Source organism: Carya illinoinensis, chromosome 1 (assembly GCF_018687715.1).
Source record: "Carya illinoinensis cultivar Pawnee chromosome 1, C.illinoinensisPawnee_v1, whole genome shotgun sequence".
NCBI lineage: Eukaryota > Viridiplantae > Streptophyta > Magnoliopsida > Fagales > Juglandaceae > Carya > Carya illinoinensis.
In genome coordinates, this window is record NC_056752.1 from 30,339,506 (window position 1) to 30,411,594 (window position 72,089).

Below are 72,089 nucleotides of genomic sequence, written 5' to 3' on the forward strand. Positions count from 1 at the left end.
TCAATAACATAATAGTATGTTTATCAAAAAAAACAAACAAACAAACATAATAGTATGTAATAGAACAAGAGTATCACATTTTTTATTGACTAAGACCCGTTCGGATACTTACAATATCTCAACATAGTTGTGAATAGTAGTGAAATGTTTTGAATTATGATATTTTATTAAGTTTTAAGAAATGAGAGAGAAAAAGTTGAATAAAAATATTATAAAGTTAAAAAAGTTATTTGAATATATTTTTTAACAATATAACTTTTGTTTTGAAATTTAAAAAAGTACTAATGTTTTTTATATTTTGTTTGGGAGTTTGAGAAATAAATAAGGTGTAATACTTGGGCTCAGCACCAAGCCCAGGCCAAGGCGCGTTATATAAATTTTTTATTTCTTTTAATTTGGTTAATAATTATGGGAAGTCATTTAAGATTTATTGAGTAATTTTGAATAGGTCACATGCCCAAAATATTATTACGACGGAATATGAATTTTTTATTAAGCTTGTAATTAGGTTAAAGCCCAATTAATATTTATGGATCAAGTGAGCCATTAATAATCAAAAAGTGGCCCAAGATTTTATTCTTAAAGCTCAGCCCAACTACTCAAAAATTCTATGCACGATTCTTCCTCCTCTTTATTTCTCTAGGGTTTCCAACTGTCTTTATGTATATCTCTCTCATGCACATGTAGAAATCTCCCTCAACTAGGGTTGCTGCAAATCTAAAATTCATTCAGTTTCCTTCCCTTTATATCTTTTGCATGTGCAAGCCATTTTGGAAACTACCACTATCAATTTATCAAATTGTGGCAAACCTCCCACAACTGACCACCACCCACGTAGGAAACAAGCTTCTGCCCAGTGGTTCACTACTGCCACAGAACCCTTGCCCCTAAACTCTCAGTCCGTTTCATGCCACACCAGTGACGGCATACCCAATGTAAATTGCTGCCTCATGCCGTTGCCCAATGCCGCAGCTGTTCCACCACATCTGGGCACCATCTCCTAGCCATCAACGTCCACCTAGCTTCCACCAACATTGTTGCCTAGCCACCGTGAACTTGGCACGAAGTCAAGCCGTGTTCAACCACTGTTAGCCACAACCACTACGTGTACTCAAATGAAATCAAGCCCCACGTTCACATGCCAAGGCCATGTCCCACATCGACTAACCCCCAACCCATGCATGAACGTCCACTGATATTGCACCACCCATCCATTGAACCTGCCACCCGAGTAAGCCCTTTACGGACGCGCCAATCACCATCACAAGACAAAGATTGAATGACACAACCAAAACCCACGCATAGCCGACCCTTCCTTGTTGTGGAAACCTCACTGCAACTGCACCACTATGGAGTGACCCCATTGCCAAAGCTCCTCCACACTCTGCCAGCCTGCACCGTGACCTGCAAGACACCAAATCACCGTCCAACTCCACTTGCATGCCCTATGTTTGCAACACACTGAAATAGGGTATTTATTTTCCCACCGTGAACCCACAAATTAGCCACCAATGTATCTCAGGAAGCCACTGTGACGCCCCCAAATCCCCACGCACGGACACGGGGAAATCGAGACGTCCGGATGGTGACAACCCGGATCACCACCCTATCGACAAGTGCCAAGTGTGTGCAAAAGCAACATATGTGCACGAAGAAACATGCAGCGGATAACGAAAGTCACAACTAAGTACCAGAATTTTTCTTAGTATAATACAAGCTGTTTAAAACATACATAAATAAAATATTGCAAAAACACAAATATAGTTTTTAAACCAAACTATAAAGCATAACTTCGACTCAAAACTCCGACGGAGCTGCATCCTCGGGCTCAGCCTCCTCCTCCTCCTCCTCGAATCCTGCACCAAAATCTACGGAACCAAACAATGGTACCGCAGGTAAGTAAAATCCAAACACTACCAGATAAAAACATATAGAACTCAAGCAATATGCATGAAGTGACGCCAATGCACAAAACCCATAAAAACACTTTTTTTCACGCACGCCAAAAAAATCCCATTTGGCCCAAAAACAAACCTTTTCCAAATATCATGCCAAAAGTCACATTTGGCCCATAACCATCTCAAACCATTATCCAATTTAATCCGCATGTACCATGACCTCCCCTAGGGGTCATCCGCACACCCTGGCTCCAGTGCCACACCGCAGGTTACGACCACGCATGTGACACCTAACGAGCGATGCCCAGTTCCGCGCCCCGCGCGTTTGTAGCCAAGCATCCTCTAGCCCTCGCCAGCGAAGGGCCACGGAGTCGGTGCGTAGAGCGATGTCCGGTTCCGCGCCCGGCGCGTTCGTAGCCAAGCATCCCCTAGTCCCCGCTCCCGTCGTCGCCCGGCGACAACTCAGGGGACGTCACTCAGTTTATTCCGCTCCCGAGTGACCAGAGGAGCTCCACCGAGATAATACCTCATCCCGGCTTGGGGTCGTGATACACACACACCCGAAAGTCCACTTACGCCAATTAAACAGGCTTTTCTCAATTAAATAAAAACACACGTGCATGCACAATGTAAATGCTATATCAATGCACAAAAATAACCAACCAACATAAATCAATAAAATAAGCAACTCCATCCTCCATCCATCCGACCCCCGAGCTCCTCGGACTCAGTCCGGAATCAGCCAACCAACAGATAAATAATTATTGAATGAGCAAAATATATTTAAATCTGAAAGTAGGGTTTGGAAAATAGTTACAGCGCTATATAGTATTTTTAGAAAGCTTGCGGCGTTGCAAACGGCAGAAGGGAAGCAACGTAACAGTGAAAATTCACTGTGGCCGTGGGTTGTAAAATACCCACTTTTGAACGGGGACAAACCAAGGTTTGGGATTGATAGGGAATGGTCTAAGGATGATTATGAAGCTATTGAAAGTGGTGGTTGGCCGTGGGTGGCGGCGAAAAAGGTAGAGGGAGGCCGGATTTCCCAAAAAGGAAAGCTAGCTCGTTGGAGCTGTTCCGGTGGCTATTAGGGGCCGAAAATGGGTGGGTTAGGACGGCAAGAAACCGGAGGTGGAGAGACGGCGGCGGATCGGGGCAAAATCTGTGGGGCTTCTTGGGCGTTTTCTGGCCAAATGGCTAGCCGAATGGGGCTGGGATTCGGTGGGGTGGTGTGCCAGAGGGAGGGGCTTCGACCGGTGGGGGTGGTGTCGCCCACGATGGCCGGACGGCGGTGGGTCGGGGCTGGGGGTACTTTCGGCGTGGGAGAGGAGAGAGAGAGAGAGAGAGAGAGAGAGAGAGAGAGAGAGAGAGAGAGAGAGAGAGAGAGAGAGAGAGAGAGAGAGAGAGAGAGAGAGAGAGAGGAAGAAAGAAGAAAAAGAAAAAGAAAGAAAAAGAAAAAGAAAGAAGAAAAAGAAAAGAGAAAAAGGGAAAAAGGAAAACGGAAAAAAAAAAGAGATGTAGGAAGAAATGAGGTCCAATCCTCACTCCGGACAACAAAACAAATCCGCCAAGAAAGAGATTAAAAACCGTAAAACAAATAAATAAATAAATAAAACACAACATCCAACAAATAAAAACTAAATTTAAAACGCAATAATTTAAAATAAATAAACTAATATATTAATTAAAATAAAAACAACCCTTCAGTGAAAAAAAAAATAAGTGAAAGCGGGTCATCACATCCTCTCCCCTTAAAAACAAATTTCATCCTCGAAATTTGCAAGATCAACCACCAACTTAAAACAAGCCACATAAAACACATAAACCATCTGTGATCAAGATTAAGATACGTACCTTCATTAGTCAAACAAGTATGGGTACTGCTCCCTCATGTCCGCTACTCACTCCCAAGAGAAGTCTTGAGCTAACGGATCTCCCCAAGCCACCTTAACTAGAGGTATCATCTTGGACCTCAACTGTTGCTCATTCCAATCCATGATCTGCGACAGAACAATGTCATAAGTGAGATCCGGTTGCAACTGAATACCCTCTGGGTTGACGAAGCGTGGCTCTTGCTGTCCAAAGCTCTTCTTCAGGGATGATACGTGGAAGACATCGTGAATATCCCCAAAATACTCTGGCAAAGCAACTCTATAGGCGACGGACCCTACCTTCTCCAGAATCTGAAAAGGGCCGACATACCTCGGATCCAGTTTCTTCTTCTTACCAAAACGCTTAACACCTCTCATGGGAGAGACTTTAAGGTAAACCCAATCACCAACTTCAAAAGATAACTCTCTCCTCCTGGTATCAGCGTAGCTTTTCTGGCGACTCTGAGCTGCCGCCATTTTATCTCTGATGATCCGGACTTGGCTTTGCATCTCTTGAATTATTTCGGGTCCAATTATCCTAGTCTCCCCGACTTCATCCCAACACAAGGGCGACCTGCACTTTCTCCCATAAAGAGCTTCATAGGGAGCCATCTGAATGGTCGCATGGAAGCTATTATTATATGCAAACTCGATAAGCGGCAAATGGTTTTTCCAACTCCCTTGAAATTCCATGACACATGCTCGCAACATGTCTTCAAGGGTCTGAATGGTGCGCTCTGATTGGCCGTCTTTCTGTGGGTGATATGCAGTACTGAACTTCAACTTAGTACCCAAAGCTGCCTGCAAACTCTTCCAGAACTGAGACGTAAACCTTGGGTCTCGATCCGACACTATACTCTTTGGTATGCCGTGCAGCCGCACTATTTCTTTCACGTACAAGCGTGTCAACTTACCCAAGGAGTCGGTGTTATTAACAGGCAAGAAATGAGCACTTTTCGTTAACCGGTCAACAATCACCCAAACAGAATTTTTCCCACTAGGCGTTCTCGGCAAACCCACTACAAAGTCCATCGTGATGTCATCCCATTTCCACTCAGGAATAGGGAGGGATTGGAGCATACCTGCAGGTCTTTGATGCTCGACCTTCACTTGACGGCATGTGTGGCATTTCTCAACATATAAGGCAATATCCTTCTTCATTCCATCCCACCAGTAATTTTTCTTCAAGTCCCGGTACATCTTTGTACTGCCGGGATGAACTGAATAAGGGGCCGCATGAGCTTCTGCCATGATCCGCTCCTTGAATTCTGAATCTTTGGGACCACTCTGCGATCTCGGAACCGAAGTATCCAATCTTTATCCATGCTATAATGCAACGGCCCTCGAGATTTTCTGACTCTTTTTCTGATATTCAGCAGCTTTGGATCCTTCCTTTGAAGAGTCTTCAATTCTTCAAAATCAGTTACCCGAATATCAAGAACTGAAGATAAAAACTCTTCTTGCTGCAAACTCTCAATAAGGAGCCTTCTCATCCCACAAAGCAAAGAATCCAATTCTGACGGCTCGGCTTCATCTTCCAAATGTGACTTTTAGCTCAAAGCATCAGCAACTATATTAGCCTTCCCCAGATGGTACTTGATCTCACACTGATAGTCACTGATTAGCTCTAGCCATCGCCTCTGTCTCATGTTCAGATTTTTCTGGGAAAACAAATGCTTCAAGCTCTTGTGATCAGTAAATACCTCGCAAGCTTCCCCATACAAGAAGTGCCGCCAGATCTTGAAAGCAAAAACAATCGCAGCCAATTCTAAATCGTGCATCCGATAATTCTTCTCATGGTCCTTTAGCTGACGAGATGCATAGGCAACAACCCATCCTTCCTGCATAAGGACACAACCCAAACCAAACTTAGACGCATCACTGAAGACTACAAATGGCTTATGCGGTTCTGGAAGTGCTAACACTGGTGCCGTCGTCAACCTGTTCTTTAATTCTTGGAAGCTTCTCTCACACTTATCTGACCAAACAAATTCTGTATTCTTCCGAGTCAAAGCTATGACAGGTCCGGATAGGCAAGCAAAACCTTCCACAAATCTTCGGTAGTATCCGGCGAGCCCCAAGAAACTCCGGATCTCGCACACTGTAGTCGGGCGCTGCCATGACAAAATGGCTTCTACCTTACTAGGATCAACAGCCATTCCGTCTCGGGAAATCACATGCCCAAGAAATCTAACTTCTTCCAACCAGAATTCACACTTGCTGAGCTTGGCGTACAACTGGTGTTCTCTCAATTTCCCAAGTACCAGACGAAGATGATACACATGCTCTTCAACATCTCGGGAATAAATCAGAATATCATCGATGAATACTACCACAAAGGAATCCAGATAAGGTCGAAATACTCGATTCATTAAATCCATGAAAGTAGCAGGGGCATTAGCTAACCCAAACGGCATCACCTTAAATTCATAATGCCCATATCTCGACCTGAAAGCAGTTTTAGGCATATCCTTGTCTCTGATCCTCAGCTGGTTGTATCCCGACCTCAGATCAATTTTAGAGAACACAGCTGCTCCTTGAAGCTGATCAAATAAATCATCTATCCGCGGGAGAGGATATTTATTTTTGATGGTCACCTTATTCAATTTCCAATAGTCTATGCACATACGAAGGGTTCCATCTTTCTTTTTAAAAAACAAAACTGGTGCACCCCACGGTGAAGTACTAGGCTGAATAAATCCCTTCTCTACCAGCTCTTGCAACTGAGTCCTTAACTCTTTTAATTCAGCCGGTGCCATGCGATAAGGAGCTTTATGCACAGGAGCCGCTCCAGGTTCCAAATCTATAACAAATTCCATTTCCCGCACAGGGGGTAGTCCGGGCAAGTCATCCACAAATACATCGGGAAATTCTTCCACAACTGGAATGTCTACTAAAGACTTCTCCTCGGACGGCGTGGACACCATCTGAACTAAGAATGCATCCGCTCCCCATGCAATATCTCTTCTTGCTTGAATTGCCGATATAATTACCGACTTTTTTTTTAACTTACTCCCTGCAAATTCCAGACAATCACCATCTGGAAGCTGAAAGGTAATTACCCGACTTCTGCAATTAATACTCGCAGAATATCGGTATAGCCAATCCATCCCGAGGATGATATCAAAACCTAACAGCTTAAACACAACCAAATCAGCATCCAAGAACCTTCCATCAAAATTTAACAGGCATCCCAAAGTAACCTTGGAACACCACACCATTGCACCATCGGGTAGAGCCACTACCATAGACTTCGGCAACGGTTCTGTGACCAAATTACACACCCGCACAAACGTGGAAGATACAAACGACTGTGACGCACCGGAATCAAACAAAATGCAAGCATAAAACTCATACAAACGGACTCTTCCTGAACCAAACACATTAACCCATGAAATCCAAAAAGCAAAGGAGAAACCAAATATACCCCAAAATTAAATCCAACTTAAAATTAAATTAATCCATACCTGTAATTACTCCAGCCTCATGGGTCGCTGGTGCCTCATCATCCACCTCTCCAGGTGTGACAGCATAAACCCGGGCTTGCACTGCTTGTCTCGGATTGGTTCTTCAACTGCGTCTACCTCCACGGCTTCCTTGAACTCTGACAGGGCACTCCCGAGCAATATGTCCCACTTGGCCGCACCGGTAACACTGGGGTCCACTACTCAGCCGGCACTCGTCCTCATGGGCTCTATTACATGCTCCACAAATTGGCACCCGTCCTCCCATACGAACACCTGAGGACGCTTGAGGTTGAGTTCTAGTCCGCTGAACAAATTTCTGAGGCGAACCCGAGCTGCTTCCTTCACCAGAAAAACTCCGCCTCTTATGTCCTGGAGGGGAGCCCATACTCAGATTATTTTCTCGCTCCACAAGGGTGGCCACATCCACTAATTCCTAAAAAGTGGATATCCGATGGCTGACCACCATATGGCGTATATCAGGGCGTAGTCCCTCCTGAAAACAATTAGCTCGCATCTCCTCTGTGGCGATAAGGTGGAGAGCAAATCGCCCGAGTTCTATGAATCTCTGGGCGTACTGTTCCACTGTCGTGCCCCCTTGGACCAAATTTGAGAACTCTCTTGCCTTTTGCTTTCTTACCGATGAGGGAAAGAAGCGGTCATTAAATTCTTTCTTGAAGCGCTGCCAGGTCACAGCAGCGAAAGATCCCAATTCTGATTCCAGCATCACCCTCTTGGTATCCCACCAATCAGACGCAATGCCTTGCAACAGATAACTGGCATAGAGTACCTGTTGTGCCTCGGTGCAACCACACACCTCAAATGTTCTTTCCAGATCTTTGATCCATTTTCCAGCTTGAAGTGGATCCTCTTCTCCAGTGAAGTGTGGAGTTCTATGCGCCACGAAGCGCTCATAGGTGCATTCGGCTTGCACCATACTACTGGACCCTCTTGGATACATCCAAGGTCCTCCCTGATATGGCCAAGGACCTCCTGGTTGTGGCCAAAACCCTCCTTGCTGTGGACAAGGCCCTCCTTGTTGTGGCCAGGGACCCTCTTATTGTGGCCAAGGTCCTCTTTGTTGTGGCCAAGGCCTTGTCTGTTGTGGCCTAATATTCTGCTGCATAAACTCCGTCATCTGCCGTATTGCTTCGGCTATAGAGTCATCTCTTGAGGTATTGTCCCGTGGCTCCTGAGTAGATTTCCTTGGTCTCCCCATTTTCTTCCTGCTACCACAACCTTTGACCCCCTTTCAGAAAACAAAAAAAAAAAACAAATAAAACCAACAACAAACAAAAACAGAACTAAAGACCAACACCACATCACAGAAAACAAAAGAAACCAACTTACAAAAACATAACTAAATAAATAAAAATAAACAAACAAGCTCAAACAAATAAAGCAAATAAAACAAATTAAATAGTTGTACTTAACATAATTTCAAAACACAACTTTAAAAGCATTCTGGTACTACCTACGGGACATGTGGTTTTACCCAGAGCCAAACCGCTCTGATACCACCTGTGACGCCCCCAAATCCTCACGCACGGACACGGGGAAATCGAGACGTCCGGATGGTGACAACCCGGGTCACCACCCTATCGACGAGTGCCAAGTGTGTGCAAAAGCAACATATGTGCACGAAGAAACACGCAACGGATAACGAAAGTCACAACTAAGTACCAGAATTTTTCTTAGTATAATACAAGCTGTTTAAAACATACATAAATAAAATATTGTAAAAACACAAATATAGTTTTTAAACCAAACTATAAAGCATAACTTCGACTCAAAACTCCGGCGGAGCCGCATCCTCGGGCTCAGCCTCCTCCTCCTCCTCGAATCCTGTACCAAAATCTATGGAACCAAACAATGGTACCGCAGGTAAGTAAAATCCAAACACCACCAGATAAAAATATATAGAACTTAAGCAATATGCATGAAGTGACGCCAATGCACAAAACCCATAAAAACACTTTTTTCCACGCATGCCAAAAAAATCCCATTTGGCCCAAAAACAAACCTTTTCCAAATATCATGCCAAAAGTCACATTTGGCTCATAACCATCTCAAACCATTATCCAATTTAATCCGTATGTACCATGACCTCCCCTAGGGGTCATCCGCACATCCTGGCTCCAGTGCCACACCGCAGGTTTCGACCACGCATGTGACACCTAACGAGCGATGCCCAGTTCCGCGCCCCGCGCGTTTGTAGCCAAGCATCCTCTAGCCCTCGCCAGCGAAGGGCCACGGAGTCGGTGCGTAGAGCGATGCCCGGTTTCGCGCCCGGCGCGTTCGTAGCCAAGCATCCCCTAGTCCCCGTTCCCGTCGTCGCCCAGCGACAACTCAGGGGACGTCACTCAGTTTATTCCACTCCCGAGTGACAAGAGGAGCTCCACCGAGATAATACCACATCCCGGCTTGGGGTCGTGATACACACGCACCCGAAAGTCCATTTACGCCAATTAAACAGGCTTTTCTCAATTAAATAAAAACACACGTGCATGCACCATGTAAATGCTATATCAATGCACAAAAATAACCAACCAACATAAATCAATAAAACAAGCAACTCCGTCCTCCATCCATCCGACCCCCGAACTCCTCGAACTCAGTCCGGAATTAGCCAACCAACAGATAAATAATTATTGAATGAGCAAAATATATTTAAATCTGAAAGTAGGGTTTGGAAAATACTTACAGCGCTATATGGTATTTTTAGAAAGCTTGCGGCGTTGCAAACGGCGGAAGGGAAGCAACGTAATAGTGAAAATTCACTGTGGCCGTGGGTTCTAAAATACCCACTTTTGAACGGGGACAAACCAAGGCTTGGGATTGATAGGGAATGGTCTAAGGATGATTATGAAGCTATTGGAAGTGGTGGTTGGCCGTGGGTGGCGGTGAAAATGGTGGAGGGAGGCCGAATTTTTCAAAAAGGAAAGCTAGCTCGTGGGAGCTGTTCCGGTGGCTATTAGGGGCCAGAAATGGGTGGGTTAGGATGGCAAGGAACCGGTGATGAAGTGGTGAAGAAGTGGTGGCCGGAGGTGGAGCGACGGCAGCGGATCGGGGCAAAATCTGTGGGCCTTCTTGGGCGTTTTCCGGCCAAACGGCTGGTCGGATGGGGTTGAGATTCGGTGAGGTGGTGCGCCGGAGGGAGGGACTTCGACCGGTGGGGGTGGTGTCTCCCACGGTGGCCGGACAGCGGTGGGTCGGGGCTGGGGGTGCTTCCAACGTGGGGGAGAGAGAGAGAGAGAGAGAGAGAGAGAGAGAGAGAGAGAGAAAGAGAGAGAGAGACGATCGGGAGAGGAAGAAAGAAGAAAAAGAAAAGAAAGAAAAAAAAAAGAAAAAAAAAAAGAAAGAAGAAAAAGAAAAGAGAAAAAGGGAAAAAGGAAAACGGAAAAAAAAAAAGAGATGTAGGAAGAAATGAGGTCCAATCCTCACTCCGGACAACAAAACAAATCCGCCGAGAAAGAGATTAAAAACCGTAAAATAAATAAATAAATAAATAAATAAAACACAACATCCAACAAATAAAAACTAAATTTAAAATGCAATAATTTAAAATAAATAAACTAATATATTAATTAAAATAAAAACAACCCTTCAGTGAAAAAAAAAACACGTGAAAGCGGGTCATCACAGTCACCGCATGTTGCCAGCCCCCCTCCACCTGCACAGAAAGTGTCACCGGGCACTTCACACCACCCCAAGTCCGCCGTTTTTGTCTCAGTAATCTCTCTTCCCCTCACACGGTGCTCGCTCACTCTCTCTCTCTCTCTCTCTCTCTCTCTCTCTCTCTCTCTCTCTCTCTCTCTCTCTCTCTCTCTCTCTCTCTCTCTCTCTCTCTCTCTTATTTTCATGGTCTGCCGCCCTGGATAGCACCTGTTGCTCACCCATGCTAGATGTCACTATCAAAGCCATGACCACTGCCTCACAATCAAGCCACCCTCCCTAGTACAATAGAAAACATTAGTTGAAATTCATAAAAGTGGCGTGTTACAAAAATACTCTTTCCAAGTTAGTGTTGATCATAGAATAATTTAGTATTTAGGGTTTATTACTTCCTTTTATAGATCAAGACATTAAGGGTTGGGGTGGATAATATTTTAGAGTTTAAATGATTAATAGGAGAAAGTACATGAAAATCAAAGTATTTGGAGAGCCATGATGTTTTTGGGTTATGATTATGGGCTAATGAAGGTTAGGTTATTTAAGTATTTTGGGTTTAATTAGAAAGTGTGTGTGCTTAATTAAATAGTTAAGTTTTATTGGAAATTTGCGCAAATTATGTGATTATTTTATAGGAGGCGATTGAATTTCGTTTAGCACGGTTGTGGAAAATTTCATAAAAGCTAAAAAGTCAATATAAGTGGGATTCCTATCCTAGATTTTGTCAAAAAAAAATGACTGAGGTTGATTTTGAAAATTATGCATGTTTTGGTATGAAAATAAATTTGAAAAAAACTCAATTATTTGTTTTGCATTCTTCATAAAATTTGTATGAAAGAGAAAAGTATATTTTTTGTCATGATTAATGTAGACATAAGTAAATTTTTGGCATTCTATTTCTAAACCATGCAAAAAGAACAAATATGAAATATGAAAATTTGTGCATATGATGTAAAGATATTCTAAATTTATTTTTGAATACGTGAAATAATTTAAAAAATAATGTGAATATGTTCAGTACTATGTTTTGATATGATGTGGCATATGAAAACCTTTGACATGACTTTTTGATTCTGTTTCTGTTTTGTTCTGTTAAGGCCCAGTCATAGATGATAATAGTGGTACACGACTCTGTCATGAGTGATAATAGTGGTGGTATACAGTCTTGCCAAGGGTAGGAGTGTCAAATCGTGTCAACGGGTCATGTTTGTGTCATGTTGAGACATGTACATTACATTTAATGGGTCAATACAATCATAACCCATTAAGGATTTGATGTCAAAATTTTTAACACGAATACGACATATTAAGATAACAAGTTAACACGACACGACACGATATGACCCATTAGGAAATATAAATTAAATTGACACGACACAACATGACACGACATGACACGATATGACCCATTAACAAATATAAATTAAATTAACCCTACTCGACCTGATCTGTTTCAACTCATTTACGTTAATGGTTTGAATAGACCAGTTAGTGACCCATTTGATCTTATTGATAAACTAACTATAAGTCTAAAATTACAATCCAAATAATAAAAATACTAACATTAAAATCTCAATAATTATCCAGTACCAATTACCAAATATGATCCACATTCCACTTACATTGTAATAATATTAAAATTACATTCCAAATATAAAAATAAAACACACATTGTAAATATATTAATGTTACAATCCCAAAAATGATAAAAATACATATCTAAACAAATCAACAATTTGAAGAATGAAGTAGAGCATCCTCATTGCCCTTGTTGGTTTCCAACTCCATTACATTTTCAGTTAACTCATTCAATTTAACTTCTTGTGTTTCTATTAAAAAAAAGATATCAGTAAAATTTTATATCAAATGATGTTATTGTATTGAAAAATTACAGTCATTTATTCACTAAAATAAAAATAATATTACCTTGCTCATTGCCATATAACCAATCTCTTGTGTAGACTAATGTTTCAACAATATCTGCTTTTAGTGCACTCCTAAACTGATCAACGATACGCCCACCAACACTAAATTTAGATTTAGATGCAATTGTAGAAACTGGAACACTCAAAATGTCACAAGCCATACAAGCAAAATCAGGATAACGAAATTCATTTCCTTTTTGAAAGGAAAGAATGTCAATGTTTGCATTTCTATCTGTCTTAGGTTCATACAAATAAAGATCCAATTGACTTTTTTGCAGATGGGCACTAAGATCATCATGTCTAACTGAATCAAATTCCTGTAGACAAAAAATAAATAAAATTGTTTCTTAATGATATGTGATATGAAACAACAATATAATATAAATCATTAAACAAAAAATATTATTTGATATTACCTGAAATGCTTGTTTATTAATTGAGGACTCAATTTCCATTCCACTAACAGTGCTTTCAGAAGTTATGGTAGAATATGTGGGAACACTAGAAGAACTATATTCCATGAAAAGAGATGCCATTTTGGTCCAAACATTCATATACTCTTTGGAACAATTTCCATAAAGCTTTGTATAAGAAAAATTAACAAAATGAAGTTTGTATCGAGGATCCAATATAAATGTTATAGCCAATAACACATAGAACTCAAACTAATATTTCTTAAACTTAAGCATTTTACAAGACATTATCTTCATGTAGTCATCTTCACCCTTAGAGTACCGCTTTAATGTAAAATAAATAAATAAAACATTGCTAGAAAGTACAAATTGGCTGTAGGGTATTTCGTCCCAAAATAGTCACAAGTGGCTTCATAAAAAACACTCAATAAACTTTTAATCTTCTCCACTTCTTCCCACTCAGATGTTGATGGACAATGCTTAAAATTGGAATCAGTCAACTTCAAATGGTTAAAGGCACGACGATAGAAAATAAAAATCTCAAGAATAAGATAAGTAGAATTCCATTTAGTGGGGATATCTTGTCTCAACCCTTTTTTGCTATTCAAAGACATTTGATTTGTTAAATCAAAAAATTTTACTTTTCTTATTTGTGATCTTTTAACATACTTGATACTTTCATAAACTTTTTGGATAGCATAATCAATCTCTTTTAACCCATCTTGTACTATTAAATTAAGAATATGAGCACAATAACGAAAATGAAAGAACTCACCATCTTAAACAAGAGCTTTCTTAATGTTCAACTGAGTTCTTAACAATTCTACTAAAATATCATTAGAAGAAGCATTGTTTAAAGTTAATAAAAAAATCTTGTGTTGAATTCCCTACTCACATAGCAAATTATAAATTTTTTCAGATGAATAGATGTCATTATGTGGTGGGGGCATAAAAGAAAAGTTCAAAACCATTTTCTATAAAACCCATTTCTTATCTAAAAAAATGTGCTGTAATGCACATATAACTATTAGTAGTTATAGAAGTCCACAAGTCAGATGTAAGACTAATTCTACCAGAAGAATCATTTATGAAGCATTTAATTCTTTTTTTTTTTTCTGGATGATACATCTTTACGAAATCAGCCTTGGTAGTATTCCTAGAAATAATTGAAACTTCTGAATGCAAATATTGTAATAAAGATCTCACCTCTGAATATTCAACAAATCGAAACGGCAGTTCATGCATCACAATAGCGACTTCCAACATTTCTCTATATCGATCAGTATCAAATTTAGAAGTACCTACCGAAATAGATCTAGATCCACTATTTTGTACTAACAAACACTGACTAATATCTCGTGAACTTCTCCTAAGGCATGTTTCAATGTGATGCTTCATATTTCAGGTTCCATATTTGCTCACTGCCATGTAAGTAATTCCACACATCTTGCACTTAACTCGTGGCTTGACATCAGTTTTCTCAGAATTAGGAACCATTTAAAAAAAACCTCCACACATTTGAGCGTTTCCTTCATTTTGCTTTAGCTTCCTCATTTTAAAAACTTTCTAAGCCAAATTGATCCAAATCAACAAAATCGTCATTTTGTGCTGCTACCTCACTCATTTGACAACAGACAACAAGAAATTATATTGTAGAATCTATCATGAAAAGGCTGCTTTTAATTAAAATGCATGCAACAGCTGTGATGACCCGTTTTGAGTGTTTTTTCGCTGAAATATTTATTTTTATTTTAATTAATATATTAGCTATTTATTTTAATTTATTTGCGTTTTAAAAATTGGGTTTTTAATTTAATTTAGTTTATTTGATGTTGTGTTTTTTTTTGGTTGTTTTGTGGTTTTTAATCTTTTTGGCGGGTTAGTTTTGCTTCCCGAAAAGAGGATTGGACCTCATCTTTTCCCTACATCTTTTTCCTTTTTCCTCTTTTTCCTTTTTCTTTTCCCTTCTTTTCCTTTTTCCTTCTTTTTCTTTTTTTTCTTTTCTTTCTCTCCTCTCCCGCTCGACCGAACCCCCCCCGTGCTCTCTCTCTCTCTCCTCCCTCTCCCCCGCGTCGTCTCTCTCTCTCCTCCAGCCCAGCGCCGTCCGGCCACCAACCGGACCCCCACCGGTCCCAAAAGTTCCCCCTCCCTCCGGCGCACCACCCCTCCGAAAGCCACCCCCAACCGGCCGGCCATTTGGCCAGAAAAAGCCCAACAAGCACCCACGGATTTCACTCCGATCCGCCGCCGTCGCTCCACCTCCGGCCACCATTTCTTCACCACTTCATCACCGGCCTCTTGCCGTCCTAACCCACCCATTTCCGGCCTCCAACGACCACCGGAGCAGCTCCCACGAGCTTGTTTTCCGATTTGCTCTTTTTGGCCATTTCCGGCCATTCCGCCGCCACCCACGGCCGTCCGTCACTTCCTTTAGCTTCACAACCATCCCTTGACCATCCCCCATCAATCTCGTGTCCTAGTTTGTCCCCGTTCAAAAGTGGGTTTTTCAGACCCACGGCCACAGTGAATTTTCACTGTGACGTTGCTGTTTTTCCGCCGCTTGCAACGCCGCTTGTTTTCTAAAATTGCCGTATAGCGCTGTAAGTATTTTCCAAACCCTATTTTCAGATTTTAATATATATTGCTCATTCAAATATTTTACTGTTGTTGGTTGTTGATTCCGGACTGAGTCCGAGGAGTTTCGGGGGTCGGATGGATGGAGGACGGAGTTGTCTGTTTAATTGTTTGTGTTGGTTGGTTATTTTATCATGCATTGATTTGGCATTTCATGGTGCATGCATGCGTGTTTTTGTTCACGTGTGAAAAGCCTGTGTATTGGCGTGAGTGGTTTTACGGGTGCGTGTGTATCACGAGCCCAAGCCGGGATGGGTTATTATCTCGGTGGAGCTCCTCTGGTCACTCGGGAGCGGAATAAACTGAGTGATGTCCCCTGAGTTGTCGAGAGAGACGACAGGAGCGGGGCTAGGGGATGCTTGGCTACGAACGCGCCGGGCGCGGAACCGGGCATCGCCCTACTCACCGACTCCGTGGCCCTTCGCTGGCGAGGGCTAGAGGATGCTTGGCTACGCACGCGCGGGAGGCGCGGAACTGGGCATCGCTCGTTAGGTGTCACATGCGTGGTGGTACTCTACGGTGTGACACTGGAGCCAGGGTGTGCGGATGACCCCTAGGGGAGGTCATGGTGCATACGGTTAAAATTGGATAATGGTTTATGAGGCCAAATGGGACTTTTGGCGTGGGCCAGATGGACTTCTGGCGAGATATTGGGCCGGATGGACTTCCGGCGAGATATTGGGCCAAATGGACTTTTGGCGGCCGAATGTGACTTTTGGCGTGTTTTTCAGAAAGGATATGCTTTTGGGCCAAATGGGTTTTTTGGCGTGTGTGGAAAACTCGGGTTTTTGTGGGCTTTGTGCATTGGGCATGTTTCATGCATCTTGTATGAGTTTTATGTGTTTTTATCTGGTAGTGTTTGGGTTTTACTTACCTGCGGTACCATTCGTGGTTCCGTAGCTTTTGGTGCAGAGTTAGAGGACGAAGAGGAGGAGGCTGAGCCCGAGGATGCGGCTCCGCCGGGTTGCTGATGCTATCTTTATATTTGTTTAAAACTGTAGTCGTGTTTTGTAATATTTATCTATGTACGTTTTAAACAGCTTGTATTACGTTAAGAAAAATTCTGGTACTTAGTTATGACTTTCTTTATCCGCTGCGAGTTTCTCTGTACACATCTGTTGCCTTGCACACACTCGGCACCCGACGATGGGATGGTGACCCGGGTTGTCACCATCCGAACGTCTCAATTTCCCCGTGTTCGGGCGTGGGGATTTTGGGGGCGTCACAGGTGGTATCAGAGCGGTTTGGCTCTGGGTAAAACCACATGTCCCGTAGGTAGTACCAGAATGTTTTTAAAGTTGTGTTTTGAAAATTATGTTAAGTATAGTTATCTTATTTGTTTTATTTGTGTGAGCTTGTTTGTTTGTTTTTATTTATTTAGTTATGTTTTGGCATGCTGGTTTCTTTTGTTTCTTGCTGTGTTGTGCTGTTTTTGTTTTTGTTGGTTTTATGATGGTTTTATTTGTTTTCTTAAAGGAGGGTCAAGAGTAGTGTTGTGACGGGAATATGGGGAGACCAGGGAGACCAAGGAAAAATACTCAGGAACCGCAAGAAAATACCTCCAGAGATGACTCCATAGCCGAAGCAATTCGGCAGATGACGGAGTTTATGCAACAGAGTGCGAGGTCCCAACAGGCAGGGCCTTGGCCACCACAAGGGGGTCCTTGGCCACCATCAGGAGGGCCTTGTCCACCATCAGGAGGACCTTATCCTCCGTCAGGAGAACCTTGTCCGCAACAAGGAGGGTATTGGCCACAACCAGGAGGTCCTTGGCCATATCAGGGAGGGCCTTGGATGTATCCAGGAGGGTCCAGCAGCATGGTGCAGGCCGGATGCACCTATGAGCGCTTCCTAGCGCATCGGACTCCACACTTCGCGGGAAATGAGGATCCAGTTCAGGCTGGAAAATGGATCAAAGATCTGGAGAAGACTTTTGAGGTGTGTGGGTGCACTAAGGCACAACAAGTACTTTACGCCAGCTACCTCTTGCAGGGCACTGCTTCTGATTGGTGGGATACCAAGAGGGTGCTGTTGGAATCTGAATTGGGATCTTTCGCTGCGGTGACCTGGCAGCGTTTCAAGAAAGAGTTCAACGACTGCTTCTTTCCCGCATCGGTAAGGAAGCAAAAGGCAAGAGAGTTCTCTAATCTGGTCCAAGGGGGCGCGACAGTGGAGCTGTACGCCCGGAGATTCATAGAACTTGAGCGGTTTGCTCCTCATCTTGTCGCCACTGAGGAGATGCGAGCAGATCGTTTTCAGGAGGGGCTACGTCATGATATACGCCGCATGGTGGTCAGCCATCGGATAACCACTTTTCAGGAGTTAGTGGATGTGGCCACCCTTATAGAGAGGGAAAATAATCTGAGTTTGGGCTCCCCTTCAGGGCAAAAGAGGCGGAGTTTTTCTGGTGAAGGAAGCAGCTCGGGTTCGCCTCAGAAGTTTGTTCAGCGGACTGGAACCCGATCTCAAGCATCCTCCAGTGTTCGCATGGGAGGACGTATGCCTGTTTGTGGAGTTTGTAATAGAGCTCATGAGGGCGAGTGTCGGACGAGTAGCGGACCCCAGTGTTATCGGTGCGGCCAAGTGGGGCATATTGCTCGGGATTGCCCCGTTAGAGCTCAAGGAAGCCGTGGAGGTAGACACGGTGGAAGAACCAACCCGAGACAAGCAGTGCAAGCCCGAGTTTATGCTGTCACGCCCGGAGAGGTGGACGATGAGGCACCAGCGACCCATGATGCTGGAGTAATCACAGGTATGGATTAATTTAATTTTTTAAGTTGGATTTAATTTTTGGTGCATTTGGTTTCTTCGTTGTTTTTTTTTGGATTTCATGGGTTGTGTGTTTGGTTCAGGAAGAGTCCGTTTGTATGAGTTTTATGCTTGTACTTTGTTTGATTCCGGTGCTTCACGATTGTTTGTGTCTTCCACGTTTGCTCGGGTGTGTAACTTGGTCACGGAACCGTTGCCGAAGGCTATGGTAGTGGCGCTACCCGATGGCGAGATGGTGTGGTGTTCCAAGGTTGCTTTGGGATGCCCGTTAAATTTTGAGGGAAGGTTTTTGGATGCTGATCTGGTGGTATTCAAGCTGTTGGGTTTTGATATCATCCTCGGGATGGATTGGCTATACCGATATTCTGCGACTATTAATTGCAGAAGTCGGACAATTAGCTTTCAGCTTCCGGATGGTGATTGTCTGGAATTCGCGGGGAGTAGATTAAAAGAAAAGCCGATGATTATATCGGCGATACAGGCAAGAAGAGAGATTGCATGGGGAGCAGATGCATTCTTGGTTCAGATGGTGTCCACGCCGTCTGAGAAGAAGTCCTTGGCAGACATTCCAGTTGTGGAAGAGTTCCCCGATGTGTTTGTGGATGACTTGCCCGGACTACCCCCTGTTCGAGAGATGGAGTTTGTCATAGATTTGGAACCTGGAGCGGCTCCTGTGCATAAAGCTCCTTATCGCATGGCACCGGCTGAATTGAAAGAGTTGAAGACTCAGTTGCAAGAACTGGTAGAGAAGGGATTTATTCAGCCTAGTACGTCGCCGTGGGGTGCACCAGTTCTATTTGTTAAAAAGAAAGATGGAACCCTTCGTATGTGCATTGACTATCGGGAGTTGAACAAGGTGACCATCAAAAATAAATATCCTCTCCCGCGGATAGATGATTTATTTGACCAACTTCAAGGAGCAGCCGTGTTCTCTAAGATTGATCTGAGGTCGGGATACTACCAGCTGAGAATCAGAGACCAGGATGTGCCTAAAACTGCTTTCAGGTCGAGGTATGGGCATTATGAATTTAAGGTGATGCCGTTTGGGTTAGCTAATGCCCCTGCAGCGTTCATGGATTTGATGAATAGGGTGTTTCAACCTTACCTGGATTCCTTTGTGGTAGTATTTATCGATGATATACTGATTTATTCCCGAGATGTTGAAGAGCATGTGTATCATCTTAGTCTGGTACTTGAGAAATTGAGAGAGCACCAGTTGTACGCCAAGCTCAGCAAGTGTGAGTTCTGGTTGGAAGAAGTTAAATTTCTTGGGCATGTAATTTCCCAGGGTGGAGTGGCAGTTGATCCTAGTAAGGTAGAAGCCATTTTGTCATGGCCACGCCCAACTACAGTACGCGAGATCAGGAGTTTCTTGGGGCTCGCCGGTTACTACCGAAGGTTTGTAGAGGGTTTTGCTCGCTTATCCGGACCTCTCACAGCTTTGACTCTGAAGAATACAGAATTTGTTTGGTCAGAGAAATGTGAGAGAAGCTTCCAGGAATTGAAGAATAGGTTGACGACGGCACCAGTGTTAGCACTCCCAGAACCGCATAAGCCGTTTGTAGTCTTCAGTGATGCGTCTAAGTTCGGTTTGGGTTGTGTCCTTATGCAGTTGTAGCCTATGCATCTCGTCAGCTTAAGGACCATGAGAAGAATTATCCGACGCATGATCTAGAGTTGGCTGCGATTGTTTTTGCACTCAAGATCTGGCGGCATTTCTTGTATGGGGAAGCTTGTGAGGTATTTACTGATCATAAGAGCTTGAAGCATTTGTTTTCCCAGAAAAATTTGAATATGAGGCAGAGGCGTTGGCTAGAGCTAATCAGTGACTATCAGTGTGAGATCAAGTACCACCCGGGGAAGGCTAACATAGTTGCTGATGCTTTGAGCCGGAAGTCTCATTTGGAGGATGAAGCCGAACCGTCAGAAATGGATTCGTTACTTTATGGGATGAGAAGGCTCCTTATAGAGAGTTCGCAGCAAGTAGAGATTTTGTCTTCAGTTCTGGACATTCGGGTAATAGATTTTGAAGAATTGAAAGCTCTCCAAAGAAAGGATCAGAAGCTGCTGAACATCAGGAAAAGAGTCCGAAAATCTCGAGGGCCGTTGCATTATAGCATGGATAGTGATGGGGTACTTCGGTTCCGAGATCGCAGAGTGGTCCCGAAGGACTCAGATTTCAAAGAACGAATCATGGCGGAAGCTCATGCGGCCCCGTATTCAGTTCATCCCGGCAGTACAAAGATGTATCGTGACTTGAAGAAAAATTACTGGTGGGATGGAATGAAGAAGGACGTTGCCTTATATGTGGAGAAATGCCACACGTGTCGTCAGGTAAAGGCTGAGCATCAGAGACCTGCAGGCATGCTCCAACCCCTCCCTATACCTGAGTGGAAGTGGGATGACATCACGATGGACTTCGTAGTGGGTTTGCCGAGAACGCCTAGTGGGAAGAACTCTGTTTGGGTGATCGTGGACCGGTTAACGAAGAGTGCTCATTTTCTGCCTGTTAACAACACCGACTCTTTGGGTAAGTTGACCCGTTTGTATGTCAAGGAGATAGTGCGGCTACATGGCATACCAAAGACTATAGTGTCGGATCGAGACCCGAGGTTCACATCGCAGTTCTGGAAGAGTTTGCAGGCAGCTTTGGGTACTAAGTTGAAGTTCAGCACTGCTTATCACCCGCAGACAGACGGCCAGTCAGAACGCACCATTCAGACTCTGGAAGACATGCTGCGAGCATGTGTCCTGGAATTCCAAGGAAGTTGGGAAAATCACTTGCCGCTCATTGAGTTTGCCTATAATAACAGCTACCATGCGACCATTCAGATGGCTCCCTATGAAGCTCTTTATGGGAGAAAGTGTAGGTCGCCCTTGTGTTGGGATGAAGTTGGGGAGAGTAGGGTAACTGGACCCGAAATAATTCAGGAAATGCAAAACCAAGTCCGGATCATTAGAGATAAAATGGCGGCAGCTCAGAGTCGCCAGAAAAGCTACGCTGATACCAGGAGGAGAGAATTGTCATTTGAAGTTGGTGATTGGGTTTATCTTAAAGTCTCTCCCATGAGAGGTGTTAAGCGTTTTGGTAAGAAAAGGAAACTAGATCCGAGGTATGTCGGCCCTTTTCAGATTCTGGAGAGAGTAGGGTCCGTCGCCTATAGAGTTGCCTTGCCAGATTATTTCGGGGATGTTCATGATGTCTTCCATGTATCATCCCTGAAGAAGAGCTTTGGGCAGCAAGAGCCTCGCTTCATCGACCCAGCAGGTATTCAGTTGCAACCGGATCTCACTTACGAAGTTGTTCCGTCGCAGATTTTGGATTGGAAGGAGCAACAGTTGAGGTCCAAGGCGATACCTTTAGTTAAAGTGGCTTGGGGAGATCCGTTAGCTCAAGACTTCTCTTGGGAGCGAGCAGCGGACATGAGGGAGCAGTACCCGTATTTGTTTGAATGAAGAAGGTATGTATCTTGTTTTTTTTTATCACAGTTGGCTTATGTACGTTTGTGTGGCTTGGTTTAAGTTGGTGGTGATCTTGCAATTTCGAGGACGAAATTGTTTTTAAGGAGGGGAGGATGTGATGACCCGTTTTGAGTGTTTTTTCGCTGAAATATTTGTTTTTATTTTAATTAATATATTAGCTATTTATTTTAATTTATTTGCGTTTTAAAAATTGGGTTTTTAATTTAATTTAGTTTATTTGATGTTGTGTTTTTTTTTGGTTGTTTTGTGGTTTTTAATCTTTTTGGCGGGTTAGTTTTGCTTCCCGAAAAGAGGATTGGACCTCATCTTTTCCCTACATCTTTTTCCTTTTTCCTCTTTTTCCTTTTTCTTTTCCCTTCTTTTCCTTTTTCCTTCTTTTTCTTTTTTTTCTTTTCTTTCTCTCCTCTCCCGCTCGACCGAACCCCCCCGTGCTCTCTCTCTCTCTCCTCCCTCTCCCCCGCGTCGTCTCTCTCTCTCCTCCAGCCCAGCGCCGTCCGGCCACCAACCGGACCCCCACCGGTCCCAAAAGTTCCCCCTCCCTCCGGCTCACCACCCCTCCGAAAGCCACCCCCAACCGGCCGGCCATTTGGCCGGAAAAAGCCCAACAAGCACCCACGGATTTCACTCCGATCCGCCGCCGTCGCTCCACCTCCGGCCACCATTTCTTCACCACTTCATCACCGGCCTCTTGCCGTCCTAACCCACCCATTTCCGGCCTCCAACGACCACCGGAGCAGCTCCCACGAGCTTGTTTTCTGATTTGCTCTTTTTGGCCATTTCCGGCCATTCCGCCGCCACCCACGGCCGTCCGTCACTTCCTTTAGCTTCACAACCATCCCTTGACCATCCCCCATCAATCTCGTGTCCTAGTTTGTCCCCGTTCAAAAGTGGGTTTTTCAGACCCACGGCCACAGTGAATTTTCACTGTGACGTTGCTGTTTTTCCGCCGCTTGCAACGCCGCTTGTTTTCTAAAATTGCCGTATAGCGCTGTAAGTATTTTCCAAACCCTATTTTCAGATTTTAATATATATTGCTCATTCAAATATTTTACTGTTGTTGGTTGTTGATTCCGGACTGAGTCCGAGGAGTTTCGGGGGTCGGATGGATGGAGGACGGAGTTGTCTGTTTAATTGTTTATGTTGGTTGGTTATTTTATCATGCATTGATTTGGCATTTCATGGTGCATGCATGCGTGTTTTTGTTCATGTGTGAAAAGCCTGTGTATTGGCGTGAGTGGTTTTACGGGTGCGTGTGTATCACGAGCCCAAGCCGGGATGGGTTATTATCTCGGTGGAGCTCCTCTGGTCACTCGGGAGCGAAATAAACTGAGTGATGTCCCCTGAGTTGTCGAGAGAGACGACAGGAGCGGGGCTAGGGGATGCTTGGCTACGAACGCGCCGGGCGCGGAACCGGGCATCGCCCTACTCACCGACTCCGTGGCCCTTCGCTGGCGAGGGCTAGAGGATGCTTGGCTACGCACGCGCGGGAGGCGCGGAACTGGGCATCGCTCGTTAGGTGTCACATGCGTGGTGGTACTCTACGGTGTGACACTGGAGCCAGGGTGTGCGGATGACCCCTAGGGGAGGTCATGGTGCATACGGTTAAAATTGGATAATGGTTTATGAGGCCAAATGGGACTTTTGGCGTGGGCCAGATGGACTTCTGGCGAGATATTGGGCCGGATGGACTTCCGGCGAGATATTGGGCCAAATGGACTTTTGGCGGCCGAATGTGACTTTTGGCGTGTTTTTCAGAAAGGATATGCTTTTGGGCCAAATGGGTTTTTTGGCGTGTGTGGAAAACTCGGGTTTTTGTGGGCTTTGTGCATTGGGCATGTTTCATGTATCTTGTATGAGTTTTATGTGTTTTTATCTGGTAGTGTTTGGGTTTTACTTACCTGCGGTACCATTCGTGGTTCCGTAGCTTTTGGTGCAGAGTTAGAGGACGAAGAGGAGGAGGCTGAGCCTGAGGATGCGGCTCTGCCGGGTTGCTGATGCTATCTTTATATTTGTTTAAAACTGTAGTCGTGTTTTGTAATATTTATCTATGTACGTTTTAAACAGCTTGTATTACGTTAAGAAAAATTATGGTACTTAGTTATGACTTTCTTTATCCGCTGCGAGTTTCTCTGTACACATCTGTTGCCTTGCACACACTCGGCACCCGACGATGGGATGGTGACCCGGGTTGTCACCATCCGGATGTCTCAATTTCCCCGTGTTCGGGCGTGGGGATTTTGGGGGCGTCACAACAGCTGCCTCACTCACATTTTTGTATATATGACATGTGCATGCAACAACAAGAAGTTGGGAGGCCAAACAACTAAAAGAAAAGAAAAGCTGCAGTATTGAATATAATGAATGTAATGTAATAAAATTATTACATAGAAGTGGAAGCCAAATCTTCAAAGAGTGCTTAATCTAACTCACACATACCTTTTTATCCATGTGGAAATAGAACCAATCAATTGTAAACTTTGGTTTATAAAAATTGTCTTACACATCTATAGGTTCAAACATGACCAAATCAACATACGAAACTCTAAATACATTTTCTTGTGTCAACAATCAAATACCACATCTATAGGTTCAAGTGTCCTAATGCTTCAACTAGAAGTGGTTTTGGGCCTTTGGCCTTCCTTAGTCATTACATCATAAATTAGTTATATGTTCAATATATAAAGGGAGATAACCTTGTGTAGCTCAGTACGCAACACTTGGGGTGAATGTTGTGGTTTGATAGTGAAGGAAGGAGTCCAAATGCAAGAACACTTCTACAAGATAAAGAGTAAAGTGAGGAAAGGCATGGCTCGAGTGGAAGATCCAAGCATACATATAAAATCCAAGCATGGCCTCATTTATCAAATGAAAAGTCCAAGAGAAAGAACATCGTGCAAGTCATCATGCTTCAAAAATAAAAACTTCTTTTTAATCACACCACCATTTATACTTTGACTTAAAAAATATCAATATCTACACCCTCTAAATACACTACTCAAAAGGATGAAACCACATACTCACCTATGACTCCCATTGAAATGTAGGACTCCATAAACTCAAACATCAAGATTTACTTCAAACCACAACCATGAATAAGCACCCAAAAGTTTAGGTAATAGAAAAGGAAGTGTAGTTGCTAAGAATGATGGAAGAACACTCTTAAAGATTGAGAATCTAAACCTCAAAGTTTTATTTGAGACAAGAAAAATCTGGGCGTCATGAGTGTGGCGGCCCTGTGGGCGACAGGTTGAAGACTTCAACTCTAGAAGGGGTGACGTGAGCACAGAAGAGAGGAGAAGTCAGAAAAACAAAATTGAAGGGGGGGTGTGGTTAGGAAATAGGAATTAGGATTCAGATTCTTAGGGTTTTTTATTTTTTTGAATTTTAGGTCAAGGGTATAAAGGAATTTCATTTCCTTAACAGGTCATAATGGGTTGACCCGTTAGTGACCTGTTAGGCAGTCATGTCTTAACGGGTCAACCTGTTTTGACCCTGAACCCGTTAAGGATAAACCCTAATCCACTTTTATCGTATCGTGTCGTGTTCGTATTAGGTTAACGGATCGTATAACATATTGTTACCTTTAGCCACGGGTATAATAATGGTATAAGACCTAGCTAGGGGCGTACAGGAACTGAGAAAACCGGCCAACACTGATGGGAATAGGTTGAAACTAGTGAAGAATCGATCGGGAGGCGGTGGCAATTTGAAGAAATCTTCGTAGGTCGATTTGGTCCTGGTTTGAACTATGTTCAAACAACCGAACCGATCGATATATTATATTATATTTTTCTTATATATAGTTCTGATACTAAACGATGCCATTTCACTTAAATGATTTAAACGACATCGTTTTGTACCCAGGGTTTTGAAATAAATATATATATGAAACGACATCATTTGGTTTAATATACCAAACGGTGCCGTTTTGGCTTAGGGCACCTTAAACCCTCGAGCCCTCCCTTCCCCTCTCTACAATCTTCCTCCTCTGAGCTGTTCTCTCTCTCTCTCTCTCTCTCTCTCTCTCTCTCTCTCTCTCCAATGCCATAAAAAAAATTTGTTGATGGGGTTCTTCTATGACTGTTCCTCTCTCTCTCTCTCCATCCATTTGCGCCTTTTCATCCATTTGCACCATTTTAGGCTCTTTTATCATCTCCGATTCCTTTAAGGTTTGTTGATGAGGACGGGGTTCTTTTAATTTTTTCGGTGATTTTGTTGTGAATCTAAATCTTGCGATATTTGTTGTAAGATTTTCTAGAGAGGGTACCGATCCATTTTCTAGTTTTTTGTTATGGCTCAGTTTTGTCATTTGTGATATTTGTTGTGAATCTTTTGATATTTGTTGACATTGTTGTGAATCTTGTGAGTCTATGATTTTTGTTTTCGAGACTTGTAAATCGAAACTGCACTGAGGGTCACCATTGAATTGATGGTAATTGGTTTTTCCCCCCTTCATCAACGGTTTCGGTTGGTATCTCCCCTTGAAAAACATGTCGGTACAATTTTGATTTTGGACTGAAACCGTACAGATAGGGTCAGTTTTCACCCCTAGGCCTCGCTACAAGCATAATGATGGTTTATAACCCTATCAGGGGAGTTAAACATGAGCTCTATCTCAATATGATGCTCTGATATGATATGAAGATGATGTTTCAAATTATGATATGCCAAAGGATTTTTAAATAAGAATGTTTCTGAAAGTTTCGCTATGATATTTTGATAACATGTTTTGATTCTGTATTCTGAAAAGAAATGTTCTGATTTTGCATTCAAAAAGTAAATGTTTATTTTTGTATTCTCAACTCTGTAAATGCTCGTGTTTACATACTGGTATATATTTTCTGCTTACTGAGTTGTTGATAACTCACCCCTTATCTCTATAATAATTTTTAAATAATTTGAATATTTTAACTAAAGATCAAGATTATAGAGCATGGATGAGATGATTTAAATATAGTGGATTAAGCATATAAGGTTTCTATGAGACTTGGTGAATTTTATTAAGTAATTTTATCTTATTATGATGACTTGGCATTTTGGGAAGTTGACCATATTGAGGTAGTTGGTTTGAAATAATAGTTTTTATATGGCATTGAGAATTGAGGGTTTATATCTATATGTTGAGATGTGATTTTAAGTGAGTAAGTAACACTCTGACCTTACGGGATATAGTAAGTAACACTCTGACCTTACGGGATCGGAGATGTTACATAAAAATTAGATAATGATTAGATGAAAATGTTAAAAATTTTAAATTAAAAAATATTTTATATTTAAGTAATGTTTAAGAAAGAAATATTTAGAAATATTTGAAAAAATATGAGAATATTTGAAAATATATGAGAATATTTGAGAATAATTTTGTTATCAAATGAATCCTAAGATCTTCTGATTACAATTTGGCATGAAAATCACACAAATAGTAAATTTAATGAAAAATCTAAAAACCATAACATCATCCAATTTTTTAAGATAAAACGATATTATCTATTTATGTTTTCTTAATCTTTTTAAAAACAAGAGATAAAAATAAGATAGTAGCATTAAACAAGTATAATTTAAAAGAGAAATTTTAAATTAAATTATTTTATAAATTAAATACTAATGTATGAAAAATGTGGAGTCTATGTTCTTCTCGGTTCCTAACCTACTTGGATAACAATTTTTCGTTATCCGGTGGGAAGTTGATAACAGATGCGTCAAGAGGTGATTGGTGCAAACTTCAAAGAAGTTGAACTCTGGGGTAAGTCAGGGAGTCGACGACGTCATCCTCTCTGACTGCGTACCGGTGTAACCGGTAACTTTCTTGCGAATCACGACTTGCACTGAGAGAGAGACCGATGGGATCCATCTGTCTTCCCTGATTCAACTCGTTGGAGAACTAATTGTAAGATCCAAACAGAACGCAGATTCCTTCCCCCTTTCTTCTCTCCCTCTCCCTCCTGATTCCCTAACGAAGCTCCCTTCTTTTGGGCGGCCATGGCGTCGTCTTCTTCTTGTCCCTATCCCCGCGTTTTTGCGGCCCTGATTTTTTTCTTTCTCATCGGTTTCTCGTTTGTGGGCGCTGACGATGTCAATCACGACGACGAAGACTCCCCTCAGTCTCCGTCATGCAACAATCCCTTCCAATTGGTATTATTGTTGTTCTCCCTCCCCTCACTCACTCCTTTCCTGGGAACACATTTTATTGTTCTCATTACAATATTTTGATTTATTTTCATTTCCTGTGTCTCCAATTTTCTATGTGGTCAGATAGATTGAATGCGACATATATAATATGACGTCTGTTTCATCTTGGCATTTTCACGATGACAATTGTAATATAGTAGTGGGTGGCATCATAAGTAGGTTCTGCGATCTACTCATGCAGTATTTATTGGAATACTGAACAAAATAAGATTTGGTGCAGTGCTGTAGCTAACTTGTTAAGTATCCCGTTTGGGTAGTACGGCCGCCAGAATGAAACTCAGCGCTGTTTGTGAAGAAGTAAATTTTTGCTAAGTTTCTGGAAAACTATAGACGTATTCATGCACGAATGTAGTCTGTTTTCCTCATCTATTTTTGATGTCATAACATGCCTCATTGGCCATTAGTTAACTTGGGGCCGATAAGGTATAGCTATGATGAAAAAAAAGGTATAGATATTTCCTTGCTTCTGAAAAAAAGGTATAGATATGATGGGTGAAAGATGGAAAACATAAAACAGCATGTCTTCATGCAAAAATGAATATAGAACTAGAAATATTGGAAACAATCTCTTTGCTGATATTTACGTAAGACAGACAGACAGAGAGGAAGGAGAATGACATTCTGTTTTCAATGTTGTGGGTAAATTTTCCTGTGCCAATTACTTGTATAATGCTTTTGGAGTTTGGATGTGCGCCTAAAAGCAATACCCAAGGATCTGTAAATCTTACATCCATAGAACCCTATATGATTGCAAAGATAAAATATTTTTTCTTTAGAACCCAATACCATTGGTTGGTTGCGCAACATCTTATTTCTATTTCTAGTTTTCAAATATTTTCATGTACCTCTCTCTCTCTCTCTCTCTCTCTCTCTCTCTCTCTCTCTCTCTGCTTTGGTGTGCATCTTTTATGCTTCCTGTGTACTAAAGTAGCACCCTTTGATTATCAGTTCTGAGTTTGAACTTGGTTTTCATTGTCTATAGTAGGCATGGAGGGGCTAAATGAGATACATTATTATTGTATATACTAACCTTTTATGTAAGAATGGTTTTTCCACCTCATCATATTTATGACATGACATGATGAATAGTTTACTTCTGAGGATTTTGAAGCTTTGTTTCTTTCTGAATCTTATTTTGGTTTGCCAAAACATGTTGGTTTTTGGTATGTCCATTGTTATTGGAGAGAAGTAATTGCTGTGTTCTACTTGGCAACCAACTCTGGCGTGGCTGTAGGTTATTAACAACTCATACTTTTCTGGAGATATCTTCTGAGTTTCTAGGGTTTTAAGAGTTACTTCGTTTGTGGTTGTCTGCTGAGTTTTTTCTTAGAGCCCACTTTTATTTATCTGGGTTATGCCTTACTGTTGGGAAATCAGGACGGCAAATTAGTGCCTTATAATATCTTTTTGATTCATTTATATCTATTTACCAAAAAGGGAAAGAACGTGTTTTCTCCAACCCATAAAAGGGAGTCTGGGCCTATATCTGCGGGGAGTATTAGTTTATAAATGATTACAATTTTACTCTCCATTAGTTTAGTGCAGTGGTTTGTCAATGAAGCTGGATAAGCTTTGGAAGAGTTGTGACGCCAAATATGTATTAGAGTTGGGTAAAAAGTATGCTATTTGCATTAAGTGTGCTCATTGAGCGCCGTTACGTAGGCATATTAGGATAAGCTGGGATTTATCCTGTAAACATGCTGGGTCAAATATCAGGATGATCACCACTTTTGTTTTTGGCTTGGTCTGTGGTATAGGAAGATGTTGGTAAAATTCTATTTCGTGAATTTTTGCATTGCAGTAGATAGAGATGCAGCCATAGCCAATTATATGTATCTAGTCACACTTTTTTGGTAAAGCTTAATTCTCGCTATGGTTTTAAGATGTCAAGAACATTGAAAACGATAAGCAATGAGTTGAATCAAGTGCAATCAAGCATAACATGATCCAAAAAGTGGAAGCCTGAACTTGAAAGTCGGTGGTTCCTTACAATCAAAAGTCTGAGCATTCCTCTCTCTAGTTCCCCTGCAAAAGAAACAAGGGGATGGTCTTGTAGTTCTCACCTCAGAGGATTTTAGGTCATTTGTTCTGAAAGTCAACAAATATTATAAGATTTTTTCCATTTGAAGTGTGGTTCTTCCAACTCATGTTGATACCTTCCTTTTTTTTTTTTTTTTTTTTTTATGTGATTGGTACACACATTTTCTTTTCAGCCTGAATATACATGGCAGATAAACTTATTTGGTCTCTTTACTGCAATTGAATCTTCCAGGTGAAGGTAAAACACTGGGTCGCGGGTGCTGAAGGTGAAAATTTAGATGGGCTGAATGCAAAGTTTGGGGCTCTGTTGCCTTCTAATGCAGAAAAAGCTCTCAGACTGCCTGCTATTCTTGCAAATCCTGCAAACTGCTGTTCCAATTCATCTTCAAAGGTCATCAGTGTTACATTATTAACTTGGATAAACTTTTTAGCTGTTAATCAAAAACCAAACTCTCAACTGACTGCTTTAACCTTTTCCTTAGGCATCTTAATATTCTTCTAGAATGTGAGTTGGAACTATTGTTACCAGTAACTGTAATGTAGAATGACAATTTATACATATATGAAAATTTTTACAATTGTGGGAAAACCTTGAAAGTCTAAAAAACTTAGAAGAAATTTTAGTCCTCGAGTTGATGTTAGAGTGAATGGTTGGTAAAGCATTATTGTTTCCTAAATATGTAATGTCAAAATTGATGACATGGTTAATTTTTGAAGCATCAGGCTAAGAGTGGACTTTTTCTGCCTTTTCAGTTTTCTGGATTTATTGTCTTGTCTGTACGTGGTGATTGTGACTTCACAAAAAAGGCAGAAATTGCACAGTCAGGAGGTGCTGCGGCCTTGGTGGTGATAAATGACGAAGAAGGTTGAAATTTTCAATACACCCGATCTTATGTTTTAACAAAATTTTCCCACTTCTGGTATTTGTTAAACTTTTAGCACCAGATGTAAGTAGTTTTCAGCAATATATATATTTTTTGATAAGTAAAGTTTTCACCAATATTCATGCAGTGACTGAAGCTTTAACATGGAAGTCCAAAAGATATTTCTATTTGTTAAGCTTTATACCTTCCAGCCCTAGTTATTTGTAATCAGTAATTATTTATGGGACCTGAATTGTGAACTCTTGAAGGATGAATCTGATATTTGCTGATATAGGTAGGTATTGTTACACTTCTTGGAAAACAGAATTATGTCACTTTCAATAGAACAGAAATCTTGATGCAATGAGTGTGAGTAAACTCTTGGGAGCTCCAAGGGTCTTGTATTGGGATGCCATAACTCATCTTTTAACCATATTAAAAGAGCTATTGGACTAGGATTGTTGTATTGGCCAAATGGGTACCTTAAAATGAAAGTTTTTTCAAATATTGATTGGGAACATCTTTAGATGTCGACACAGTTGTTGATTCCTCTAGGGTTTTGTGTACTTTGGAGGAAGATGATGAGGCGTTCTCTGATGATGAGATGCTTTCGGATTATGGGTCTATGGAGGGTCTATTTGCAGCTGGTGTGCAAGGAGTCTGGGGTAGTTGCTTCTATAAACGGATTGGATCTTGGGGATGAGCCTAGTCCTATATGTTCTTTGCCTCCAGCGCCTATATGGGCTGGTTTACATTTGGATTGGGTTTTGCAGAAGGTAGATGAAACCCCGCCGAAAACCACCATCCACTTAAACCATCTCTTTGCCTCTAGTGTAGGGATTTTTTGTGAAGGTTTCAAAGATCAATTTAAAGCTCTTCTCATTCCTATTAAGGCGGGACAACCCCTTTTGGCTAGATCAGCTTCTAAAAGAGAAAGGGAGCGTAAGAGACTTTCATGTTCTATCAATTACGACTCAAGGGAAGGAAGTGCCAGTAGGGGAAGGCACAAAGATAGGGCAAATTTTGGTGTTTTATGAAGCCTAAGATCCTTTCATGAAATGTTCGGGGGCTGGATGACCTGAGCAAGGGCCTAGGGGTGAAAATTTGATTTGGAAATGGAAGGTTGACGTAATTTGTTTGCAGGAGACCAAGTTGAAGTTCATTGACAGAAATATTATAAGAAGTTTGTGGGGTTGCTCTTACAAAAGATGGGCTTCTCTTGCATCCATGGAGCCTTGGGAGGTATTTTAATGATGTGGGATAAGAGAGTAGTTAATTTGGTGGAGTATGTTGGAGAATACTTGGTGGCTTGTTCTTTCATGAATGTAGATGCTGGTTTTGGATGGGGTTTCATAGCTGTATATGGGCCTAATGTTGATAGTGATAGAAGATTTGAGATTGCTGGTTTGTGCAGTTGGTGGGATGGCCGTGGTGTATTGGTGGAGATTTCAACATCACTTAAGGTTCCTTGTGAAAGGTTGGGGGAATCTCATATTGGTTTGGCCATGTCTGACTTCTTAGCATTAATCTTTGAGTTGGATTTGGTTGATTTACCTTTGGCAAGGGGAGATTTCACTTGGTCAAATGAGAGGGCTTGGTCTAGGCTGGACAGATTTATTGTCTCTCCTTCTTGGGAGGTTCTCTTTCTTGAATCTTGACCTATGCCAAAAACACCTTCCTAGGCATTTTCCCATTTTATTGGATTGTAGGGGGCTCCACGAGGGGCGGAGATACTTTAAATTTGGGAACATGTGGCTGAAAGAAAATGGATTTATGGATAAGGTTAGATCATGGTGGTCCTCATTATTAGTTTTTGAGTACTCCTAGTTTCATTTCAGTTGGGAAACTTAAAGCCCTGAAAAATGATTTGAAAAAATGGAATATGGAAGTCTTTGGGAACATTATTGATTAGAGGGATACTTTCTTTGAGGAGCTACATCGTTTTGATGAAAAAGAGGCTGATGGGGTCCTCTCAGTTGAAGACAAGGCAAGGAAAATTTCTGTTGAGTCTGAGCTGGAAAAAATCACTCTTAAGGAGGAGATTTCATGGACACAAAGATCATGAGCCCTTTGATTGAAGGAAGGGGACAAGTGTACAAAGTTTTTCCATAGAGTAGCTAATTCCCATCGAAGAAATAATGCCATGGAGGTCCTTCATTTGGAAAGTAGGGTACTTTTGGACAGCGCTGAAATTAACTATTAAGGATCACATTGTTCACTTTTATGATAAGCTTCTCACTGAGCAATACCTTTGGAGACCTGGGTTGATGGGCTGGTTTTTGATTCGATTGATCAGCACTTGGTTAGAGAGAATGTTTGAAGAGGATGAGGTGCTTATTGTGTTAAGAGGGATGGACAAAGACAAAGCACCGGGCCTAGGCTTCATAATGACTTTCTTTTTGGCTTGTTGGGACATTGTTAGGAAGGATGTCATGCAGGTTTTTCTTGGATTTGACTCATTGATGAAATTTGAGAAAAGTCTTAACATTACATTCATTGCCCTTATTCCAAAAAGGGTAGGGTCAGTGGAGGTGAAAGATTTATTTCCTACAAGTCTGGTGTGCGTACAAGATCACTTTGAAGGTTCTAGCTTATTTTTTGAGTGAAGTTACGGGGAAGATCATCTCGAAGTCACAAAATGCTTTTGTAAAGGGAAGAAAAATTCTTTATTTAGTCCTAATCACTAATGAATGCTTGGAATTTAGAGCCGGCGCTCTAGGTGTTCTATGTAAACTGGATATCATATGGGGAAGGCCTTTGATTGTGTAAATTGGGAGTTTTTGGTGTATATTCTTAGTAGATTTGGTTTTGGGGAGAGATGGTGCAAGTGGATGAAAAATTGCATCACAATCGTTAGATTCTCAGTTTTGGTTAATGGTACCCCCACTGGATTTTTTTATAGTTCTCATGGTTTGAGACAAGAAGTCCCTTTGTCTCCTTGTTTGTTTTAGTAATGGATGTGTTGAGTAGAATGTTGGAGGCTGTGGATAGGGGGCTTTATTTCGGTGGGAGGTTCATCTAATGGTAGCATAAATGTCTCGCATCTCCTCTTTGCTGCTGATACCTTGATTTTTTGTGAGCTGGATCCCGATCAGGTTCGTTCATTGAGGGCTATTTTTATTTGTTTTGAAGCTGTCTTCGGCCTTAAGGTGAATTTATCAAAATCTGAAATGGTCCCTTACGGCTTGGTTAATAATGTAGGGGAATTGTCTGATATTTTGGATTGCAAGGTGTCATCTTTACCTATGAAGTATTTTGGTCTTCCCTTGGGGGCTCCTCATAAATCCGAGGCAACGTGGGATGGGATTATTGAAAAGATTGAATGTAGATTGGTTGGTTGGAAAACGATTTATTTGTCCAAAGGTGGTAGAATCACCTTAATCAAGAGCGCCTTATCTAACCTTCCAACATACTTTCTATGTTTATTTCTTTTGTCTACAGGGGTGGCTAATAGAATGGAAAATACTTTTCGTGCTTTCTTGTGGGGAGGTTTAGAGGATGAGAAAAAAATTCTATTTGATTAAGTGGGATATGATCTGTACCCGTTTATCTTGTGGAGGGCTGGGGTTTAGAAAGCTGAGAATCCTCAATAAGGCACCTTTAGGGAAATGGTTGTGGCTGTATCATTGGGAAGGGGATGCTCTTTGGAGGAATGTTGTTGATGTTAAATATGGGAGTATTTGGGAAGGTTGGTGCTCAAATGAAGTAAGAGGGATGTATAGTGTGGGAGTTGGAAATTTATCCGAAATGGATGGGGAGGTTTCTGCAGAAATTTCAGATTTGAGGTAGGAAGAGGAATGCAGATTTAATTTTGGCATGATCTATGGTGTTGTGATGCTGCTTTGAAGAATGCTTTCCCTTCTCCTTATATTGCATTGGATAAGGGTGCTTCTGTTTCTGATTACATGGACATTTCAAATGGTTTTCTTCAGTGGTCTGTGAGGTTTATTAGAGCTGTTCAGCATTGGGAGTGGGGGATATTACTGAATTTTACAGTTTGTTGTATGCACTGAATTTAAAGGCTGGAGGTGAGGATTGGTTGCTTTGGATTCATTCGGGAAATAAGAATTTTTCGGTCAAATCCTTTTATAAGGTTATGTCGACCCATTGCTTAATTCTATTGATTTCCCCTGGAAGTGCATTTGGAGAAGTAAAGCACCTCTCAAGGTTGCTTTCTTTGGCTGGCTGGCTTCCCATGGGAAAATTCTGACTATCGATAAGCTGAGAAAGCATGGGATTATTATAATGGATTGGTGTTTTATGTGCAAAAGAAATGGAGAATTAGTGGACCACCTTCTTCTTCATTGTGATGTGGTTAAGGCTTTATGGGATGAAATTTTTACTAGGCTTGGTATTGCATGGGTAATGCCTTGGAGGGTGGTAAGTCCATTGTCTTGTTGGAGAGGAATTCGGGGCAATCGTCAAATCGCGGCTGTTTGGAAGATGGTGTCATTATGCCTAATGTGGTGTACTTGGAATGAGAGGAATGGTTGCTGTTTTGGTAATGGGGAACACTCGATGGGAGGGTTTAGAGATCTTTTGTTCCATACGTTGTTACTTGGGGCTTCGGCTATTGTATTGAATGGGACTAGCTTTAATGACTTTTCTGCTGTTTTTCACAGCACTTGCTTGTAATTAGGTTTTTCTCTTATATTATTCCTATGAGCTTGGGGCTATGCCTGATTATGTGGATTAATAAATTCATCGTACTTATAAAAAAAGATATGTTTACTAAGTCCTTAGGTCATTCTCAGTTGAAGTTTGTGTATTAAATCCTCTGAACAAATGAACTATTAGTTATAAATTTTATCTAAACCGTGTTTTTTAGCTTGAAGCATGAGGGACACTTGGGAAGTTAACTTCTTCTATAACAAGCTTCAACTTTGGTTCAAAAGTGAAATCAGCCAAACTGTGCTACCATTTTTCCTTGTTTTAATGTTATCATGTTGCTTAGCGTTATTAAGAGCGATTTTATGTGTAAAATGGCTTTCATGTTGGCCAAATAAGAAAATTAGCTGGGCTGGGTTTTAGTTGCTTTGAATTTGACTTTAAATGCCATTTGATGACATCTTTCAAACAACTTACAGACCTCTCTCTCTCTCTCTCTCTCATTTTTTTTTTCTTTTTGTCATTGTTGCAATGCAAAAGATGTTCCTGTATATCATAATATGTTGAATCAGAGAATTGGACGTTTGCTCAATGAATTTATCGGTTTTTATTGTTTTCTTCTATAATAATTTTTTGTGCTGTGTTATGATCATTTCAGATCTTTACAAGATGGTCTGTGCTGATAATGACACTGCTTTAAATATATCTATTCCTGTTGTGATGATCCCAAAGTCAGGAGGAGAAGCCCTAAACAAATCTTTGGCAAATGGACAGAAAGGTGAATCTCTAAAGTTTCCATTTTATCAGACTTTGCTATACTTATTTATGCATGTGCATCAATTATTTACATGAACTGCTAATACCTTTAAAAGAAGAAAAGACATCTTGACTCGCAGGAACATGAGTTAATTAGGGAAGTGGTGGGTAATTTGGCTTGGTCTGGGAGTATCACTGGGATGAAGATGTTGGAGAAGTGCTATTTCCGTTTCATCATGGGAAGTGACATATTCTTGATTGTTCTATACAATGGGGAAGGATGTGCATCATTACGAAAGAGTGTTATGAAAGTATATTTAGTAAAGCAGCAATGATATTTATGATGTGAACTTTCTTCTAGAATTGATATCTGACATCACATGGAACGAGTTTTTCTATTGTCATTATTGGAATGGTCTTGCTTAAAGGCACTTTATTGAAATAATTGGCCTCTGTTTCTGGTTTACATGGTGTAAGGCAGGCTTGACTAAGTGGGTTGGGTTGGAATACAGGAAAGTCTTTATCTTCATTTTTTTTGGGATTATGGCCATCAAAATTAACCATCTTCCCCTGCCAGTGTGCAACTGCTGCATCCTTCCATGTAAATTTACTACTATGTTTGTTATCTCATAAGTGGAAAACATCAAATTCGTCTCACCTTTTTTTATAATAGCAACATCAAAATCATTGAATCTGTACCCTCACCACCAATAACCACACCAATTGTAACCATCTTAGGAACCAAGCTACATTTGGACCTATTCTTCAAAAGAAATATTCAATGTTACTAATGGAGTCCCTTAGAATCATTAAGTTCAAGAACTTCTCCCCCTCAATGTGGAATCTCATTTACACCATGTCTATACTCAATCTGGGTTCTTCTACATTTGGACCTATTTTTCTATATGTAATCTGATGGGCCCTATTTTTCGATCACAAAGTTTGGTTTTATCTCATGGTGTCCATATGGTTAATTGGAGGTCATCTCTTGCAGTGGAACTTTTATTATATGCTCCCAAGCGTCCAGTTGTAGACTTGTCAGTGGTGTTCTTATGGATGATGGCTGTTGGAACAATTTTATGTGCTTCATGTTGGTCAGAGTTCACTGGTTCTCAGCAGAGTGATGAGCGTTACAATGAACTATCCCCAAAGGTTTCTTGTTCAACCCTCTACTCATTGTCCAAAACTTTTGAACTTAAAGTTGGATTATTGTCACAGATTTGTCTTGATTTTTGTCATCATAGGGAGCTTGGTTATGCAAAACGACTGTTTGGTACTTGATATAAAGTTTAGTGCTAATGGATGCCTTTGTCTGTTGAGAGTCTGAAATTGCTATCAGATGACAAAGAGAAAAAAATCTAGAATTTTTACTGCCCTTGATCTCTATACTCTTGCAAAATGCAATGTTCTTCCGAAGTGTTCTATCGCAAATGGATATTCTAGGAACCTCAGTTTTGAAGTCGTGTTTTTTCATATTAATTTGTGGCCGTTGATGGCTACTTGGATGCCGTCTGTTGAGAGTCTGAAATTGCTATCAGATGACGAAGAGAAAAAAATCTAGAATTTTTGCCACGCTTGATCTCTATACCCTTGCAAAATGCAATGTTCTTTTGAAGTATTCTATTGCAAATGGATATTCTAGGAAGCTCAGTTTTGAAGTGGTGTTTTTTCATATTAATTTGTGGCCCTTGATGGGTACTCCAACCCTACCTGCCAGGCTATTTATACTTTTTTTTTTCCCCATAAATCGTTGGGGGTGCTACATCATACAGGTAGGTGGATTTTTACCATATATCTGAATTCTTGGGTCGAAGATGTAATTATGGGTCAGCATTGTTATCATGTTTACACCTTGTTGAAATAAGATTGTTACTATATATTTGCACCTGCAAATGAGATTTCTAATTTATTTGTATATTATCTAAGTAGTAGGCCCAGCTAATGGTCAATTACATGGATCTTTTTCAGCTGTTTGGCCCTATCTAAGGCCATTTTCTATGTTACTCTTGTGATCATGCCCTTCGTTGCAAAATCTACCTTTTTATGTTTTATGCCTCGAGTGCTTTCTGGTCCGTGTTATCCGGTCCCTTAACACTTTTGCTCCACCAACTTGATTAAAGTCAATCTCTTACCTAGAGCATCAGTGTTCTTTGAATGTGATCGATCCATTCGATGCCAGCTTATTTTCTTTACTTGTATTGCCACACTTCCCTCTATTTATATCATATTGGCTACTTATTCCTAACTTTGTTTCTTCATTGTCCTTCAAATCCTTCATACATCATGGTTATATATTTTATCTTTTCATTGATAGTCTGCTAAAATCTTAAGTTTTCACTAAAAATGCCTTTGAATAATTGTTGAAATTATAAAGCGGAATTTTAGATACCTTGCTAGAACTAGAACATAATCCTTCCATCTCGTGCACTTTAGAAGTGGAAACATCTACACTACGAGTGCATGCTTCAGAAAGAATAATTATGTCATTAGTGAATTGAGTGTGAGACATGAATGAATGTACAAATCTGAAGAAAAAAATTTCCATATTCTCATTTATTCTATATTTTTGAGATTTTGGTTTTCCAGCAAAATGCTTTCTCTTCTCTTTCTCCCATTATTTCATTCTACAACTATTGTTTAGTGGTTACGGGGAAGAGTTCTTGGAACTGAATTGTATTTTCTTTCATTGAGTAGGAATCTTTCAAAGCTGAGACGGTTTTAGATGATCTTGAGAAGGAAGTACTTGATATTAGTGCCAAGGGTGCTATATTTTTTGTCATCATGGCATCAGCATTTCTGCTGCTTTTATATTTCTTTATGTCTTCCTGGTTTGTGTGGGTGCTGATCGTACTTTTCTGCATTGGTGGTGTTGAGGTAAGGTAGCTCTTTTCAGTGCCTGTTTATTTATATATTTGTTTGTTTATCTTCTTTCGCAGGCTGAATTGAGATAATTCTTGCATGACTGAAACATCCGTTTTTGTCTAAACATTATATTCACTTTAATGGTTTTTGGGTTCTTCTTATTTTAAGATTTAAGATTACTTATAAAAAAATGGAGAAATATTTTAGTGAAGCATCAACTTCTAGTGGTTCATGTTAAAGCATCCAACTAAAAGCTCAAGTCAGCAGGTGGATACTTTCAACAACTACATCATCCATATACTCAACCAATTTGGAGCTTCGTTTCACCGCAACAAAAACATAACAAGTCTAACAGATCGGAATGGCTCAATTTAACCCAACAACCAGAACCAAATAAGCCAAGCATGTGGAGTCCAAGAACAACATATTGTTAAGGCATTGAACCTGAAAGCTTAACCTTTTAGGTGGATTTACCCAAGCTCATAACTCAATGACCAAGCACATACTCATCCATCGTGGAATTTCGTTCAAGGAAAATTTGAAGACCATTAGAATGCTGTAGGAGTGTTTCTTTCTCTTATTACGTTGCAACTGTAACAAACTTAACTTCTTCTTGGGGTTTCAATCAAACAGCAAAAAATGGGTAATTATTCCAATATCAGTTATGCAAATATCTTGATTAAACCATGGAAAATAAATATAAATATTTTCCGTTGGAAAAATGAATCTTTTTTTTTTTTGGATAAGTAAAAGGAAAAATGGATCCTTAATTATATAAATTTCGTTTTTTATTGACAATAAATTGATTCTTGGAAACTTCATCCAACTTCTTCCCCTTTTTGCTTCTTTTCTTCCTTTCCTTTTCTGTTAAGGACCCTTTACAGTTAGTTCCGATGGATGAAGTTAGGCGTTTTATGGTGGAGTCAAAATCTTTCTTTTTCTCGAAGGTAGGAGCTAACAGTTTTCGTATTACTGAGAAGAACAGACGCATGGTTTTATTCATACTCATTAATGGTGCAACAGCCTCTTGGGTTGTGAGAATGGTCATGGAAGCCATTGATGCTCCTCTGCGTGAAGGTTTTTTTAAGAAACTAAGAATGGGAAATGGGCTGTTCACTTTGCAACTGCTTAGAAATTCTAGGGGACGTTACCTCCTTCTGGAGGAATTCATTAATGGCAGGAGAAGGGGTTCGTTGATCATCCCAGAAGGAGCAAAGGGCAGCGGCTGGGAGGGGTTCTCTTATCACCTTAGGAAGGTGGCTGAGCAGGTAGTGCCTCACATGGAGTCTGTGAAACAAGATGGAACCGTCGTGGAGGCAGGAACAATCTCTTACGCAGCTACTTTGGCTGGTTCTTTGCCAGAACACATTTCACCCAGTGGTCCCATCATACCTGATTCTTGCCCAGTAGTATTAGGAGGATCTTCTGATGGCTGTAAAAATATGGGGGATGTCGAGGGTGTCCTCTGGGCTGTCAGAGCTCAGCTTTCTGGATTACTGCAAGAAGTTTCCTCTGTTATGAAAAGGGTTGATTTGGGTCTGAACATGGTGATGGGATTGGACAACGTAGTGGGTGGGAGAAAACAGTCTACGGTTTCTGCTTTTTCCCTGGTTGCTGAACAGCCTACGGTAAAGGGAGGGGAAGGGGGGGTAATTGGGACTAATGGGTTTAACGGGCTGGGCCCTGTCTTAAACACACACCCTAGGCCCTTGCAAGACCGGGCAGTGGGGAAAAAGCCCCAAGCCCCTCAGTTACAGGCCCCAAGCCCCAAGCCGCACTCACGGGTCACGGGCCCACTCTCTGGCCACGGGCCCACTCACGTGTCACGGGCCACGGGCCCTTCAGACAGCGTGTTAGGCCTGTCTCAACAGGCTATCGAGCCTTCGACCTCCGGCGAGCACCTGTCCTCCCCGCCGGCGATGAACAGGGCCCCCCTTCCGACGACACAGAACATCACGCCGGTCGCCGGCGAGCCACCCAAAAGAGTGACGGAGCACCCGAAGGCCTTTTCACGAGCCGAGAAACCCCCCTTGGCTGCGATGGATCAACCCGGAGCATCCCAGGCCACCGACGTCTTGCCGTCGACACAGAACGGGCCGATCGACTCCGGCGAACCTAGGGAATGTTTTTTGAAGACAAAGACACCCACCGACTGTAGTTCTAAGGGATCGGGGGCACTGTGTACACTCGGTCCGATTGTGGGGGTAGTCTCTGAAGATCCGATCCTCTCCTTAGGTCTTTCTGAAACTTTATCCAAGGTTTTATGTACAGATATGGGAGAGGTTGATGCCTCTTCTGTGGAGGGCGGGTCCTCGGAGGAAGGGTCTATTTATGGGTCAGATTTACAGCTTTTTTGCAAGGAATTAGGGACTGAGAATTTGTCAGCTCATCCAAGTGAACCCGAGGACCTACTCAGCCCTCTTTGTTCACTGCCACCATTTGATATAGGGACTGATACACACCCGGAGTGGGTTCTTCAGAAGGTCAATGATATGCGTCATTGCTTGGGCATGTCCTGTGAAGGCTTCGAGGACCAGATGCAAGCTCTCCTCTTAGCAATCCAAGCTGGCCAGCCTTCTCTTGCTAGATCTGAAGGCAAGAAAGATAGGGAACTCAAGAGATTGACCTGTTCGATAAACTATGACGCTCGGGAGGGCAGCGTGGGTAGAGGGAGACACAAGGATAGGGTGAATCTTGGTGATCCATGAAGCCCAAAATTCTAGCATGGAATGTTCGTGGCTTGAATGACCCGAACAAACGCCTGTCCATCAAGAATCTTTTACGGGCATGGAAGGCTGATGTCATTTGCTTTCAGGAAACTAAATTACAGCTTATTGATAGGCATATCATTAGAAGTTTGTGGAATTGTCCTTATGCAGGATGGACCACCCTCGCTTCTAAGGGCGCCTCAGGGGGTATTTTGGTAATGTGGGATAAGAGAATAGTTAATTGTATTGAGGATTGCATCGGTGATTTTTCTGTCGCTTGTTCTTTCTCCAATGTGGACGATGGTTTTTGTTGGGGCTTTGCAGGTGTTTACGGGCCAAATGATGACGGTAGTAGAAAACTTCTCTGGGATGAGTTGGCTGGTCTATGCAGTTGGTGGGACATCCCGTGGTGTATTGGGGGCGATTTTAATATCACCCGGTTTCCGAGTGAGCGGTCTGGGGTTTCTAACACAGGTTCGGCCATGACTGATTTCTCCTCACTCCTTTTTGACCTAGACTTGGTGGACCTCCCTTTGGCAGGGGGAGATTTTACTTGGTCAAATGGAAGGGCCTGGTCGAGGTTGGACAGGTTCGTCGTCTCCTCTTCTTGGGAGGCTCACTTTCCCACCCTATGTCAAAAGCGACTTCCCCGGCTTTGCTCAGATCACTTTCCCATCATGTTAGATTGTGGGGGTCTCCATGAGGGAAGGAGGTATTTTAAGTTCGAAAACATGTGGTTGAAAGTTGATGGATTTCTAGAGAAAGTTAGAGCGTGGTGGTCATCTTATCAACTCACGGGTACTCCTAGTTTTGTTCTCGCAGGGAAACTAAAAGCTTTGAAGCAGGATCTAAGGAAATGGAACTTCGAAGTCTTCAGAAACATTAATGACCAACGCAACAGCCTATTCCTAGAGTTGCAGCAGCTTGACGCAAAACATGCAACAGGGACTTTGTCGGTCGATGATGGGGTAAGAAGATTAACTGTGGTTGCGGAGCTGGAGAAACTTACCCTTATGGAAGAGATTTCGTGGAGGCAAAAGTCACGGGCACTTTGGTTGAAGGAAGGGGATAGAAGCACAAAGTTCTTCCACAGAGTTGCCAACTCTCACCGTAGGAACAACGCCATAGAGGTCCTCCACGAGGAGGGCAGGGTCATAACAGGTAGAGAGGCGATAAAGGACCATATTGTTCACTTCTATGATAAGCTTTTGACAGAACAATATTTTTGGAGACCCAAGGTAGACAGTCTAGCTCTTGATTCCATTGATCACACAAGTGCGGCTTGGTTGGAGAGGCCTTTTGACGAAGATGAAGTGCTTCATGTGCTAAAAGGTATGAACAAAGACAAAGCCCCAGGTCCAGATGGCTTTCCCATGGCTTTCTTCCAAGCCTGCTGGGATATCATTAGGGAGGATCTCATGAAGGTTTTTATCGAATTTCACTCCTATATGAAATTTGAGAAGAGCCTAAATGTCTCCTTCATTGCCCTTATTCCCAAAAGGGCAAGATCGGTGGAAGTGAACGATTTCCGCCCCATCAGCTTGATCAGTGGGGTTTATAAGATCATCTCCAAAGTTTTGGCGAAGCGGCTGAGTGGTGTCATGGGGAAGATCATATCGAAGTCCCAAAATGCTTTCGTGAAAGGAAGGCAAATTCTAGACTCGGTCCTCATTGCCAATGAATGCTTGGAAAGCAAAATCAGATCCGGCACTCCAGGTATCTTGTGCAAATTGGATATGGCAAAGGCTTTCGATCATGTGAACTGGGACTTCTTATTGTATATCCTTGGTAGGTATGGTTTTGGGGAAAGGTGGTGCCAGTGGATAAAGCATTGTATCTCAACAGTCAGATTCTCGGTTTTGATCAATGGTACTCCGGAAGGCTTCTTCAACAGCTCTCGAGGTCTGCGACAAGGGGATCCTCTCTCCCCACTTCTTTTCATACTTGTAATGGATGTCTTGAGCAGAATGCTGGAAGGGGCAGTGGAAGGCGGCTTCGTCTCGGGCTTCTCGGTAGGTGGTTCTCCTCATGGAAGCTTGACAATCTCCCACCTCCTCTTCGCTGACGACACCTTGATTTTCTGCCATCCGGATCTAGCCCAACTTAGATCCCTTCGTGCTCTTCTTCTTTGCTTTGAAGCTGTTTCTGGCCTCAAAGTGAACTTAGCAAAATCGGAGGTAGTTCCCGTTGGCTCGGTTATCAACTTAAGCGAGGTGGCTGCCATCTTGGGCTGCAAGGTCTCTTCCTTGCCTATGAAATACCTTGGACTTCCCTTGGGAGCCCCTCATAAATCCAAAGCAATATGGGAAGGGATGATTGAGAAAATTGAAAGCAAACTGGCAGGGTGGAAGAGAATTTACTTGTCCAAGGGGGGAAGAATCACGCTTATTAAGAGCACGCTCTCTAACCTCCCAACATATTTCCTCTCTTTATTCCCCGTGCCTGCAGGGGTAGCGACCAGACTAGAGAAGACTTTCCGCGATTTCTTATGGGGTGGGTTAGAGGATGAAAAGAAATGTCACTTGATCAAATGGGATAAAGTATGCACTCCGTTGTCTTGTGGTGGTTTGGGCCTAAGAAATTTGCGAACCTTCAACAAGGCACTCCTGGGGAAATGGTTATGGCGGTATCATCTTGAAGGAGATGCTCTTTGGAGGCATACCTTAGATGCCAAATATGGGAGCATTTGGGGGGGATGGTGCACTAAAGAAGCAAGAGGGACATACGGCGTGGGAGTCTGGAAATTTATTCAGAATGGATGGAATAACTTTCTCGGTAACTGCAAATTTGCGGTGGGAAGAGGCACACGCATCCGCTTTTGGCATGACATTTGGTGTGGGGATGTCGCCCTGAAAAATGCTTTCCCCTCTCTTTTCAGGATCGCTTTTGATCAGGGTTCCTCGGTAGCCGATAATATGTGTAGTGCTGATGACTCTATCCAGTGGTCTGTGAGATTCTCTAGAGCTGCCCAGGATTGGGAGGTGGGAGTCATCACTGATTTCTATAGCGCTTTGTATGAAATGAAGCTAAGGGCTGGAGGGGAGGATTGCTTACTTTGGATACGCACAGGAAATAAGAAATTCTCAGTCCGTTCTTATTACAAGGCCTTGACAAATCACCCCTGCAATGTCTTCCCGTGGAAGAACATCTGGAGGTGCAATGTTCCCCTTAAGGTAGCTTTCTTCGGATGGGTGGCTTCTCATGGTAAAATTTTGACTATAGACAAGTTAAGAAAACGTGGACTCTACTTATTGGATTGGTGCTTCATGTGCAAACATGACAGTGAATCTGTGGACCACCTCCTTCACTGCGAAGTAGTTAAGACCTTATGGGATGAAATCCTATCCAGGCTTGGTATTGCATGGGCTATGCCTAGGAGGGTGATTGATTTATTGTCTTGTTGGCAAGGGATGAGGGGCAATCGTCAGATAGCTACTGTCTGGAAGATGGTACCTTTATGCTTAATGTGGTGCACATGGATCGAAAGGAATAGACGCTGTTTTGAGAACAAGGAACGCTCCCTCGACGGTCTCAGGGCTTTCTTCTTTCACACCCTATTACTTTGGGCGTCCTCTATTGTATTGAACGGAACAAGTCTTCATGACTTTTATGCTACTATTCGTAGCACTTAGTTTGTAACTAGGCTCTCTTTTGTATACATCCTGTGTACTCGGGCTTTGCCTTTTTACGTGGATCAATAAAATCTCTTACTTATCAAAAAAAAAAAAAAAATTGATTCTTGGAAATGCTTATTGTAAACATATATGAGAAGAGAGGTTAGATGAAGCTTAGCTGGAATTAAAGCTTATTGTAAATGCCACCTTTCATACTTGGATATGCTTATTGTAAACATATATGAGAAGAGGTACCTCTTAGATCAGTCAAGGAGGATATAAAGCTGGCCAATATATTTGGAATTAAAGCTTAGTTGAGTTGAGTTAAGTTGTTTCAGCAACTCCTCATCATGTCATGTTTTTGCTCCAATGCTTGCAAATTGTAAACCAAACTTAAGCGATTTAGATCTTTCCTTTAGGGGAAGGTATAGATCATTCTCTCTTTTTGGGTTTCTATTTGTTTATATTGCTTTTGCAATCACATTAATGTTGCTGCATTGATAATTTTTTTTTTTTTTTTTTTTTTTCAGGGAATGCATGCTTGTATAGTTAGCCTGATGTTAAGGTACACAGGGTTCTAATTTTTCTTTCTGCTAAACCTATCAACTAACTGGGAATTACATTTACACTATCATTCATTATTATTTTACTGTTTGTTAAGCAGAAAATGCAGAAACTATGGGCAAACTATAGTGAGTTTGCCTCTTCTTGGGGAGGTTTCAATTGTGTCACTTGTGGTGCTATTGTTCTGTATGGCATTTGCAATTTTCTGGGCTGCTACTCGTAAGGCATCATATTCATGGTTCGGTCAAGATGTTCTTGTAAGTATGATTCAGTATCTGTGTGCCAGGCTATTTTCTTCTATCTTGTTTGAAAGAAATGTGTTGATTTATTAAAATCCGGAATTTCAAACTACTGGATACATTTTTATGTTGAGTTCTGAATTGGATATGGAATTTGCTCAGCTTTTCTTCCTTTTGTATTAGTCTTACATGTTGAAATTGGCAAGCAAGATGAAGCAGTAGATTTTTTTATTTGGTTATCTTACATAAGGCTGTGTGCAATAGATCAGGCTAATGTATTTGGTGTACGAATTTCTGCTGGGATTTAGAACCCATCCAATATTTAATTAGAAATCTTGGTTCGTTCCTTTCTCATAAGGTCTTCATGGATTTTTTTTTTTCTGGTTCTAAAGCTCTTCATTATTTGTAGCAGTAGATGAGTCAGAGAGGAATGTAGATATATCAGTTGGTTGTAGCTGTAAGCATGCCTAAATTTACACAGTTGGAATTTTATATTTCTCATTCTTTAAAAAAAAAAAAAAATCTAAACCTGTTTTAAATTCTAAACTAGAATGATCATAGCCTTGTAGGATGGAATAGAGCATCTTCGTAATCCGAACTAGTTTGGTCATGTATAAGCTGTTGTGTGTAGCACAGAAACCTCGAGCATTCAAAGTCCTGTGTCACTGAGCTTTGTCAATATTATACAATATGTAGTATGCACCTTTGTAGGAAAATGGGTTTGCCTCCTATGTTGGTCACATTGTTACAAACAATAATTTTTTGTACTTTTCGAAATGTATTGGTTTTTGCTGAAATATGTTGTATACTGGCTGCACATAAAGCAATCTGAAATTGAGATACAAAGTTGTTCAAATCCTTCTTGCTTCTCTCTTTCCACTATGACGCTGCTTCATTCTTCTCAGGGTATCTGCTTGATTATAACAGTCTTACAGATTGCCCGATTACCCAATGTCAAGGTATGTAAGTAGTTTGTGTTCATGTTTTCCATCCAAATTCATTATGATATCATGATAGCATTCTGATACCGCAGGTTGCTACTGTACTTCTTTGTTGTGCGTTTATCTATGACATCTTTTGGGTGTTCATATCAGAAGCAATCTTCAATGAGAGTGTTATGATTGTTGTAAGTTTTAATCTCTTTGTACTTGCTTTTTCTTTTATTGTTAAATTGCAAGTTTGTTTCTCTTATTTCAAGCTATGAAAATCATTCTATTATATGCATATTGATTTATGGGAACATTGGAAAGAAGAAAAGTTTTTAGAGCAGCTTGTGACGACTGGATGCCTTGTGGTGCCTTTAAGTTTTTTTATTATGTTGGTGATTGTGGCTCGAGTTTCCCATGCTTTTTTTTGTAATTGAACCTAAAAATACTTGATATTACATTTAGTTATGGCAGGTCTTATTTGTTATACCATAATACACTTTGATTTTGATTTTTTTTTTTAAAGTCCTAAAATATGTAGAAGGATATGTGGATTTTTTTGCAAATCATGTGACATACCTAATTACTAAGTCCACGTTGGATTGATTAGTTGTTAAGGAGCATGGTGCCCAGTCTTCAATGGAATCTTTACAAGGCAAAGTTGGCCTCGTAAGCTCATAATCTATTACAATGAGTTCCCTTTGTGACATTAATCTGTCCTTTTAAAGTATACTGTAGATGTGGCCAACGTGTCCCTTGGTCATTATGATATGCACTTTTATGTACTGGTTTTTCATGTCAGTTGGTATTAACAAGAATAATCTACAATATTTAGAAAGAAGTACTGGACCTCTTTGAATTGTCTGGATATAAAATTGCTAATGAACATAACATGATACTCTTGTATTGTTGAGTAATTTGATTGTGATTAAATCAGACTATATATGTATGTGTGTGTGTGTGTGTGTGCAAATTTAGACAAGCTGGGAAAAATGGGGATACCTATCTTATACCATGGACTAGCTGTGCATAGCCTCCTAATTCTTTTCTTGTAGTACTTACTGCTGATGTTTCTGACAAAGGTATATCAAACTAGTAGTGTTTATGAATATTATAAAATTCCTATCTACTATAAGCATGTATGTATATTTATGAATTGAAATAAAAATTTTATGTTCATTTATTCTAATTGTTAATGGGAGGGGTAACGGCTATATCATTGTTAATTGTAACATATCAAATTTTATTTTCTCGTGGGAACTAGGTCTGATACTTTATGTACATGGTATGGGGTACGTTTAGTTTAATCGCTAGTTTGGTTACCTATGAAACATTCATTTGGGTCACTTCAAGTATGTACAATTAGAAATTTATTTTAAATGTGTACTATAACATGATATACTGTAAAGTACAGGGATTACATTTGTAGATAACTAGCATTTGGAAATAAAATACCATGGCTATATGCTTTTTTTTTTTTTTTCTCAATAGGGAGAGGCAAAATCAATATTTAAAAATTACTAATGCCTAGAACTTTATTTTTTTTCTTTGTTCTGTCAGAAATTGCAAGTTTTAGCCTAGATACTGCTCTATATTGATTGCTTATGGATATTCTCTACAATAGTTTATTACTGTTTTTGGCAATCCAGACTGGGAACTGACCAAGGTGGCCCTTGCAACATAGATAATTCTAGGCCTTTTACATGGGTAGGAGTCGTAGGACCATGGAGATGTGCTACTACTTGACCCTCTCATCTGCAGCCCTTACTTCTCTTCTTTCTTACTTCATGAGCACCATCACCAGTACCTTAATTTCCATTCAAATCCTGACTCCACACCTCCCATCATCACATGCCAAATTTTTTGTAACTATGGGTTGAATGTTGGCATCTTCTTCTTTTTCTGAACGAAACATAGATAAGAATGTTTCTCAGCAGGTGAAACTCTTTGCATTGGATTTTATACTTACAAAAAACTTAGATAAGAACGTTTAGACTAGGCAATGGACGTTGTTATTAAACTTCATTATAACCATGTGATGAATGATGGCATTTTGAGCAAGCATGTGTGTATATTCATACACACACATACCTTTGTGTGTGTGCATGTTTTTCACTCTTCTCACTTTGCTATAAATTTTTGGATGATGAATCTTTCCGTATTGCCATATATCTGTGATACTCCAACTTTTGGTGATACATAATATTTTAGACGGTTGTATTATGAATGCATGACTTCTTTATATATGTGTTATTTGAATATGAGTTTTCATTGTTGTCTGTAGGTTGCTCGAGGTGACAACAGTGGTGGAGAATCCATTCCCATGCTTTTGAGAGTCCCTCGTATTTTTGACCCCTGGGGTGGTTATGATATGATTGGCTTTGGGGACATTATATTTCCTGGATTGCTTATATCTTTTGCTTTCAGGTAATAGTTTGGTGTACTTTGACTGTGGTGAAACTACTGCATTGAATAATGTTATAAACTTCAGGGATTCCCTTTCACTAGAGCTTACTGGACTCTAGGGTGGTCAGTTTCAATTGAAAGCTCATTCTGAATGCATTGCTGAAAGGCCAATACTTTTAGATTTCTTTTAATGATGCGGAATCTCACCAAGGCAAGACCCTTTAGGGCTTGGAAAGTAAATCCAGAATACATAACCCTATCCGCCGGGACCATGTATCTAATCAAAAGAACTCCTAGTACAGAATTGAATTCAGGATGTTTGAGTTTGCAGCTCATTCCAAACCCACACATTGACCACTAGGCCCGGTTTGGTTGTTAGAGTGCATTGAGATCCAAACATACAACTCTCAAATCACTAAACTCATCTCAATTTTGAAAGCTTCTTACATGTGGGACTTACAGCCTTTTTCAACTCAACACCTCTTTACATGTGGGACCCACAATCTTTTTCAATTTCCCATAAACAAATCTAATCTCATCTTACCATCTAAACATATCTAAATTCATCTTAGATGGGTCTCAGAAAAATCACTTCATCATCTCAGCTCACTACTATTTATAAAGAACTCAACTCATTTTAGCTCAACATCCACAGGTTCAACATCAGGCTGCACTGATGGATACTTGTGCTTTTAGGATTGAGCGTTTGAAACATAATTAGGTTTTTTATGCTTTGTGAGCTTTTGTTAGATACAGGGATAATGCATTTATGTTATTAAATAATTCTTGTTAGCTTTTTTACGCTTTAGTCTGAAAATTGTTTTCATTGATAATTTTCATTTTAATCCCTTTTTTTCTGACTTTTTTTTTTTTTTTTGGTCTTAGATATGACAAAGCAAATAAGAAGGGAATGTCAAATGGATATTTTCTTTGGCTGATGATTGGGTATGGATTTGGTGAGTGCTCTTGCAACATACATCTGCATTTCAATTTGTTTGCATTTGCATCACAGTGATTTACCTTCCATCTAAACAGGGTACTGTTGCATGCATCTAACAAACTAGAACTTGAATCGGATCCATAATTGCATGATAAACTCAATAAAATTTGAGCATGATCTTACTGTTTATAGGACCATCTGTATTCACCCCAATATTTGTAACACCCCTTCCCCCTAGGGTTATGAATAAAGCCATTTTTGGAAATCAAGGGGACCCAGAGTGCTACTAACCTTTGAACACTTGCATAGAAGCTCCGTATAAAAGATTTCATAAAATAAAAATAAATCCTTTTTTATTAGAATACTGAAAACATAAAGAAGGATTTGTGGAAGCACTTATTAAAATCATTCAAGTTTTATGTGCTTAACAAAATTTGTTTATTAAACTGAAAACATGAAACTAAACATATCATGAATTGTTTAGGCCTTTGCCTCATCTCCCTATGGCTTGTCTCCCCGTGTCAAGTTTTGTCTTGGAGCTCCATCCTCATAATAATCCTCACTTGGGGTGGTTAAAACATAAAAGCACAAAAAATGAGTCAAATACTCAATAAGCAATACATCATATAGTAAATATAATATAAACATAGGGTTTTCTTGAGAAAAGTGCATACTATAAACACAAATAAACGCGAACATGAACTGTGCAAAAATGCCTTAACTTGCCTTTCACTTTCTTTATTGGCTGGTACCCACTGTTGACTCCCATGAGTTAGGTTTAGTGAATATTGAAGATTCTAATTCCGCCTGTGGCCATAGGTTACGATTCATGAATCATACCTTATTCATGATCAGACTTGCATGCTTTCTTGTCTTATCATATCTTGTCATAGTGCATGGAATTCACATAAAATCATAGTTGTTCATGCAACATTGTGATACTTGGGAACTATATAAAATCATGACTAGTCATGAAATATTGTAATGCATGGGAATCACATAAAATCATAAAATATCGTAGTGCATGTGCAATGCAGAATAACATGAAACATGTACTTAAAATCATGGCATTTATCATCTATCATGGCAGTAAAAATCACTTCCTTAATGACTTGGGTATGTAAAAAGGGGCATCCATCAAAGGGTCATACATACATAATACTTCTAGAGAACAATATTCGTTTACTGTACAAATTGCATAAAGGTATGATCATGTTACTTACCTCATAGCGCTAATCCAATATTTCTGGCGCGTAATTGATTACCTAGAAAATAGGCACACAACTTACGTACTGCCTAGATAAAAACCCGAAACACTTAGTTCATCCTCTATTTCCCAATGGGTCCTAGGCTTTTTCTTGGGTCCTTTGTGGGATTCTAGTAATTCCCTTGGGCTTAAAAAGTAGGCTGGGCATTAAATAGACCTAACCAATTTCTTGGGCTTTGCCTATATTTTTATGGGCCAAGTATTTTATGAATTCCAATGAGCCGGGTCTTGAGTCCAAAATAAGCCCAACTTGTCAAATAAACATTTATGAGCTTATAAATAATTTCTCAGGCCCATTACTCTATAAAATGGATCCGCTTGCCCAATAAATTAAATGCGCTTCAATCAGCTTATTGGGCCCAATAAAATCCACAGTCATCCTGAAATAATTTTCTGGGCCTGTGCCTTATCCAATATTGTCCAATAACCTCAATTGGGCTTCATGTAAAATTCGTGGACCTGGGCCTAATTCTAGACTCAAAAAATGTAAACCTTAATAATGGGTCCAGATTTTTATTTTTATTTTTTGATAAGTAAGAAGAGATTATTAATCCACGTAAATAGGTAAGGCCCAAGTACACAGGGAGTATACAAAAGAGTCTAAATACAAGCTAAGGGTTGCGAAAGCAGCGTAGAAATCATTAAAGGAAGTTCCATTCAATACAATAGAAGCATCCCAGAGTAGCAAGGTATGATAAATAAAAGTCCCTACACCCTTCTGGTGTGCGCTCCTTACCCTTGAAACAACGACTATTCCTCTAGTTCCAAGTGCACCACATCAGAAAAAGAGCACCATCTTCCTAATAGACGTGATCTGCCCATTGCCCCGGATTCCTCTTTAGCATGCCAATAACTCTATCACCCTTCTAGGCATTGCCCATGCCATACCGAGCCTTGTCAAAATTTTGTTCCATAAAGCCTTAACTACTTTGCAATGGAGAAGTAGGTGATCCGTTGACTCACTGTCATATTTGCACATGAAGCATCAATCTATTAAGTAGAGGTTCCTATGAGATGCTAACCAAACAAAAAGAGCCACTTTAAGGGGAGCCTTACTCCATATGCACTTCCAAGGGAATGCACTGGGGGGTGTGTCGATAATACCTCGTAAAAAGATCGGACTGAGAAGTTCTTGTTCCTTGTGGATGACTAAAGCAAACAATCCTCTCCATCTGCATGGAAGTTCAGAGCGTTATGTAAAAACCAGCAATATCTCCCATTTCCCAATCCTGTGCCACTCTAATAAATCTCACTAACCATTGAGTGGAGTCGGACGAGAGGGCCATATTATCAGCAACTGCAGCATCCTTATCGTATGCGATCCTGAAAAGGGAGGGAAAAGCAATCTTCAAAGCAACATTGCCACACGAAGTTTCGTGCCAAAATCTAACTTGTGTGCCCCTACCCACCGCAAACCTGCAATTAGCAAGAAAGTTTTCACAGCCATATTTAACATCAATAATTTTCCTCCAAAGGGCATCTCTTCCCCTGTGATACCGCCATAACCATTTTCCTAGGAGAGCCTTGTTGAAAGTTCTCAAATTACGAACCCTCAATCCGTCTTTGGACAAAGATGTGCATACCTTATCCCACTTGATCAAATGGAATTTTTTCAAGTCCTCAATACTGCCCCATAGGAAATGATGAAATGTCTTCTCCAGTCTATGCACCACACCTGTAGGCAAGGGGAATAAAGATAGAAAGTATGTGGGGGAGATTGGAGAGTGTGCTCTTAATCAGAGTGATTCTGCCGCCTTTGGATAGGTAAAGTCTCTTCCAGCCTGCTAGTTTATGCTTGATCTTCTCAACAATCCCATCCCACATTGCCTTGGATTTATGAGGGGCCCTAAGAGGGAGACCAAGATACTTCATAGGCAGGGATGACACCTTGCAGCACAAAAAAGCAGCCAAGTTGCTTATGTTATCAATGGAGCTGACTTGAACGATTTCAGATTTTGAAAGATTCACCTTGAGACCAAAGACAGCTTCAAAGCAGAGCAAGAGGGCTCTCATATCTTTCATGTGGTGGACCATGCTGGAGTCTGTGACTTGCACATCCACCCATAACATAAGGCCAATCTTAAAGTTTGCTTGTCATTCATGTGTTTTCTTACTAACTTTCATAATGCATGAAAACATGTTTGACTTCATGAATTTATATGTTATGGCATACTCTTGTGCATGGCATAACATCAAACATGGCATTCATGTGATTTTCATAACATATCATCCATTCTAACAACAATCCATGTCAGCATAGCATACATAGTCTCATTTGCAAGCATATCATCATAATTCATAAGAGGTTCATGAAAATTGGCTAACCTTGAATTGGCTCCTAGCGTTGCATGGTAAACATCACATTTTTCATGCAAAAACTGAATATTTACAGCGTGCATAAATGTATGATCATGCTACTTACCTCTTCGCGCTACTTCCACAATCTCACGTTGTAGCTCGTGACCGAGAGAGGAGATTGGACAGTGGATCTGGTGGCAGAAGGTGATTGGCAGCACAAGCGGAATGGCGCAAGGTGGTGGGGTGTGCCTTGTAGGCAGGTTCTGGGTAGCCTGGGTGGTGCTCCGATGTCCGCTGTGGTCGATGGTGGGCGAGAGAGGAAAGGTTGTGCGTCTGACTCAGGTGGCTGGGTTGGCAGTTTCTGTGGCTGTTTCCAGCGAGTGGGTGCTTGGTTTGTTATGTGGAAGAGAAGGTTTGATTTTACTGCAGGATGGTTCTGGCCACTAGGGTACTGTGGGTTTGCTGAATGGAATATTGTGAGGAAAGAGAGAGGATTTATGGGAGGGTTTTTGACGTGTGATTTGGTTTCCAACTAGGAAACTATTCAAACTTGGGAAATCAAACATAGGGATATACGTGGTGTAGAGAGTGGAAGAAACCTAATCAAATAAAATCACTATCTCAAAACAGATCTTAAAATTAATAGAAATACTAATAATAATAATAATAATAATAATAATAATTCTAAGCCCTATTTTAGGACCTGTATGTTACATTTGCCAAGTCATGAGTGGCAGGAGGAGTGGAGTTTGGTAGAGGTGGAGTTGACACAGTTAAGTGAATTGTGAATGGCTGAGTCAGGAGATCTAAGATCCTTTCGTACTTATAAGGAAACTCAAAGCAATACTAGGCCAAATAAATGGCAATTTAAGTATAAAAAATCTAATATACATTAACTTGGATAACAAAAATCCGTATGTTAACCATGGAACCCATCTGCCATCGAATCAACATTTTCTGATGGGTAAAAAGAATTTTATAAGAAAGTAGGCACAACCCTAATGCAAAGGAGGTAAAGAATTGGCAACTCAATACATACATATATATATTATCAGCTGATCTTATTCCAAAAGTACAGGACAGTCGAGAACTCCCTCAAGAGTAGAGAACACAACTTTTGGATGCTGCAATCTGCACCATCCACATTCCACTCCTAAAATTGCCTCAAAAGCAAATGTTTCGACGGTGACTGGGAAAGTGTACCATCAACACCTCTGCATTGCCCGAACAACCTGCATATCTCATGATAGGTGGGCATTGCAAATCATTTTCCGCTACTGCCTCCCAAATGAACCTCCTTGAACAAGCCAAAATCTCCATAACTTTGCTTGCCATCCCAAACAAAAATAAGTTGAGGAAAGGAACTTTGGCAGGCATGCAATAAAGAAAAAGATGATCCGTTCTTTCACCACTAATTTTGTAAAAATAACACTTGCCTGCTATATGTTTTCTAACACATCTTGAGATTACTGTAAAAAGTTTATCCTAACCTAACTATAAAAAGTCACATGGACATAGTTCCTAGTCTTCCACCCCCTTGCCAAACTTAGGATGCTGACATGTAACACCCCCTTTCCATGAGTATTGGAATGCTACCAAAATGTTAAACTTACGCTAGGCTAAGAGATCCACATAACAATAAAAAATTTACCTCATCTGATTGAATCATAAAAATTTAAAACATATCATGAAATGTCCTGAAACTCAAATAAAAAGGGTCTCATAGCATGGAAATTTAAAGTCAATCATAAGTGTTAAAACACTATTAACTATTTGGAAATCCCTCATCAACGTCAGCCTCTTCACTTGAACATATAAAAGCAAAAAATCATACAAAAGCGAGTCACTCGGTAAATAATGCATCATACAATAAACATAATTAACATAGGTTTTTCTTGGAAAAATTGCATAATTCTAACATTAACTAGACAAGCATCATGTTCATAGATTAATCAACATGTTCTATGCATGATTTAGTAGACTTATCTTTCACTTGCTTAATGGCCAATCATACTTTTCTTTTTGCACCATTCACACTGCATATGACTACAAGGAGAACTGCTTAACTTGTTCACCTCCAGTTCCACTGCCTGCGATTATAAAGGGAAACCTCTTAACTTGTTCATAACTTTCATCTTCGATCCCACTGCCTATAATCACAAGGGTGATCACGTAACATCTCATAACATATCTCTGGTAGACCGCACCTTGCTCATGATTGTTTGTGGTGTACACATCTACCCATAATTTTGCATTTGTAGCATGCCTTCTTTTGTTGGCCATTCATTAAAGCTTCATTCTTGATTCTCATGAGTTATCTTTATCTTATCTTAACATGGTAAATGTGAAGACTTATTAAAAAAAAAAAAAAATGGTGCATGTGAAGCATATAACAACATGGCATGTCATAATATAATAAGTATCTTATGCTTGGCTGACCTATATTAGTGGCATCGGTGCATAGTAGACATTACATCATAGCATTTACAACTCATTATGCCAAGACATCCATAAATTACTTTCATCGTAGCATAGGTACATAAAAAGGGCCTTTCAATGAATGGCCATGCGTAGTATAATAATAAACAAACACCTTTTAACAACACATGTAAGGGGTGTGATCACATTACTTACCTCTTAGCTCCAAACAACAATGAACGCATCAATAATAACCTATTTTAATGCACACACGTATTACCACATCAATTTCTTATTGATCCCATACTATCAACTAAAAACTCAAATTTCACTCAACAGGCTAACAACAATTAACGCAGATTTCTCATGGTGTTTGACACTAAAGTCGAGTACTGTAACTTAACCAACTTCCTTTCCAAATATTAAAATTGAGTCTGTCACATACACCAAAAATTAGCATCCTGTTGTTTTTTCCCCGTGATTTACTATTATAACCAAGCAGATCAAAACAATCTAACTTCTAAAAACTTGACATCAAATTACTTATCTTAAAAAAAATAAAAACTTGACACCAAATTAACTTCAGTGAGAGAGAGGAAGATCAAAGCTGAAGGCAATGCCACGAAACACCTCTGGATTGGAATTATTTTCTGGGCAGCATCAGCTTGTGCAGTGGAAGGAAGACGTGCAATTTTAGCTGCAAAAGTGCTGTCCAAGTGTGACAGAGAAGGGCTGGGTAGCTCAAGGTGGCATCCAATATGATGGGGATGACCTGGTGGTGGGTTTTGTGGGTGCTTGAGCTTCTGCTGGGTGGGGTTCCACTGATCTGGTCTTTGGCGTTGAGTAGTGGGGGGAAGAGAAACCCTGTATATGCTTGATCATTTATTTATTTTGAAAACAAATGCCTGTATATGCTAGATCGTGTATATGCTTTGAAAACAAATGGATTTCAACTTTCATTTATTTAAAAAATTAGGTGTTTTGTTAGTGCTAAATGGCAGCAAATATCTAACAGGTCTAGGGATCTTGGGCTAGAACTTTCTACGTCCCTCAGAGGGACTGCAGTAGTGCAAGGGATCAAGAAATCAATAAATGGATGTCTGTTAACTTTCCTTGCTAATGAAAGACCTTTTGGATTGGGTCTAACAACTTCTGTAGCTGTAATTGGCTAGTGAAATTGACCCATGTCATTCTTTGTGCTCTTTCCTTGATGCACAGCTGGTCTGGTAATTTGTCTAGTGTTGACCTTCATTTGGTTGGTGGTGTTGCATCTTTTCTGAGAACTGATGAAATTATTCTTATCTAAGGTTAACTCTCTTCTAAGTTGATAGCTGAAGTTCAGTGTTCAACAAATATATTTATGATTTCTGACTTCAAAAGTTTTATTGCATACCGTTATGAAATCTTGATTTGGTACTCCTGAGCAGCCGTGATACGGTCCATGCATACACTTCTACGTTTCTCTGTTTTCTTTTCAGTAGTACTGACAAAATGATTTTCCTGCTTCAGGCCTTTTCCTTACATATCTGGGCTTATGTCTAATGGACGGGCATGGTCAGCCTGCACTTCTCTATCTTGTTCCGTGTACTCTAGGTAATAAATTTCTTTATTTAGCCTTAGGTAGAGTTATCTTTCTGTTAGCTATAGAAAGAAAATCTTCTCCCACAGTATCAGTTTCTTTTTGGTTACTACCAATTTATATTCTCAACCTTTTCCATCCTTCATCTCCGTCTATGTTACCAGGTCTTATTGGCATACTGGGTCTTGTGAGAGGTGAGCTGAAGCACCTTTGGAATTATGCCACAGAGGAGCCACCGTCATCTCCTAGGGGTCTTTCTGGAGAAGCTTGAAACATTAGATCGGCCTCCATCTTCCTCAAGGAAATGAGCAGAAATTGCACGGACCTTTCTAAGCATACAGTGTAAAGAGGTGGAATTCCATGTTATTTCATTCAATAAGTACAATGGCTCCTTATGATGCGAAGAAGACAGTAAGAACAGTGTAGGGCTGTACATTTTAACAACAATTCATCTAAGGGATTTGATGGCTTGTATATCTGCTTCTTTTGTATTTATTATCCCAACGATAGTTCTTCCCCAATCCCCATCTCTTTGTAATATTCTGAACTGTTTCTTCCTTCGTTCACGTTGATTACTGATGATATGCTCAAGAAGAAGTTTAATTTTATTTTGTATATGATCAATCAATTGTTTGGATCAATGCTGTCTGAATGGTTACGGGTATCAGAGCATGCTGAACGCGAAGTAATGGATTAAAATTGTTTTGAGAACAAGAAGGAAACCTTTTGTTCCTACAGCATGGCCACGTCTCTCGGAACTTCAAGTGATAAGAGGCTTGTTGATTCGTTGAATTAAATACGTATTTTGTGCATGGGAGACTTTTCTGCAATGTCTTGGGCAAATCAAAATTACTCTAGAATGCTATAGAATACAAAATCAGCCATATTTGGCTTCTCTGGGATTACTTTAACTCTAGTGTACCACTCTAGATGCCAAAATCAGAACCGATCGTTGGATGCCAAAATGGGTCAAAACTGGTGAACTGATTGGTCATCGGTCCAACAAGGTAGAAATCAACATTGGTTAGTTCAGTTCCCAGTATGAACCCTCTACAAATCGATGAACCCACGGATTATATATTTTATATTTTATATTCTATACCTAATATAAAAATGATGTTTAACTGTCGCTTCATTTATTTGTAAGAAAAAAAATTAATTGAAATGATGCCGTTTGGTTTAATAAACCCTACCCCCTTTCATCTCTCTCTCTCTCTCTCTCTCTCTCTCCACTTGATCTGACGGTCCAAAAATTGCAGGTTGTCCTGTCGTCCCCATCAACTATTTCCATCCTCATAAGCAATAACTTCAAAATTTTGATTTCCATTTAATTTTTATTTTCTCGATTATTTGGCATCTAACTTGTATACACTACAAGAAATCATGCCTTTTCCAATACTCAAAATCATTGCAAAACCCCCTAAAAATCGTTGTATTTGACCATTTTCAACGATTTCAAATTCGTTATATGTTCGACTCAATTAACCCGTCACGTTTCAATAATTTCAACGATAGACAAAAATTGTGAAGAAACAATATATTACCCGTGATTTTTTTTCGCTGCAAATGATTGAAAAATTTGCTGAAAATGGTGTGATCCATTTACAAATAAATCGTTGAGAAATGTCAATTGCAAAAATTTACATCGTCACAAAAGTTTATAAATCGCTGGAATAGACTCATACTGATTTTCGACGAATGTAGAACTATCACTGCAAATTTCCATGATTTTAACTTATAAGTATGAAATAATAATAATAAAATTGCTAAAACATATGGGTGCCTTGAGCTTTTGGACTAGGTTGGTACCCTCCTGATAACATAGACATCATATGACCTCTTATAGAAATCCATGCTAGTATACATCACAAAGTAATATCTCATGAATTTAGAACAAGCCTGATTTCCCATTAAAATAGCATTACAAAGTAAAAGTTGCAGTTGACAAGTTACCGTGTCATTTTAGTTTAAATTTCTGTAGTCTACAAGAGATTAGAGCATGCATACATTAAAAAGGATATAAGTTTATACAAATAGAAACAGAAAGTTCATACAGGAATATATGAACTGCATAGCTTACATCAAGTACCTAGCTTAGAAAAGAAGTCTATTGCATAAAGAAATGACAAGCTTGGGAATATAAAACATCGATAAATACAATCATCCAACAACTTGGGGTTGTATGAACCAATATCAAAGAGGTAATAAGCTCCATCTACATTTCGTATTCAAGCATGTGATTGACCATCATGATATTCAAGGAATATATCTCAACATGTTTTGGGAAAAACCATTTACATCATTATTCCTAGCTAGAGCACCAGAGGAATCAGATCCTAATTGAACTTTCAACTACTGTGGCCTCCAACAAAGTTCAAGCCCATCCAAGATGATGAACATCATTTATTTTTTCTTGTAAATTAATACACACTCAGAGCATTAGCATTGGATAATGAACAAACACTATAATCTCAATAAGGAAACAAGCAAATCAGACCATTGAAACAAATGAGTGAGAGGAATATATCTAGCACAGGCTCTTCCACATTAACCTAAGCCAAATTGATTTTTTTAAAAAAAATCAAATCTATGGTCCAAATTCTAAGAGCATCTAGGGTCAAATCTTTAAATCATGCTTCCTGATTGGATCTCCAAAATTAAAAGCAGATTTGACATGTTGCAAACTGGGATAGCCCATGCATTTGAACCATACATGCTGATTGGATGTGAGTGATTGGTAGTGTCATAAACATTCACCGAGTGTTTGCCTGTTTACTAGAAAAACAGTTGAAGCTTGCAACCCACAAGTGATCCAACACCAAATACTCCACTAGCCTGAAAGGAGCAATACAACCCCCTTATATATAATCCCTCACAGAGAAAGGGGATAGTGAAAGGTAAATAGAGAAAACAGAGTTAAAAAAAAAAAAAAAAGGAAGAAGAAGAAAAAATGACAAAAAAAATATTATTTATAAGGCTATGGTAGTTTAGGGTTTCCCCCTCATGATTTATAAGGTCTGTTTCTAGCTACTTATCCATTGTAATGAAAGCTACCACTTTTGAGGTAGAACTTATGTGACGCCCCCAAATTCCCACGCCCGGACACGGATCACCACCCTATCAACGAGTGCCAAGTGTGTGTAAAAGCAACAAATGTGTACGAATAAACACGCAGCGGATAGTAAAGTCATATAACTAAGTACAAGAATTTTTCTTAATATAATACAAAGTTGTTCAAAACATACATAATAAAATATTACGAATTACAAAATATTATTCAAAGCTACAACAAGATACTAACTTCAACTCAATACTCCGGCGAAGCCGCATCCTCGGGTTCAGCCTCCTCCTCCTCCTCGATCTCTGCACCAAAATCTACGGAATAAAAAATGGTGCCGCATGTAAGTAAAATCCAAACACCACTAGATAAAAATATATAAAACTCAAACAATATGCATGAAAGGATGCCAATGCTCAAAACCCATAAAATCATATTTTTTCCACGCACGCCAAAAATCCCATTCGGCCCAAAAACATATCCTTTCCAATTATCACGCCAAAAGTCACATTTGGCCCATATCCAACTCAATCCATTAACCGATTAATCCGTACGCACCATGCCCTCCCCTAGGGGTCATCCGCACACCCTGGCTCCGGGGCCACACGCAGGTAACGACCACGCTGTGATACCTAAACGAGCGATGCTCAGTTCCGCACCCCAAGCGTTTGTAGCCAAGCATCCTCTAGCCCTCGCCAGCGAAGGGCCACGGAGTCAGTGCGTAGAGCGATGCCCAGTTCTGTGCCCGGCGTGTTCGTAGCCAAGCATCCTCTAGCCCCCGCTCCCGTCGTCGCCCAGCGACAAATCAGGGGACATCACTCAGTATATTACGCTCCCGAGTGACCAAAGGAGCTCCACCGACATAATAACCCATCCCAACTTGGGCTCGTGAGACACACGCACCCGAAAATCCATTTATGCCAATAAAACAGGATTTTCTCAAATGAAAATAAAATGCACATGTATGCAATATGTAACGTACGTCTCGTGGCACAAATAACCAAGCAATCACAAACAACCAAAACCAAGCACTCCGTCCTCAATCCATCCGACCCCCGAACTCCTCGGACTCAGTCCGGAATCAACCAACCAACAGATAAATATTTATTGAATGAGCAAAATATATTTAAATCTAAAAGTAGAGTTTGGAAAATACTTACAGCGCTATATAGTATTCTTCGAAAGCTCGCGGCGTTGCAAACGGCGGAAGAAAAGCAACGTAACAGTGTAATTTACACTGTGGCCGTGGGTAATAAATTACCCACTTTCGAACGGGGACAAACCAAAGCTCGGGATTGATAGGGAAAGGCCTAGGGATGTTTATGAAGCTAAGAGAAGTGGAGTTTGGCCATGGGTGGCGGGTAGAAAACAGCAGTAGGAGGCCAAAATACCCAAATCGGAGAGTTAGCTCGTGGGGACTGTTCCGGCGATGGATTGAGGCCGAAATGGGTGGTTTAGGACGGCAAGGAGTCGGTGATGAAGTGGTTAAAAGGTGGTGGCCGGAGGTGGAGTGACGACAGCAAATCGAAGCAAAAGCCGCTCGGCTTGAAGGTGGTTTTCCGGCTAAACGGCGGCACGAATGGGGCCAAGATTTTGTGGGGAGGTGCGCCGGCCGGAGGGGAGTCAGGTGGGAGGGGCGGTATGCCGCACGGTGGTGGCCGGTGGTAGGTCTGGGTAGCTGGTCGGACAACGTGAGGGAGATGAGAGAGAGAAAGAAAAACGCACGGGGGAGAAAGGGAAAGCACGGGGAGAAGGAAAAAAGAAAGAAAAAAAAGAAAGAAAAGAGAAGAAAGAGAAAGGAAAAAAAGAAAAGAAAAGATGGAGGAAAAAAAATGAGGTCTAATCTGTGACGCCCCCAAATCCCCACGCACAGACATGTCAAATTGTTTGCACTAGCTTGATATATAAGCCAATAAGTTAGTTGTATACCTGTTTCAAATCCCTCCCCCCCCCCCCCCCCCCTTCATTCAACTATAATCCCAACTACACAAGCAACAAACTAGCGTTTAGAAAAATTAGAAATAAGCATGATTTATGGGTAGACATAGCATAAACATAGGAAGAGATAGTTCTTGATAAACCAGAAAATTCTAATGAAATCCTTAGTTGTTTACTTAGTTATTAGCTTGCGTAGAAGGTAAAAATATACATTCTGATCTCTACTAATTTAAAACATAAAAATGGAGGCCTAAGCATAATTGAAAAGTGATTCAAATAGAGGAAGAAATATTGTTAAAACTATAGCAGAACCTTTTATAGAAACTGTCAGCATGAAAAAAAAAAAACAAGGCAGAAAATCATCTCACCTCTTCAAGCAGGAGATAGCACCAATTCTGCATGATATTGATCTCCAAAATCATCTAATCCTTGTATAATGAACTGGTTCTTATTCATTGTGACAGAGGAAGAAGATGTTTAATCCTTGTATCGTGATATTGATCTCCAAAATATGTAAGTGTGATTTCAAATGTTCTAATCCTAGCTCATACTAGTTATGCTACAAAGGGAGATGCAAACCCAATTCATAAGTAACATAAAAAAGAAGATGCAAACCAAATTCATATAACATACTGATATATGAAGTTATGAATTGTTAAACTAAGTAAATTCATGTGCTTTAACAGGGTACTTATGATAAGACATCAGCAAGATTTCCAATCAATCCAGAATAAAGGCCCTTCAAATCTATTTTCCCACTATCATGCACAACTTGTAACCAAAGCACAATATTAAAATTTAAAGACACCATGGTAAACAATTTGCATTAGAGAAAAAGATGCATGCAAACCACAAATCAAATTAACTATATAAACCCCCCTCGCTTACCAAAAAAAAAAACTATATAAGTATGTTGCAGAGATAGCAATAAAAATAATGGCAAGTAGTGGTAGATATAATTACCCTGAACTAGCATATTCTAACAATAATTTGAATCTCCACCATAGTTTGCATGGAAATGCTCTTATGAATCTTTGTGTCCTGAGACTTTAAAAATTTTGCTAAACCAACCCATAGTTTGCATGGGATTCCAATGATTATCTAGCAGGTTCATGCCTCAAGATATCGGATTATACCCTGAATTTTCTCAAACTACATGAGATTCTATGCAGGAACTTAATGCAGAAGATGTTTCTACACAATGCTATTAACCAATTAATCTATGAAGAAAACAAACAGTACTAATATAGTCTCTGGGCTTCAGTTTTGTTAATAACTTACCAAAACCAGGGACAAAATTATAGAATCAAAGACATCCTAAACTCTACTAGATTTGAATTGGAAAATCTAATTGTTGTTTTTTGAGCAATATTCTAAAGAATTGACTCAAACCATGTGTAGAAGAAGAAGAAGAAGAAGAAGGGGGGGGGGGGGGAACACCTGGAGCTGCTCTACATACTCATGTTGGACTTTTTCACTAGCATCGCCTATTTTGGGTGCTTGAGTGAGAACCATGAGGGGGAGAGCAGATCGATGGTGAGAAGTTATGCTAGTAGTTGGAGGTGGTGCGATGGCTATGGATGCGGTGGCATTGGGAATTCGAGGGAGAAGAGAAAGGGAGATCTACGGGAGGGTGAGAAGCCGCGAGGGAGGGGCTTGGCTGGGTTGGTCGACGAAGGTGGAAGTGGATGGTGACAGTGGGTTAACAGCGGTGTGCAATGGCTGCTGTGTGGAGCCATGAAGAGAGGGGATCGAGGGAGAAGAGGGATTGGGGAGAGACGGGAAGGGGCTGGAGGGAAAATGGGGGGGGGGGGGTTTTAAATTTTATTAGTTTTTCTGGCTCTTTTGATTCATCGCTAATAAATATTAATTGGCCAAAAGGCCGCTACAACTACAATATTTTAAGGAAAAACATCGCCACAAAAGGTGCCAAGTCGCTGCAAAAAAAAAAAAAAAAGCGAATAGTAAATCTCCCACAACATTTCCCGCTTTTTGCGATGGAATTTAGTGGCGACTTAGAAATCGTTGTAAATAAGGACCTTTTGCGGCGATCTTAAAATCGCTGGAAATGACCTATTTTCTTGTAGCAATAGAAATTTTGAATTTTTGGAGCAAAATTCTGAATCATTTGGATTAGGGGTGAACAATTCCGAGGGCCTATTTTCCACTATGAGTGATCTATATGTTTGGTTTTGTGTAATTTGTTGCATGAAAGAATTTAATAATTACAATGTTATTCACTGGATATGTTGTTGTGATGTGAATTTTAGACAGATGAGTGAATGGAAATCTAGATTTAGAGTCTTAGACTTATGATGTTGTCATATTGCAAACTAGATGTCGTGTGATTTTCGTTGTTATTCTCATATTTCAAACGTGTTTTGTTTTTATAATAATTTACAGTTATTTTTTTATTTTATATGTTAGATGGATTCCTCGTCAACTACAATTGATATTGACTCAAATAAACCTACCACAAACTTGGGAGATAATTTGAGAGACACCCAAACATCAATATCTCGAGTGCCTCTACCCATGGTACTTGTCCATTTCCTAAATGATCATTCATTTGTTTGGGACCATTTTAAGATGGTAAATGTTGTCCCATGGATGAGCCTAGGGCATGAGATTTCAACCATATTTGTTTGTAAGTCTCAAAAATACTCATAAACGTGGGCCATTGTATTGATAGGAAAAAAAAAAACATTGGTGAGTGAGGCATCAAATGAGGAGGGGGTTGAAGTTAGTGTTGAGAGTATGATTAGGACCCCTGTAACCCACAAGTATATTGAAGAGGCTATGAGATTAGTGATTGCAGAAATGATAATTATAAATTGGTTGCCATTTAGAGTTGTGGAATGGCAAGGGTGTAGAAAGGTGTGTTGATCTCCAAAACCTAGGTTTAAAGTGTTATACTGCTTCATGGTTGTAAGAAATTGTATGAAGTTAATCGAGCAGAAAAGGGAAAACTTAAGAAGTTGTTTAAAAATGGTGGCACGAGAATTTCATGACTATCAACATGTGAATATCGGTATAAAATCTTAATTATACGTGTCTAACTACACATTTATTGGTAAGGATTGGAAATTGAACAAAAAAATCCATAATTTTTGTTTAATTCCTAATCATCAAAGGGAGACTATTAGGAAGTATGTGGAATCGTGCTTTCGAGATTGGGGTATTGAGAGAATATTCACTATAATAATTGATAATGCAAACTCAAATGATTTTGCAATTGAATATTTAACACAAATTTTTATGGGAAATGTGTTGGGGGAAAATATATGCATACAAGGTGTTCTTATTTTGAATCTTATTGTGAATGAGGGTTTGAGGAAGTGTAGTAATGTCATCACAACGGTTCGTAATATTGTTAGATATATGTGCTCCTCCCCTACAAGATCATATAAGTTTAAGATATGTGCAAAAAAAGAAAATAGGAAAACTGATTGTAAAAAAATGTTGTCTCTTGATGTATCAATTCGATGGAACTCAACATATATGATGTAAGAGGTGGTTGAGAAGTTTGAGAAGGTTTTTAGGTGGATGGAGAGTGAGAAATACAATTTCCTCTCTCACTTTGTTGATGGAGAGAAGGCTTGTTGGCCATTCCTGTATTTGCAATTCCATCTGAGTCAACATTTAGTGCTGGTTTAACCGGCATTGTTCGGTCTGACTTTCGACATATTTTAGAACTGAACTAATATAACCAGTTTTGAAAATATAAAAATCAATATGAACTATTGCCCAGATGACTAATACAAGAGGGGGGTGAATTGAGTTGTATTAAAAAAAATAACAATTATAAATCAAATATACAATATAAAATATAAACAAAATACGAAATAACAATAAATAGAAAAAGTAAGGGTAAGAGAGAAGCAAAATCAGTATGTTAACGAGGTTCGGCTCCATTGCCTACGTCCTCGCCTCAAGCTACCCCTTGAGGATATCCAAATTCACTATTCAACCTCCTTCAGGTAGAGATAGAAACCTATTATACCTTTGAACAATACCGCTACAAAAGATTCGTGTAGAACGTACACCCTCTACACTTACAATCACCTTACATGTGGTGATTCAACTATTCTCTGTGTAGATCACTTTCTACATGCACAAGAGTTATACACACTCTTTTACTGATACAAGAGCTGATAATGGGTAAGTTATTAGAAAACACTCCTCAATGAGTGGAATAAAAATAATACAGCGCAAACTATATCTCTCAAAATGAACAAGAACTAAGGCTCAGTGCTTAGAGAAGAGAGAATAAAAGCTTTGAATGAATGTTGTATGCTCTTGGTGTTGTGAATGTGAAACTCTCAAATGATCTATTTATAGGCATATGAGACTTCATATTCAAATTTAAAAAGATTCACATGTCAAAAACAATATCATTCACTTTTTCAAAAAATTCAAATAAAAGGTTCTTCTTTTTCAATTGTCAAAGACAACATCATTCATTTTTCAAAAACTTCAAACCTAATCTTTTACTTTTGGCATGTGATAAAAAGAGCACACTTTGCTTTTCAAATATTTCAAACCTAATCTTTTACTTTTTACATATGACAAAAGGAGCACACTTTACTTTTCAAATTTTTCAAACCTAATCTTTCTACTTTTTGCATATGACAAAAGGAGCACACTTTATTTTTCAAATATTTCAAACAAAAATATCTACCTTTTGCATAAGTCAAAAAAAGCATCAATCACTTTTGAAAATATTCAACTAAAACATGCACATGTGAAAGATGACAATCAATCATCTTTAATATTTTTAAAGTTCAAACCTTTAATCATGTAATGCACATGTGAAAGATGACAATCAATCATCTTTCATAATTTTCAAATTTAATTTTTAAAATATTCATGCACATGTTGAAAATGTATTTTAATGCTTTATGATAAAATATTAATTTTGAGTCTTAATCCTAATTTCTAATTTTTAAGAGATTTACAATATTACTCTATGACTTTAATATGAACTTGTTCCCTTCTTGCTCATGCTTGTTTTCTTGATGTGCTTGACTCCATTGTGTAGACAACTTGAGTTTGAAACTCCTTTATTCTTTGAATTCATTTGTTATCATCAAAATCCATTTGTAGATATATAATTACACAAAACTTGAAATCTTGAGTTCAACAATCTCTCCCTTTTTGATGATAACAAATACTTGATAGAACCTTAAACCTGTATTAATACTTAAACTCCCCTTGAGTATGTATTAGTTATTCAAGTAAAAGTATAAATGAATTGATACATATTCTGCCTCATACATATCTGATCTACTGGTTGTTAAATATAATAAGCTACCAATCATACCTCGATATATTTTCAAGTCAACTGGCTTACCGGATTAATGTTTATTAAGTTTAGTTGATGGGTTCATTGGTGTTCCAATTTCCTTAGCACTTTCCATCCCAAACTTTTTCAATAATTCCTTAATATATTTGATTGATTGATGAATGTCCCACTTTTTGCTTGCCTAATTTGCAATCTGAGAAAGAATGTATGTTCTCCCATCATACTCATCTCAAATTCTTCCTGTATAGTCTTAGCAAAAACTTGACACATATTTTCATTAGTAGCACCGAATATTATATTATCAACATAAATCTGAATTAAAAAAATATCATCATTTTCATATTTAATGAAAAGAGTTGTATCGATTTTTCCTCTTGAAAAATCTTTTTCAATTAAGAAACCATTGAGTCTCTCGTATCAAGCTCTAGGAGCTTGTTTGAGTCCATATAGTACTTTTGTGAGTTTGAAAACATAATTTGGGGAAATATGATTTTCAAAACCTGGAGGTTGCTCAACATATACCTCTTCATTTATAAAACCATTTAAGAAAGCACTTTTAACATCCATTTGAAAAAGTTTGAAATCTTTATAACAAGAATATGCAAGTAGCATTCGAATAGCTTCTAATCTTGGGATTGGTGTATATGTTTCATCATAATCGATTCATTCTTCTTGATTAAAACCTTGGGCTACAAGTCGAGCCTTATTTCTAGTAATGACTCTGGACTTTCTTGTTTCTAAAAGCCCATTTTGTTCCAATAATAGTATGATTTTTGGATCTAGGAGCAAGTGTCCGAACATCATTTCTTTTAAATTGATTCAACTCTTCTTGCATAGCTAGAATCCAAGATTCATCAAGAAGTGCGTCATCAATATTTTTGGGTTCAATCTGAGATAGAAAAGTAGTATGATTGCAAATATTTCTAAGAGATGATCGAGTACTTACACCTCGTGAAGGTTCTCCTAAAATTTGTTCTATTGGATGATCTTTCACAAGTTTCCACTGTTTGTTTGCATATTGTATTAAATTTTAATGATCTTTCCTGATGGTTCCATGTTGAACTTCTTCTATTCTATTCTCTTTGTTGAGATTGAAACTTTCCGTGTTATTTATACCTCCTGTTTCTTCATCAATAAATTTCTTGGAGAGTGGAGAATTAGATTCATCAAATACTACATGCATAGATTCTTGTACAGTCAAAGTCTTTTTATTGAATAATCTATAAACTTTATTATTAGTAGAATACCCGAGAAAAATACCTTCATCAGATTTTGCATCAAACTTGCCTAAATTATCCCTGTCATTCAAAATAAAACATTTGCATCCAAATACATCAAAGTAACCAATGTTGGGCCTTTTCTCATTCCAAAGCTCATAAGGAGTTTTATCTAATTTAGACCTTAGCATAACTCTATTTATAATATAACATACAGTACTTACCGCCTCGGCCCAAAAATAACTAGGCAAGTTGTTCTCATTGAGCATTGTTCTTGCCATTTCTTGAAGAGATCTATTTTTCCTCTCTACTACCTCATTTTGTTGAGGAGTTCAAGGAGCAAAAAAATTATGCACAAAACTATTTTCATCACAAAATATTTCAATATTTTTATTAACAAATTCTTTTCCCCTATCACTTCGGATACTTGAAATAGTATAGCCATTTTCATTTTGAATTCTCTTGTATAACTTGGTAAAGGCATTATGTGCCTCATCTTTATGAGCAAGAAAGATGACCCAAGTATATAAAGAGAAATTATCAACAATAACAAATGCATAATATTTTCCTTCTAGACTTGCAACTCTATTTGGTCCAAAAAGATCCATGTGTATTAATTGCAATGGTCTAGTAGTGAAAATATATTTCTTGGTTTTAAAAGAAGTTTTTGTTTGTTTACCAAATTGGCATGCCTCACAAATTTTGTCTTTAAGAAAATTTGTTTTTGGTAAACCTCTCACAAGATCATTTTTTGAAAGTTTAAAAATAAGTTTCATGTTGGCATGACCTAATCTTCTATGCCATAGCCAACTAGTTTCATTTTGAGCTAAAAAGCAAATAGTGATGCCCCCAAATCCCCATGCACGGACACGGGAAAATCGAGACGTCCGGATGATGACATCACGGGTCACCACCCTATCGACGTGTGCCAAGTGTGTGTATAAGCAACGAATGTGCACGAGAAACACGCAGCGGATAGCAAAGTCAATAACTAAGTACCAGAATTTTTCTTATTTAATACAAATCTGTTCAAAACATATAGAATAGAATATTACAAAACACAAATATAATATCAAAGCCAAATAGAAAACATAAACTCCACTCAGAACTCTGGCGGAGCCGCATCCTCGGGCTCAGCCTCCTCTTCCTCCTCCTCCTCGAACTCTGCACCAAAATCTACGGAACCAAAAATGGTGCCGCAGGTAAGTAAACTCCAAACACCACTAGATAAAAACATATAAAACTCAAACAATATGCATGAAAGAAAAACCAATGCACATGCGCCATAAAACCATAATTTTTCCACGCACGCCAAAAACCCATTTGGCCCACAAAAACATATCCTTAAAACCAAGCCTCGCCATTATCCCAGATAATGGCCCAAACCACCATTTTCCCAGAAAATGGCCCACATCCGAAAACCATAAAGACAATCCGGTTATGCATGCACCATGATCTCCCCTAGGGATCATCCGCACACCCTGACTCTGTGCCACACCGCAGGTAATGACTACGCATGTGACACCTAAACGAGCGATGCCCAGACTAGCACCCCGCGCGTACATGGCCAAGCCATCCTCTAGTCCCGGCCACTCTAGGGACCACGAAGTCGACACGACAGCGTTATCGTATTGTGCAATCTGGTCGTCGCCCTGCGACAACCCAGGGGATGTCACTTAGTTTTATCCACTCCCGAGTGACCAGAGGAGCTCTACCAAGATAATAACCCATCCCAGCTTGGACTCGTGAGACTCACACACCCGAAATCATTTACGCCAATAAAACGAAATTTTCTCGATTAAAATAAAATGCACATATACACAATATGCAACTCACGCCTCATGGCTCAAATAATCAAGCAATCACAAACAACCAAACCAAGCACTCCGTCCTCAATCCATCCGACCCCCGAACTTCTCGGACTCAATCTGGAATCAGCCAACCAACAACAAATATTTATTGAATGAGCAAAATATATTTAAATCTAAAAGTAGGGTTTGAAAAATATTTACAGCGCTATATGGTATTTTTAGAAAACTCGCGGCATTGCAAACGGCGGAAGAAAAGCAACGTAACAGTGTAATTTACACTATTGCTGTGGGTAATAAATTACCCATTTTTGAACGGGGACAAACCAAAGCTTGGGATTGATAGGGAATGGTCTA

At 40.0% G+C, this 72,089-nt stretch overlaps 1 protein-coding gene across 1 annotated transcript; it reads left to right on the forward strand.

Moving 5' to 3' along the window:
• Nucleotides 1-27,855: 27,855 nt before the first annotated feature.
• LOC122314946 (signal peptide peptidase-like 3) lies at nucleotides 27,856-59,014 on the forward strand. Its single transcript, XM_043130605.1, has 14 exons — nucleotides 27,856-28,261; nucleotides 30,591-30,749; nucleotides 31,112-31,223; nucleotides 36,488-36,607; nucleotides 37,580-37,737; nucleotides 39,280-39,459; nucleotides 46,300-46,334; nucleotides 46,434-46,590; nucleotides 47,478-47,531; nucleotides 47,606-47,698; nucleotides 49,783-49,925; nucleotides 50,790-50,860; nucleotides 58,337-58,420; nucleotides 58,571-59,014. The coding sequence occupies exons 1-14, from the start codon at nucleotides 28,109-28,111 to the stop codon at nucleotides 58,675-58,677; spliced, it is 1,626 nt and encodes a 541-aa protein (XP_042986539.1). The 5' UTR covers nucleotides 27,856-28,108; the 3' UTR covers nucleotides 58,678-59,014.
• Nucleotides 59,015-72,089: the final 13,075 nt, after the last annotated feature.

Coding starts and splice junctions, on each gene's coding strand:
- LOC122314946 (XM_043130605.1), top strand. CDS start 28,109: ATGGCGTCGTCTTCTTCTTGTCCCTATCCCCGCGTTTTTGCGGCCCTG. Junction 37,738..39,279: donor ACAATGAACTATCCCCAAAG/GTTTCTTGTTCA, acceptor TTCATTGAGTAG/GAATCTTTCAAAGCTGAGAC. Junction 50,861..58,336: donor GATGATTGGGTATGGATTTG/GTGAGTGCTCTT, acceptor TTCCTGCTTCAG/GCCTTTTCCTTACATATCTG.